Genomic DNA, 72,089 nt, shown 5'->3' with positions numbered 1-72,089 from the left:
TGTAATATAACAAAGCATATTAATTTGATAAAAATGTTTTTTGTATAATATAGTGTATTAAATTAAAGCTTGATGGAGTCCATGAACGGGTATCGGATGGCAGTTTCGGAATATTGCATTGACATTATTAAAAATATTGCATAATATGCGTTTTATTGTCAATCGTAAAATTGCATCGTGAATATTTAAATGAGTGGATCATTGATATTGAAAATATCTGCGTAAAATGTGGGTAAAAATCGTAGATAAGTTAACTGTGAACGCATTATGTTTCAGATTTATTAGGTGAAACCGAAATATTGATTAATATTAGATTATGTTAAACTTCCCAGAATTCAGAAGATGTTTATTAACTTCCCGTAGGGCAAGAATGACGGAGATAAGTGATGATTAGTTTTTGGCAAAGACAGATCCAGCCGTTTTGGAGATAGCGAACTGAATGGGCAAAAAAATGGCTGTTTTTGAGAGAACAAATCGGCTGATTTGAAAAAATATTTATTTCGTATTGATGCGGAGACGTACTGATTAGTTTTTGGTATCGGCAGGTCCAGCCGTTTTGAAGATACAGAGCAAAAAGTGCAGAAATTCCGATTAGGTCCTAGAAAGCCGCTCTTAGCGTTATGCGTGAGCATGTCGTTATAGCTGAGTTGGTTGGCCCGTCACCGTCTGTAATTTTTCGTCGTCTAATTTAATGAGTTTTCATATTTTGTCTACAAGGAACAAATGATGAAAATTCTTGTTTTTATAATATTTATTCATAGACATTTCTGGTGACTAATTATTTTTATTTTTCGAATGTTTAATTACGGTACGGGAAGATCCAGTAATTTCCCTCTAGATACAATGCCATGCCACCCAATAGTTGTAGGTATGTTTTTATACAACCCTCAGTGTACTAGTACGTGCATATTGAGTCTATTATTTATAATAGTATAAATGACCATTTCTACAATAAAAGTACGTATGCAGAATGCGAGTACGTGCAGTGTTCAAAATAAATGTTAGAATCGGTATTACAGCTCCGAACAGAATATCCGAGAATTGTACTGAATTCATATAGCATATGATATATCGAATGGAAATAAAAATATCCTCCATCCTCCGCACGGAAGGGAAGATGGCCGAGTAATAGAAAAATATATACGTTGAATAGAATACAGACACATAAATCTGAATACGCTGTAAATAAATGGCAAAGTCGAAAAGTAGAGAGAAAATCACTAAATTATATTTTTATTTGACGCGATCTCTATCATATACTTTTGAAATTACATTTTTGTTTACTGCACCTACATATAAAGATCCATTGTGGTGTGGTCTTTCTTATTAAAATTTCAGATCTTTCCTAAATAATAAATTATTTCATTATAGATCAAAAACATTATTAACTTCCCGAAGGGTAAGTTATAGTAATGGGCCAAAAATTAAAAATGAAATTTTTTGCATATCTCCACGTTCCAGATGTTTCTGAACATTTTGGCATTCCTTATAATTAGAAAAAATGGATGTGTGTGTATGTATGTATGGATACAATTTTTCGTCCACGTTTTCAAGCGCACTTATTTATAATTAAAGTTTTTTTCCTATTTTTTTGTCTCAAGAAATATCGAAAATAATTTAGATTTTAATTTTAATTCTGGCTAAAGCTCTAAAGCTCACTTATATGCTTTGAATGAATAATTTCAACTTTGTAATTCAGTTTGTATAACTCTAAATATATATATATTTAGTTTTATATAGTTTTTTTAGTTTACATTTATTTAGTTTGTATAACTCGTTATAAATAGTTATATATATATATATATATATATATATATATATATATATATATATAACAAATGTATTCTGAGTGGATAATAGATATGAATTTGGAAATATTAACAAACAACACTCTTTTTTGCACTAATTTATCAAATAATAATTTTCACTAACGTTTCGAGACTAGGTTTGTCTCATCATCAGTGTGTTATAATTTAAAATTTAAAATATGGAAACCTAAATTAGCATTATGTGTTCACTATTGCACGTTGTTCAAAATACTGTCTTCTGCCCCATCAACGATCGGACACCGACGATTTAATAAATTAGTTCAAAAAGAGTGTTGTTTGTTTATATTTCCAAATTAATATATATATATATATATATATATATAAGATGATGTTACAGTATTTATAATAATCTATATGAAAACATTTAATATTTCTCGAACATTTCGTTACGGTACGGAAGTTCCAGCAATTTGCCTTAAGGCGCGATGCCATACACAAATAGTTTCACCATTTGAGTTCAATTAATGCAGAAAATGCTCTTCAATGTTTTGTTCTATTTCATCGACATTTTTATAAGCGTTGATGAAGCGACTATCGGTATTTTTGAAGGCATTTAATAATATAGTTATTTTCGATATAATTAAAACGAAGCCGCAATTATTTATAATTATCGATGGATATTTAATTTAAATATCTATTTTAGTAATGTTTAAAAATCAGAGCATTTTCCGCTAAATTTATTCGTCCTGAAACACTTCAATGCAAATTCAAACCGCTCAACTCGCAGCGGCACGAATGAGATTGATGTCCACATAGAGCTGTATAATTTTTAATGTCCGAGTTTTCAGGACAATTAAATTTCTATTTTTGAAATTTATTTCGCAATAATTTTAAGCTAAAATATGATTTGAAATAGCCCATGACACAGCGGAATGTACGTGAATGAAACGAGTGTGATACAAATATGTATATAAGAGTAAAGGATATAATAAATTAAATCATTTTATATAATATCTAGTTAATCGTCGTTTTGAAAAAAATCATAAAGACGATTATAAATTATGCGGGATATGTTATATTAAATAGTCATAGCACGTTAGTTATATTATGTGGTATACTACTAGAAATTCAAAAAAATAGTTTCTAACTTTTTTCATATTTTTAAAGTTTAAATCATATAAGAATATGTGTACGAAAGGATTTTTAATAATTTCAATTATTTTTGGAGATATAGCTATAGTTTGATCATGCTAATTCTCTTAAGCGGAAAATGCTTCTTTTCAATTTTTTCAAAACGAATTTTTTTCATTAATAAACGATGTCCACAATTCCTCGAGTTCTTATGAACTGATTTACTTGAAATTTTTAGACAATTTTTATAGACTTTTCTCGGGCATATACTAACCTTATATTAAAATTTAAATATTTACTATTTTATTTCCTTCCTTTATTTTTCTCAATATGCTATTCTGTTTCTTTCCAATTTTTCTCAAAATGATTTTTTTCATTAATAAACGATGTCCACAATTCCTCGAGTTCTTATGAAATAATTTATTTTAAGTTATTAGAGATTTTTTTATAGACTTCTCTCAGGCATATACTAACCTTATTTCAAAAAAGGAAGTTTCCTTTCTTTTCAAAAAAATTTAGACGCGTTTTTCTCAAAACTGTCTTTTTCATCAATAAACGATGTCCACGATTTCTCGAGTTCTTTTCAATTGATTTATTTGAAGTTTTTGAAGAATCTTCTCTATAGACTTCTCTTAGGCATATACTAGCCTCACCTCCAAATGAAAAATTTTACTATTTTTTAAAAAAAATGAGAAACTCAAAAAAAAGTTATAAATATTAAATAGTGTGACAAATGTCTCTAATTTAAAAAAAAATCGAAATATTTTGAAATTTTTCGAAAATCTCTTAATAGACTTTTCTCAGGCATCTCCAAATTAAATTTTTACTATTACCTTTTTTGAGTGTCTGATTTTTTAAAAAAATGGTGAAAATTTTAATTTGTAGTCACTAAGTGTCTCTAATTCAAAAATAAAATAAATATTTTTAACATTTTAGCAATCATTAAAATGTGATTTTTATTTTATAGGTGATAAATCACCTTCAATCTTAAAAATGTAGCTTCTAGCATTCATAAATATGCTTTGTTAGTTTCCTGTTAATAATCGCCATATACTTATACAAGATTCAAAATGTTGACTTTGGCATTAGTTAATTTCCCGTCGTCAGAAAGTAATCATAAAATCGAATAGTTCGAAATATTACTAGTCACGTTTTGAAAGTATTATTATGATTTCTGTCAGGGTATATAAATGCTAGTCGTACGAATACTAATCATTCAGATTTCAGTAGATGTTTTCTGTTTGTTTCTCACATTTTATTAGATTTTCTAAATTTATTTATACGATTCTACCTACTATTAAATACTCTAATGAATTAAAAATAATTTAGTGAAGTTTTTTTGAAATGCAAAAACACAGTTTTTTTTTCTAAATGTTTATGCAGATAGTAATAGAAGTGTTGTAAAAAAACAATTTTTTTAAAAATTGTTTTAACGCACTAAAATATTCTACAGATGAGTTCAAGACTTTTTAATTGCATATGTCTATAAGGTAAACATCGACAATTTAATACTGATATTATTAAAATGATAAAATTACAAAATATTGAATAAGGAATCTGAACTTCACAAAAGTTGGTCAACATTTATATAAACTGAACTTGATTTTCTTGAACATTGTTTTGACACTTTGTAAACATTGTTTTGACTTGCTGACAGGCTTTTGGTTCACAAGTTATATCTTTGATAGAAATACGAGCTTTGATTTTTGATAGGGCTTCAAGTTAAATCTTATTACTCATGGGGTTAGTTATTGTAATCGTCCAAAAAGACTTATAGAAATATATGATATATTAAAGATAAACCTGAATAAAATATATTGTCAACAAAATCACAAATATGGTTTCAGAAAAATATATAATAAGAAAAAAATAAACGTTTAGAGTACTTGTACTGTAATTAGAGAAACTAATTTTTTTAGGTTTATATATTTATTATATATTTGTTCTAAATTTGTTTCTAATTTGCCTCGAAGCACGATGCGCTGCTCTACTAGTTTTCGTTAATAATTAATCAGACTTGTCCTTTTAATGTCAAAAATCCTGAAAATTTTTCAAGCACTACTTGTATATATAATTCAAATAATATACGTATTCGGATGAAGGCAACATTTGGACATATTCATAAATATCCGTCATATGGATGTCAGTATGCGGAATATGGTGCAAACGACAAAAATGCTTCTTTTTCTCATATTTCCGACATTTCTGTACGAACACAAGCTCGTAAACATAGACAGACGTTAACACATTTGTTCGGGGTGCGCATTCACCCCGTCACTCACTCCTGGGGGAAGTTATTTGTTTTAGTTTAAGCTTTTCAAATACGTACGAAGATTATGAAGAATGGTCTATGGTCACGTCGTCAATTGATAGGTGATTTATTAAAGGATGAAATGTGGTTAAATTCTAGTCGACGTTGTATATTGGGTATGAATTTTTTTAATTTTTGCACACATATATATTTATAAAAGCATTTTAGGCACTTTTTAACCAGTATCTAGGAAACGGTTCGACATGCATGTGCTAAAAAATTATATCCACACACACACATATATTCATACACATAAATATATATCAATGTTTTTCTAAGGTGTACCAAAAACTTCAGAAGGATTTGTAACATAAATATAAGCAAAAACTTTCATTTTCAATTCTTTGCAATTACTATAGCTTACCCTATATGAACTCTATAATTCATATTTTAATGCAATTATTGCTTTTTATAAAATATACATATATGTAGAACAAATTTTTTTGTGGTTATGTTTTACAATTTCGTAGATAAAAAAATAATTTGTACCAATTCGTATTTACCAAAATTTGATATAAAATACATGAACTCGTTGCTAATGCCATATATTTTTTTTCATTTTTTATTATAATTTATTTTTCTTATTCAAAACTTTAATGTCTTATTGAATAATCAGTTAGAATAATCAACACCCTTAAACTCAACCTTTTTGTTTCTATACAAAACCTTTCATTTTTGACGTTGAAACTATTTTAAGAACTTAAATATATTTTGTATGTATCTACATCTTTCACTACGTATTATATGGTATCCAGCTTACAATATTTCAATTATACATTAATTATTAAAGTCCGATGATGTAATAAGCTCAGTATTATATTATGTATTACCATATGTTAATGTATAATCATTTTGCCATATAACAAACACGAAATCAACAAATTATCACGGTGTTATAATTTTGACATGGAATAACAAAATTCTGATCTCTATAGATGTGAATCCATAATTATATTTTGGTAATGGCATTTGGACAAATATTATAATGGACCTTTAGTAGATCTGTAATAATTACATTTATCTAAAGTACGAGGGTACTACAATTTCGATATGGAATATAATTTGATATTTCTTATATTCGTATTTGTGGTCTTCTTGTTGTTCCTATTTTCAAAAACCACCTTTAGTAATGAGTCTTATTGTTTCTATAAAAAGCAATTAAATAAATATTTTTGTTTGTGCTCTTTTATATCTTGTAAGCACCTAAAGCTTGTACTTAAGTATTTTGCAGACAATTTAAAATATTTAAGAAATTCTTTAATTTAACAATTAACCTGAACATCAATGCTTTTAGCGTTTATAGCCAATTAAATGATAGCAAGAATAGTTTCACATAAATACCGACGTGCTTTTGCATCTTAAAGTTCGATATGGTATATTGGAAACTTCAGTATTAAAAAACTTACAGATTAAAATACAGGGTATCCCAGAACTCAAAGTCAAGCCAAAACGGGGTGATACGATTGTAAACCTGTGATCATTTTTCGGTTATTGTGGTTAATTTTTATGAACTTTATTCATTTATACTTTGAATTCGTAATCTTATATAACATTTCTTTACAATTAAAAATAATGACAGAAATGCTCCGAGTTTTGAAGAATATGTTTAACTATGAATTTAAATTTTTTTAAATATTTTACTTGAAAAAGCCATTTTTTAAAAAATATACTAAACTATGAGAGCAAGTTTCATCAAAAGCTAGCGTATTTAATCAGGATTGTAAAATAATAATGACTGCAAAACTTAGTAGCTTCATGATGAAAAACATTGATCATAATACAAATCTGTAAGATGTAGGAGAAAATTACTCAGTCATTTAAAAAATATGACATTTGTAACCCTTTATTTTATTCCTATATTTGAAACAAACTTGAATCATTATAATATTTCTCTAAATTTATTTACGCAGGTAATGCAGGTAATACATAATAATGTGAAATTAATTATTTTTAATTAACTTCCTGTAGGGTAAGTTATTAGTAATCGCAAAAAATCGGAAATGAAAATTTTTGCATATCTTCACATTTCAGAAGTTAGAAAAAATAAATGTACGTGTGTGTGTGCGCGCGCGCTTGTATGTTCGTATGTGTGTGCGGATACAAATTTTCGCCTACGATTTTGAGAACAGGATTTCGATCGATATTCGATTTCTATTGATAGGGAGACATACTAGTTAGTTTTTCGCAAAGGCTTAATTTAGTTTTTGAGAGAACAGAGCGCCTGATTTCAATAATTCAAAAAATATTTTACTGTATTTTATTGTATTGACAAAATTAAGAACTGATTGATTTTTAAAGAGAACTGAATTTTTTTTGCCAAGATCCAATGAAAAAGTAAAAACAGACGATATTTAGCGGTCAAAAATAATCATTAGAAATATGCTGACTTTAGAGATTTTAATAATAGGTACAAATTTTGTTTATATATCTATTGGTTCCGACGTTTAGCCGTTTATCAAGCATGATCGCTTTAGGAAATTTCAAAATATAAAATAATTCAATTTTTTCAAAAAATTCAAATATTTTCAAAAATTTCAAAATTTTCAAAAATCTATTTTTTTTTCAAAGTTTTCAATAAATTTTAAAGCTTTTATAAAAAAAATGGTTTGGAAAGTTCCAGCAATTTTCCTTAACGCACGCTGCAATGCACCACTAGTTTTTTATTTCTTCTTATACTTGTTGCAAACCTTCGAGAAATTTCGCAGAAAGCGATCTTAAAACATTAGCAATTGTTTTGCCGGTGTCGGAGTAATATATTTCAGCGTTATAATTGCTTCGTGAGGTCGAAACACTTTTAAATGCGTCCCGTTGCCAGCATAGAATAATTTAAAGATTTTTAAGCAGCAAAACAACGCACATTCTTTACATTAATGTCTTAGGTAGGATTACATCCTATTACATAGTTTACACAGATTTATATCTCACGTGGTTGAATTTTTTCGTGAATTATGTCTAATCCGAATTTTCTAAGTTATTAGACAGACAATATGCTTGAAGATTAAATGAGATGCAAATGAGATTTATTACCAAGACTTTTCGAAAATGAATATATATTATATTGAATATATATATTAAATATATATTATATTAAAGCCATTTTGCTTTAAAGTTTTTTTGACTGACCCATATGCCATTGCGAGATCATTCTAGAATAATAATCTATTTTTTTATTTCGGATTACTAGAAGGATTGCAATTGTGGACACATCAATTTTTTGTGACTCCCCAATTCAACAACAGCTGATTTTTAAAATTATAAACTTTATTTCACTTTATTTCTGAACTCTTGTTACGTTGATGAATAAATTATAAAAAAATAGTAAAAAAAATTTTGCCTTTTTTAAGATGATTTAAAAATAACCTAATATTCATGCCTCTACAATGACTAATAATTGAATTAAACTATTAATCCTCAATTGTTATAAATTTCATTACCAACATTTACTACCCAGTGCAAGCAAACAGAAAATAATTTATTGCGCAAATTATTTTTTCTACTGTGATAATAAATAATTTTAATTAAAAACATTGCATTTTCGCGGCCATTCGACACGAAATATTTAATCATGCTGATATATAAGCCAAAAATATACAGAACACGAATGCATAAATATAACGAAAATCTTATTTTAATATAAATTTCGCTAGCGTATCACGAAAGATATCGTATATCATTGTCAGCTTCTGTAAATTACGAACTGTTACACTAGTACCAAACCAATGCTATATAGAATAGAATAGAATGTTCACTCACATAATATTATACAACATCACAAAATGCATGAAAAGCATGTTAATTAAGATAATGAACATCCCGTTAGTTTTTTTGATGTTTGGTACGGAACCTTTTGAGCGTAAAGCCGTTGACTGTCCGTCCGTCTGCCAAAGTTTAAATAAGTACTCATGAAAAATTCATCCAAAACTCCAAATAAATTACTACAAAACCTAGATGGCAATAAAATTTATTTAAAAAAACAATATATAAGGAAACAACTAGTTGTGCATGGCATCGTACCTTAAGGCAAATTGATGGAACACCCGTTCCGTAATGAAATTCAAGAAATATTAAAATTTTTCGAATAGATTATTATAAATACTGTAACGTTTATTATTCGTATTTTAAAGACAATATATAAGAGTTTAGAAACTGAACAATGACATTTATAAATGTTTGCATGAAAAGTAAATAAACAAAACTTGATCAAGCGAAGTTAAAATGAAGGAACTTATATCATATTTCTATTAGTTATATAAATTGAATTGTAAAGTTAAAATTATTTATTTGAAGAATATAAGAGAGTTTAAGAATTTTAGCTAGAATTAAAATTGAAATCCGAATCATTTTTGATATAAAAAAAATGGAAATGAAAAGAAATGAAGTTTTGAAATAGAAAAAGACCTGCAAAAACTAATCATTTTTTAATACGCAAAATGTTTTTTAAATCATTCGAATCGGATAAATTGCTCTCTCAAAAACTTAATTTCCATTTTCTGCACTCTTTGCTTCGTTTCTCCGAAACGGGTCGACCTACCATTTACAAAAACTAACCAGCACTAATCCCTTTAACAAGATTCGAACGCTTTTTGAATTATTCAAATCAGTTCAGCGCTACTTCTAAAAACGTCGACCAAAAATTGTATCCACACACACACATGTTTTTTCCAAATTTGGTCTTATTCGAATCAGAATGGCTTGAAACGTCGAGAAAACATAAAATTAGTAAAAATATAATAAAAATATCTCTTTTTTTTCTTTGTTTTTATTTTCTGTGCCCACTATCAACTTATAGATTAAAATGTTAAATGAAATAAACATTGAACAATGAAGAAAATAATAGAATAAAAATTAATAACATCTATTATTCTCTTTTACTATTATGGAGGCGGTTCATAATTTTAATTTTGGTATAGAATAACCTTTCTTTTACTCTCTAGTTTTTATTTTTATTTTTAGTCATTGTCGTACCTTAAATTTTTTTATAATGCATAGATTTCGTAAAAAATAATTATGTTATTTGCTTATCTTGAATAAATCTACGTTATCAATTATATATGAAACACTAATTAAATACAATGATACTCTTTGTTTTGGTAATTCAAACAAACTAACTTATACATACAGACAATTTAGTTTCGATCACAAAAGATTTTCTTTGTAGATATAGACAATGTACTAAAAATTCTTAACGGTAACAAATATTTTGTAGTGTTGTATTTTGATAGTACAATAATGAAAATGATATTGTAGATATAAGGAAATTAGAGTATAGTGTTTATAATTTTATGTAAATGCAAAATTAATAAATTTCGTTAAAAAATATTTTTAAAAAATTGAAGACGAGGGATACGTGTGTTTTTTCAGAGACATAGACCCTTATCTGCAAACTATTGTTATGAAGAATCAAGAAAAACGGATTAGTTTTTATTCGAAAAACATTACCAATTAATAAACATAGAAGCGTACATATTATAATTTTAACTAACATTCTAAAACTAACTTATATACTTAAAATAATGTTAACTTTGCAATTCAGTTTAAATAATTTTAAGAAATATGGGACAAAATCCTTCGCTCTAACTCCGCTTGATCAAGTTTTGTTTATTTACTTTTTATGTAAACATATAAACGTTGTCGTCTAATTTGTAGAATTTTTTAATTTGTCTATGAAATACGAATAATGAAAGTTTCTGTATTTAAAATAATAAATATAAATAATAATAATATATAATATAATAATTATTTCTCTAATACTAAACAGATAATTATAGAAGCAATATCCCCCAAAGATCATTTTCTCTTAAGAGAAAGATAATATGTGAAAGATAATAGATTTACAACAATATCTAATAGATATAATTATTACTTTTAATAATTATTTTTCCTTAAAGATTTTACCTTATCCTAACAGCTGCTCGCGTTTGTTGTTCAGTATAAGTTCGTTTACGCACTAACTCGATTACCACACATTATCTGAAATGTATGAGCCAATAAAAACAATCAAACACTCCCGTAGTTTTCCCAAAATAAATTTTATAACACAAATAAAACCAGTCACGAAAAAATCTAAATCGCGGCGATGACGTCGAGTCTATCGCACAACAATCGCCGGTCGCAGCCGTGCGGGAACTGAATGCGAAAACGCGAAAATGTTTTGTGAAAAGCACGTGGATAGTCTGTAAAGGACGCATGCGCCGGATTCTTTGTTTTCTTGCAGGACCTGAACTTTATTAATAGCGAACGTATATATGATAGAAATAGCTTGTTGAATTATGAGAATTGTAGGTAGAACGAGATATGAAAGTGCGGTTTAGACAACGTCGAGAGACGGCGTGAAACAGCGGCGCCTCAGGTGAAGTAGAGAGGTGAGGCGCCCGTCTTATCCAGGTGCATACGTGGGACGGAGGAAGTAGATACTGTAGAAATATAAAGTTATAGTAATCGCAAAAAAATCAAAAATGAAATTTTTTATATATCTTTTGTTTTCAAGGTTTCTGAACATTCTGGCATACCTTAGAAGAAATGGTTGCATATGTGTGTGTGTGCGGATACACATTTTTGTCGACGTTTCCAGGACCACCGCTTAACCGATTTGAATTATTCAAAAAACATTCGATTTCTATTGATAAGGGGACGTGCTGATTAGTTTTTGACAAAAGTTGGTTCAGCCGTTTTGGAGATACAGGGCAAAGAGTGCAGAAAGTTGCAATCAAGTGAAAAAATTGCTATCGTAAAAAAACAGAGCGCCCGATTTGAATGATTCAAAAAACATCCCACTTTTTTTCCATTGACAATCGTTTTTATTAATATTTCAGAAACACCAATGCATAATTATTGCATCACACAATTTCTCAATAAAACATCAACTTACATTCTAATACAACAGTCATGTCAATCAATAGAAATTAATTTACTCTTATATTTATACCTATACAATCCATACCACCATATATTGCATACCGATTAGAAGTGTCTAAGAACTTGCTATTATAATATAATAAACAAAATACTTTCCAGTCGAATATTTTAAAATATTTTATCTATTTACATTTCTTACTAATTTTGCATAATTTTTGCTCAACATAACAATCACTCTGAAAAATAACATTCCTGATTCATCTACATTTATAAATATAAGATTTTATTAACGTATTGAAGAATTGAATAAACATTTGCAAAGGCAGGTCCAGTTGTTTCAGAGATCGTGAAAAAAAAGTTAAAATAAAATGCCATTTGGCGTCAATCAGATATTTTTGACAATCTGGATCAATCAACATGATAGTATTCAGAATTTTCAAAAAAAATCAATTTTCAAAATTTCAGAATTTTCAAAAAAATGTGTTTTTCAGTTTTTTCAATATTTAAATTCTTCAAATGATTTCAAAATTTTCAAAAATGTTCAAAAAGATTTTTTAATTTTTTTTAATTTTAAGGGGCACAACTAGTGTGAAATTTCGAAAAAATCGATTTTTGGTTTTTTTCATATTTCGGTAGATTACACCTTTAAAAATAATATATTAAAATTTCTAATTATTATCTCAAATAGTTTTTGAGTTACAGCCATTTAAAAAGTATATATATAGTATATAGTACAACGATCATTTTATCTTTAAACGCGTTTTTCTCGAAACAGCTTTTTCCGATTTGCTGCAGTGATTACTCAAAAACGAATGATCACCATCAACATTTTTTTACATGTTCTTCATATAGTTCTCCGTGAAATGAACTATCGATTTTTTGATCGGATCAAAAGTCGAATTTTGGCAGTCGAAAAACGAACAAAATTTTGGGTAAAATTCGACTTTTTTTCTAAAACGACGCCATTTTGTCAATTTTTGATTTATTTTGTTTATCGTAGTTCATTTTACAGACAATATTATCTAGTTTAACGAGAATTTTTTTTTTATTTCATCCACGTAGAAGGCCGGAATCACAGCAGCAGTTGAGGGCCTTTTTTTGTCGCGCCGTTGGAGATCGGCGATAACTTGAAAAATATTTAATTTTTTTTCTTCAAAAATGTTGCTATGTATTTTTAAGACATGTATAAATATATTTCTAAAATTTTGAAATGATTGATGAAAGAGTTTTTTTAATATAAATTCCCAAAAATCACCTTTTTTAGGCAGGTACACTAGTTGTGCCCCTTAAATTATGGTACGGGAATTTCCAGCAATTTGCCTTTAGGCACAACGCCATGCGCCACTAGTTCATATTTAAATTCATATTAATATTAATGTGAGACCAGTGCTTTATTAAATGAGAAAATAGTTCTGATTAATACTTCTAATTTTTTGCCGAACTAATACCTACTATCGGTGAAGTTTTTAACTCGCCAGTATGGAGTGCAGACGAAATAATTAGAACACATCGCGTCGGCGCGTCCAATAAACAAAATATATGAAAACAAAGTTAGAAAAAGCAAAAAATTGCACGCGTACAGGCAGGCCAACTGAACACAAAACTGAAATAACCAGGAAACACACTCAACTGTGTGCTCTCGACTTGGCTGGGAAATATTTTAATGGCCCGGGGATTTAATTAATTGTAATAGCTGTTGATTTATGAGTTTGAAAACCGCGCGCATCAGACAATCTGGTGCTGCTTGCGCCACGTTAAGACTTAACATTAAAACTTTCGGCGGTCTTTTTATTAATTGCGGCAATCGCTGTTCTTAGTGAATGCAAGAACATAAAACTCTTCGAGGAACTATACTAACGGGCCAAAATTAAATCAGCATTTATGCCCTTCATGGGGGAGCTGGAAATAGCCAGAGAACGAAGGCAATTGGTAAAAGAAAATGATAAGAAAATTTGGAATGCAATCGTTTTGTTAAAAAAAAATGTTATTCTCAAAAACTGTATAAAATTGAAAACGTGTAAAATGAGTACCGAGTGAAATGGTGGATAGGTGCATGTATTATATTATTTTAATGAAAATGAAAAACATTAGTACAATATCAGAATTTCAAAGAATTATGTCTCTTTCCAAAGAGACAACTATTGTATATATTTAGAAAATTAATACATAAGATATTTCTTCTCTTCAATAAAATATTTTATATTGGATTATAGACTGACAATTAAATAAAACATGCAATACTTGATGCAGATACACATTTAGGAACCACACAAAGTATAAAGAACATACATATAAATAAAAAAAAATATCTAAACATTATTATACATTAAGAGTTCTCAAATAATTTTCGGTCAAATATATATTTTCCACTAGCTATAAGGTTGTAACAACTTGCAGACTATGTGATGTCTACTTTCTAGAGCAACTGCCGTTTAGAAACTAAGAAGATTACAGAGGTTATAATATATTATGAGTAATTTGAAGAAGACTAGTTAGGTTTTCTCTTATCTCACGCGTTGCAAAAAGGATGATAAAAAGTTCACTTGTAGTAAATTCCTAAATAAAATGTAATTTATATTAATATATAAAAGACTACGTAACTGTAAGTAGAAATAATTTTCACATATACAAACTAAGTATATCATTGCATTATTTTTCACTTCTAAATGCAATATATGCAAAAGAGTTTTCTATCCCAAAATGACAGATAACAAATAACAATTTTAGAAAAATAGCGAAAAAAACATATTTATATATCTAGGTAATAACTAGGAAATGTACATATTTCGATAGTTGGTTGTTTGTTATGAGTTATGTTCGGTGATACATGTTGTTTTATTTTCACATAATTAAATATTGCTAATATGCTTGTAAAATGCTTTTATACATTATGATGCTGAATGTGATATTTCTCTCGATGGTGCATCTAATACAGCTGAACAATCAATCACGAAAGATCACTTTAATAAAAGCACATATGTAATAGAATTAGGTTAATTGGCTTATATCTGGTGCTTTACTTTTACCTCCACTCTACCTCCATCTGGTGCTTTACCTTTACCTTTACTCTACCTCTTTTTATATAAATTTTGAAAATATGAATAGAAACCTTGATGGCAACCTCATAATCTTTCCACACATAGTTTCTTCAGTTCAGCTTCAGATGCCAATGCTTGCTCTCATATGTACCCCTTCAGACATAGAATTTCATGTACCCCATGGGTTCTGTACACGACTCACGCGCATATTTCTTGAAACTTTTGCAATAAATCGTATTTTTCACGCTATAAAATAATATTCCCACGCGGTCGGTCGTATATCTAAATATTATCACCAGAAAGTTTCATCCACTGATATACGTAGTACGGTGGAGCAGCATCAGGCGCGGCGCACTTTTGCGTCGTGCCTCTCGCTGTCGGCTCTGCTGCCGTGTAGTGGAGTGCTGAGGGAAATGATATCGGTTATCCACATAAAGTTTGTTTTGCTGCAGCTATGCAGTCAATACAAGTTACCGGCGATATCATTTTTTTAGTTTTCCCTTGTTTTCTCGTCGGTTGTTCTATGTATTTCTTGTCTTTCAAGCTGCGAGAAAAAAGTTGACGTACAAGCCAATCAACTGGTAGTCGATCTATTCAATGCATCCAATTCGTAAAAAATATGTGTTTTTAAATAGGCAGCTAGTGGCCTAGTTAATCAATAATTAATGTTAAGGCGCGAAGCTTAAAAATTACTCCGACGTCTGACTGGGTGTTGTCGTTTTACTTCTCCTAACCACTACACTTTTAAATTTGTTCTATAATTGAACTACTGGTGTGATCGGTGATTATTTAAGTAAAAGGCGACGTTTGATATTAATATGTTTATTATAATAAAATATGGTGAATATAATGGCATCAGATAATTGGTGTTTCTATACTGAGCTCTAAACTTATACTGAATAAAATTATTAAAAATAAAAATTAACAATATTAGCCCCGCCTGTGAGAGGCGGGTTACATTAATTTATACATCTAAGGGGGATGATTTCTGAGAATCCTTGGAATTATCTCAAGGCATTTGCAGACCCATAAATAAAATTACCGACGCGGATATAGACAGTCCAGACATATAACTAACATCAAAATTAAAAAATATCTTATATCAGTGATTTCCAACCTGTGGGGCGCGCCCCCCTGGGGGGGCGCCATACCGTTCCAAGGGGGGCGCGAAGCTGTTTCAAAAATATTATTTTTAAATGCTGAGTAAGTGTCAAAAACAAATCAGCAAAATACTTAAAGTACTTTTAAGAGTGTTTGAGCTCAAAAAAGAAATTGCTATATTTCTTGCTGATAACAAAAGAAACGGAGCAATCTTGTTTTAGGACATAAAGTTCCTCGCAAAATTTGCGTATTTAGTTGATATTTTTCAAAGACTTAGCGATTTAAATAAATCAATGCAAGGGTCTCAAATTCGTGCTTTTGTTCAGAAAGACAAGATTACGGGTTTTATGAAAAAATTAGAACTGTGTATAGCTAGTATCAAATAACTTTATAACTTTAACATGTTTCCCACTTTTAAAATTACTTGTGTTACTGATGAAATAGAAGTAAGTAAAGATCTTATTATTATATCAGTCATATGACTAGTCTACGAAACCAATTTTCGCATTACTTTATCTAATTACGTCCAAATACGAATGGATTAGAAATCAATTTGTCATTGAGAAACATGATGATTTTGGTCATTCAACAGCAGAGCAGAAAATGATAATTGATTTATCTAGTGATAGCACATTGAACCAGATATTTTAGGACGAAAATATATTGTTGAGTTTTGGTTACCAGTGAAGGACGATTTTCCTACTTTGACAAATAATGCTTCAGAATTTTATTACCATTTGTGAGATCTTACTTATGTGAAACAGAAAATTCTATAATAAATAGTTATGTTTGTATGTATATTTTTTTAATACCGTGTATTATTTGGCATAATTTCAGTTATATTAAGTATATTTAAATTAAATTGTTAGAAAAATAAGAAGGGGGGGGGCGCAATATTTTTTTCATTCAAAAGGGGGGCGCAAGGAAGAAAAGGTTGGAAACCGCTGTCTTATATTATAAATTCATTTAGCACTTGAACTGTGAATGACATGTAGACCACCTGCATCATAGTCCAGCGACACTCTAGTCTAGCGTAACAGACGACCCTTACAAAAAATAGTTCATGTTACACTATTGGGACTCGTAATAATATATTTTACGAATTCTTAACAATTAACTTCAAACAGAGAGCAAGTTAACAAAATAGCGCCAAAGAGATTTTTATTTTGAATTTGAGTTTCAATATGTTAAACCATTTTTACCTTAAAATACTTGGAAGTATATTTTGAGGATATGATTTGGAGGAAAAACAAATCACATATTCAGCAGTCAATTCGCATTGACAATGTGTAGTGTTTTTGTGGAAAAGGCAGATCTAGCAGTTTCCGAAATACGAAGATTTTGGAATCGAAAATAAGAGCCCAATTCTTCGATAAAATAGGTATGTCATGGTAATGCCATGTAACAAGGTAAATTCATTTTTTAACTTACCATGGGGTAGGTTAAAGTAATTCTCCAAAAAATTTAAATGAAAATTTTTACGTATCTTTACTTTTTAGATGTAAATGTTCTGAACATTTGAGCGTACCTTAGAAAAAATGGATGTATGTATGTGTGTATTTGTATGTATGTGTGGATACTATTTTTTGTTCACCGCTCAACCGATATGAATTATTTAAATCATTCGATTCTCATTGATAACGAGATGTGTTGATCAGTTTTTAGCAATAGTTAGTCCAACAGTTTTGGAGATACGGACCAAAGAGTGCAGAAAGTGGAACTTCAGTTTGTGAGAGAATGGAGAATCCGATTTGAATAATTCAAAAAATATTTCACTTGTGTTGACGCAATGAAAAATTGATTGAATTTTTGCAAAAGTAAGTTCAGCGGTTTCGGAGGAAAGAAGTAAAAAAAACACAATGTGACGATCGAAAATCATGTATTTTGTAATGTAATGAAATTTCAAAATTTTCAAAAAAAGTTCATAAAGTTTTAGTTTTTAAAAATTTCCAGGTTTTCAAAAAATATCAGAATTTTCATAAAAGGCATGTTCAAATTCAAATTTCAAATCGTTCAATTTTTTTAAAATTTTTCAAAAATGATTAAAAAAAATTAAAAATTTCAAAAAAATGTAATGTTTCTTTTCTGAGCTTTCAAAAGGCATATTCAAATACAATATACAGATTTTTCAAATGTTTACAAAATTTTCAAAAATATTTAAAGAAATAAAAAAATCCCGAAAAATCAAATTTTTCTTTTTTGAGCTTTTAAACATTTTTATATTATGATACGGTAAGTTCCAGCACTTAGCCTCCAGGCACAATGCCATGCACCACTAGTTGTAAATTGTCTTAAGGGGATATTACACAAACATGCGTACAATCACTTCTCAACCAGCTAGTCACCTACTTCTATAAAATTTCTATAAGCAAAATATTCCCTACCATCATAACAAAATCTTAACTACCGTACATGTGAGTAATACAGTTAATTTACACCACGTTAAGATATTTATACAATGTTCACCATCATCACATATTTTAAGCGTTTTCACTATTGACGCCGTTGAAGGCACTCTAGAAGCTCTGCTTTTATCAAATGTATGTCAAAGTTTATAAAACCATAGACACTTTGTATAAAACCGTTACAGTATGTGACTTCACTTTTAAGTTGCCCACGAAAATGGCTCAGAGGAGCACTATGGTAAAGGACGAGATATTATATATTCTGGTTACCCTTTCAAAACTGGTGTTAGTCGAAACTCGTTTCAATATTTATTTCTGCCTTACTTTACATTAGACATATGATAACACAAGACATAATTTCTATGGATATTTCAACTTCCCGACTGTGTGGAAAAAATTTTAATATTTGGAGAAGGCAATAATTTTTTTTTTAATTCAAAATTTAATATTTATTGCAATCGCAAAAGTTTCAATGTTTCAAAGGTTTCTGAACATTTTGGCATACCTTAGAACAAATTAAATTAATTAAATTAAACCACATGGTCTATATCATATAGAATTCGAACTTTATCTTTTAAATTAAATTAAAATATGTACGTTCTTGTGATTTGATTTTTTTTGTAATTTTTGATAGTTGAATAATTATCAATACACAGCAATAGGCATAATTATTTGCGTTCGTAATAATTTCATGCACAGCAACATTATATATAAATGGTAGAAATCTTTAAATTTGGCACAATATTTCAAAATACATAATACTCTTTATAAATGTTTCTTTCGAATCAGTTCTAGTACAGGGATCCCAGTTGACATAATATATGTAGATGTATGTATTTCGGAATCCCTAGCATCGAAATCTCTTTTCACAGTCGCCGGTTCTGGCGGTATATGTATCTTACGTCCGCCAATTTTTCTTATTCAAAGAGATTATTTGTTTTTTTTTTCTTTTGCACCTCCGTTTCTCTTCTTTTTCATATCTGTCATATCGCGCACTCTGCATGGTGGAAAAGCTCCTTGGAAAATCAGAGACTCCCAAATAAAATAAAAACCAAATTCTTCCTAAATAAAATCAAGCAATGTAGTACAATTGATGAAAATATGAAACAATTTTACTCCACATTGTGATAAAAAAGAAATCAATGTATTTGGTATATCATCAGAAGGATATCTAGTTGTGTATTGGATACAATCTCCATTTCATGATATTGACATTTTTTTTAATGTATTTTCTTATAAATTACAATCTGTCTAAATAGAAAGAAATTGAGTAATTAGTTTAACAAATAACATAGAGTTTTGAAAGCAAAACCCATTGGTTCTCCTTTTATTAATGTACTAGATTATATCTTAATTAAATTTTGGTATAACATGAGATTGACATGGATGGGATATCTATATTTACTTAGAAACGTATATTGTTGTACTTATATACAGGTATGATATTTAGTTATTTGTACTGCTATTCATTAGGCAAGCGAGTTGATATCTGAGAAATATGTGTCGCGTTACAAGTAAAAACTTATAGAGCTAATTTAATTCAGCTTCAAATATCAAATATTGACACATTATTGAAACAAACAAATTAATTAAATTAAGCATAGATTTAGAAGTAAAAAGTTAAAATAAATAAATAAAGTAAATTCTAAATCTCAGAAAAACATTGATATATATTAAAAAGCACTCTAATAAAAATAAATATTTGAGAAGCATCGCATTGATATGTACTCATAGCAAATATGTTTATATGGGTTTTACTTTGATTTGAGTTTAAACTGCCATCGAAAATAAATCTATCATAAAGTACCTAATACTTAGCACGCACAATTTTAAATCATTTTCATCTTATTTTTTAACTTTACTTTTACAAAAAATATTTATATTCGGCATTCGTTAAGCTTCTGATATATTCATTCATTTTATTGGACACGAATACTTTTTTGTATGTTTATGAGGAATATATAGAGAGTATGTTTAGATCGGAATTTGCTTGATCAAAATATTTATAAAAAAAAGATCATTTTACATGCGATTATGTATATTTTTACACTCGTTAAATAAAAACACCTTGATTTATATATTTATTCAAATATATCCTAATATCTCTAGAACAGCGTTAGTATAATCATATTAAAAAAATACCTGTTAATATATAATGTATATATTAGATGGTAAAGTCTTGGATTTGCAAATATTTTGTAGAGCTTCGAACAAAGAATCGAAAAAGTAATAAAAAACAAAAAAGTTTTTTAAAAAAACATTTCTTTATTTATTTACTGTCGACGTTTCGCAACTAGGTATGTTCCATCTTCAGGACATCTGTCAAGAAACATGATCTTGATAAGATTTAAACAAACAATATATTTAAGAAAAGCAAAATATGATGAATTTTTTATATATAAAAGAAATAAAACTATGTGAAAAATATTGTACAGAAATATAATCAAAATGAAAACGATAAAAATAAATGAGTGGTTATATAACAAAATATTGTTATAATACTGAATAAAAAGAAAAACAGAATTAATTACCTGTATGATTGATTTTCACACTAAAAAAGTTTTTATCAAAAAAAAAGTGATTTTATCAATGCAAAATCAATCATACAGGTAATTAATTCTGTTTTCCTTTTTTATGGGAAACTGAGGTTAGAAAAACTGATTATTACATATTAAATAAATTTTACATTAACGTCAACAAACTTTTAAATAATAACTATAATTTCTATCAATTGAGAAATAATTTAAACGCCTTTTTGACCAAATAGCTTTTTCATGATAATTCGGTTGAGTAGTGATTTGACACAAATACACGGGATACTTCTATTAGAAGTATTTTAAATAATATTTAATTTCAAAATAATTTTTTATTTAAATTCATGATTTAATTTTTGCAAAATGCATTTTGTGTAAAATATTTTATACAACAAATATTTATTCTCAAAACTTTTGTATAAATATTTACCCACAAATTCGTATAATTTTGTAATATCATTATTTATATTATGATATTATACTTGTATTGATAAATATAAATTGGAATAATTTGTTTTTCCTACATCCTCGTATATGCAGAAAATTGAGTTTTATGAAAATATTCCGGTTGACTATATATGGAATCACAATAAAAATCATAACAGTTTGCATAATTTCCGACAAAAGAATTTTCATTAGGTATGTACGACAAACAAACATTTTAACCGAGGCAATCGAAATAATTTGAATGGCATGTTGGAAATAATTAATTAAAGTTTTGATTAATAATAAATGCTTCAAAAACATTCTAAAGTATGTCGGTCAATAAAAAATGTTTTTCATAATGTGAATTCATTTAGCCTCTTGTTTAAAACTAAACCATTTATAGGATTGACAGAATTTTTTAAATTAACCGTAGGGTAAGTTATAAAAGTCACAACTAAATCTTTGTTGTTTTTCTAGTATTATTTTTCTGTTGTAACTTATTAAGAAATTTCATTTATTAATTTTATTATCATTCTTATTTGCTTTTATTTTATATTAAATCATCATACTACCATACTAAGTAGTATACCAAGGATATCATTTTAATGAAAGTACTATATCCTTTATTTTGTACTATTTTTATTTAAATTTATGTAATTGTTCATTATTGTTATTGAATGTTAAATTATATAGCTACTGCAATTTGCAAGCTACAAATATTGTAATTAAAAAAAATCTAATATGAAAATTTTTGGTACGGAAAGCTCCAGAAATTTGCCTTAAAGTACCACTAATTTATGCAATAGTTATGCTAATGCTCGAGCCAATAAATAATTACTTCTAAATTACATTTTAGCGTCACATAAAAATATATAATGTAGAAAGAGATATTTTATCCCATCATGTGTTATAAACATATATTATAATTAAGTAGAATTTTCCAACCCAAAAAATTACAAAACCTAAAACCAGACAGTCTAGTCATTCGCGCACTGTGCGAACACAATGTGAGTTGCAAAGAGTTAATTAGACTTTAACCAAAAAATCCTCTTTGCAAAATATACTTTTGTGGTCGGCGTCCTTACAATAATTAACTTACATTTGCATGTGCAAAACTATAGAATTGTGCATACCACGCATTGTTATAATATGGATACAGGATAACAGAGTTCAAGGTAATAATATTAAATTTAAAGATAATTTTCGTTTTATTTTTAATTTTATTTCAAAATAGTTAACAACAGCAAATATTCATAGGATGGTCAATTTTTTTTTTAATTTTATTTTCAATAGCAATCAAAATACATGACGATATCTACTATTCAATGTGTGTGTCTAAACACATACATATGGCCAATTTGAAAATTTTTTTGAATCATTCAAAACGGTTGATCCATATTTTCGAAATCGTGGACAAAAGTTTGTATCCAAACACACATGCACACAAACATCGGTTTTTCTAAGATGTGCCAAAACCTTTAGAAATTTTTGAAACGTAAATTTATATATCAAAATTTTCATTTTCGGTTACTATAACACACTCTACGGAAAGTTAATGAATAATAGTCATTTTAGGTTATTTTTTAAAAAAACATTTTTATCATGAAATTTAGGTATTTTATCATTTGTAATCCTGAATAAATGCTAAATATATAGAAATTTTTATTTGTCGATTTTTTGGTGATTACTATAACTTACTTATAATAGTCATTTTGAATTATTTTTAAAAAATTGGAATTTTCATTGTGAGACTTTATGTTATCATTTGTAATCCTGAATAAATGCTCCAAATTTCAGTGAAACTTACCTTAGTGCATTTTGTTTAAAGGAGGACCTCTCAAAGTTAAGATATTTAAACATTTTAAATTCATAGTTCAACAAAAAGTCTTGAAAATTTTAAGCATTTATTTTTGACAGTGGTCCTAGTAAAGTTATTTACGATTAGGGATCTAAAGTTCAAATAAACAAAATCAATAAAAATTAACCACAATAACTGAAAAATTGTTACACCAAAGCTCTAGGTTACCCTTAAAACTCATAATTTCCAAGCAATCTAGGATATTATTTTATCTTAGTTTCAGGACAATTATAGTCAATAATATTACACCGTTATCGCTTGACGTTGAGTTCTGCGACACCCTATATATATATATATATATATATATATATATATATATATATATGTATATACTCTACAATATGTTCTACAACGTTGAAACATATTCTTGAAATGTTTATTACCAGCCAAATAAATAATCGAAATAAAAATTAATAAATGATTAATCTATTCATTCAGTACATTTCGACTCGGTATGTGTGTCATCATTTAGCATATTTAACAAAATCTAAAAAAAGTTTTTTACAAAGTTTAAAAATAAATTCAATTTAATGTATTAGGTACAAAATTAGTAGTAGATATAACAAGTAGAAAACATATTATTTTAAGTTTCCAAAAAATTAAGCAATAAATAAAATATTTAAATAAAACTTAAACAATAATATTATGTAGTTGACAAGGGAAATAAGAATGCCAGGCGATTGTCCGAATAACAGCGACATAGAACGACGGGGTTCACAATACTTTATCCAGGTTCAACGATAGTTGAAAACAAGGATGGTCAAGCATAAAAATTTCTATGCATTCAACATGTCTCGATGATAAGAACTCTTATAAATCTTTTCATTTATTTTAATTTAATATTTAATTGATAAAACAATTGTTATATAAACATGTGTTATATTCATTAGTGTTCACATTGTTTCTGCTTTTTCTTTAATTATTTGTATGCACTGAGGGTTGGTCAAATCTAGAAACAAAACGTTTGCTACTGCAATAAAAACATTTTTTTATTAAAATTGTTTTAATTATTGGGTGGATGCCCAACAACGACTTCAATATATATATATATATATATATATATATATATACTAGCTGACCCGGCAAACGTGCCATAAAAAATATTTTTAGTATAAAATTCAAATTTTTTTCAAAAATCATAAATCTTTTTTTCTCGAATTTTCCATAAATATTGACGTTTATTATTTTAGTGTTTGGTTTGTTTTTTTAGAAAATATCTGTCAAAATTTTTTGAAATTTATAAAAATTATATATTTATATTTTAAATTCACTTTTAGAAATTTCTTATAACCTAAGTTGAATATATATGTACACTATGAGCCAATAAAATTTGAAATCGGTTCAATAGTTTGGGCGTCCATCGCGAACCAACATCGTGACGCGAGGTTTATATATATACAGAATTTATGGAAATTTATAAAAATTATATATTCATAATTTTAATTTAGTTTTCAAAATTTCCTATAAACTAAGTTGGATATATATGCACACAATGAGCCAATAAAATTTAAAATCGGTTCAGTAGTTTGGGCGTCCATCGCGAACCAACATCGTGGCATATATATATATATATATATATATATATATATATATATATATATATTGAAATTGTTATATGAGAAGTAATGCGCTTAGTGGGGTTGATACTTCGCTACATGCACTGCAGACCAGCAGAAAAACAAAAGTATTTTTAAAAATAATAATCCTCGGACCTATTTTCTTTGAATCTAAAAGGAATAACATTTTCGACTTTGAGACTTGAGAAAATATTAAAATCCTGTTTGAAACATTTCCTTATCCCCCTATAAGGCAAACGCGAATTTCCATCCTCTTCTGTCTCGATACTCTGCTTAGAATTGCGTCTCTGCTCCACCCACGTGTGTACGTCGTTCCGCGGAAAAGACAGCCTGGCATTATATGTATGTATGTATGTAACAAATCCTCTTAGTTTGTTTCTATTAAATTTTTGATGACATCGGGTACATCCCTCGTTTCTCAGGAACTGTTATCTCCGGTGACCATAGGGGATCCCGAAGGTGAACGAAACTGTGATGCGGAGCAAAAGATTCAGACCTTGAGGTGATGGATGATCAGGAAGATTTTATTTTGTATCGATGCAAATAAGTGATGTATATGGTTGTGCATTGATTTGCATACTTTACTTGCACTAGCTAGCAATCTACACATATCATTCGCATATTAGATCAAATTGCTTCATTCCTGTCACACAAAAATTGCTATACTGTATTTTTTTTATAAAAAGTCGTTTTTAACTTCTCGTAGGGTAGTTATAGTAATGACAATAAAATCTAAAAATAATATTTATATATATCCCTACGTTTCAGAGGTTTCTGAGCATTTTGGCATACCTTAAAAAAGAGTGCGCGTAAGGTTTAGACGCGATTAAGTAAAACTTATTTGCTACTGTACAAGATGGCATTTAAGTATAAATAAATATCCTATAACTATCCTATAATTTAAGTATAAATAAACATCATATAACATTTTTTATTAATGCTTATTAGTAATATGGTAACACTCGTGATGCACACATTTATTAGTGTAAACCATTATACACATTTATATAATGATAAATTATAAATTATACTTTTATAATATTTAAAAATATGTATAATATTTAAAAACAATAATATAATTAAAGTCATACTTCAAATATCATATGATCGGTTTGTCATTGTAATTAGCATTTTGAAATGAACCTTCATTCCAAAAATGAAGTAATTGCTGATTAATAAATTTTAAAATATTCGTTCACACAGTGGATATGTTAAACAACGCCTAAGCAAATATTGTTTTCGCAACTTCACTCATCATGTAATTGTGTTTGAAGAACTTCATGTAATTAAAATTAACATGCATTCATTGACTGCTTGTATTTCTTTTACTTTTTTGTTGGTGATATAATCTCATTCTTTGATATGATATAATATCTGTTTTGCTTGAAAAATATTCCTTGTTGATATCGGTATGCATACAACGTTGATGCTGGTACGTATACAACGACAGTATTCTATTCACATACACGACGAGTAATCACAATCACAAATGATCTCATCGAGAGCGAATGACGAACAACTCGGGCGTAACGGACTTCCGTTGCATTTGTACTGATATACACCCTAGTCGCGCCTAAAGGAGCTTTACTTCAAAAGGCATTTTGTTTACATTTCTATGGATTCCGTACCAACGTTTATCCGTTGCAATGTTACTGCGATATTTTGTCTTTACGCAGCGCGATTGCTTTGAAAAAAAGTACAAAATTTAAAAAAAAAATTAAATATAAAAAAATCCAATTTTTTAAAAAGTCTTTATTTTCAAAAATTTCAAAGCTCTCAAAAATCTATCTGTTTAGTTTCCAAATAACTTTGAAGCTTTTTTAAAAATTGTAATTTTTGGTTCGAGAAGCAGACATGATGCCATGCACTACTAGTTCTTAGTATTAATAAATAATGTTAAAAATAGCATAATAATATCATTACTATTTAAAATAAATTATTTATTATTAAGTAGAACGCGAAGTTTTATATCTATCTTTCGATGTCCGAGGGTCATTCTCCTTTTTTTACTTTGAATAAAGAACTCAAGCGCGCATCAAAGCTGAGCTTAGAGCAGTAAATTTACAGATAATATGACGGTAATAGGCGTAACAACGTTATCTAGTGATAACATTTTTAATAATAAGTATTATTAGAATTAAGTATTTCTTTTATGTTCAATACATGCCAAATACTAACTGTTTTCATCCAAGATAAAAGTATTCATGTGGTGCTCAAAAATTATCATTCAATTTCTGACTGAAATAAAGAAATGCTAGTAGATTAACTCGATTACATTAATTAAATTCATTTTGCAGTAAGTATAAATCACTTATAAGGATTTACCAAATATCAAAAATTAACTATATGTATAAATAATGTGAAACAAATCTAGATTAACACTTTGGTATTTTTTTCACAAAATATAAATTATATGAATGTGAAAACAATCGATTACAAATATCCCGATTAGTTTTTCATCCCAATGAAATATTTGGACAAATTTTTTAATAAATAAATAAAGTTAATAATTATTTTATCATAAATTTGCATAGATTGTACTTTTAAATAAAACAAGAAATTTGGCAGTAGTTTTTTTTAAACCATTTTCAAAAAAAGTAATTTGGCAAATATATGAAAATATTATCGAGTGAGATATTTTAATAAATTAGTGACAATAAATTAATAAAGTTATTAAATATCAATTAAATATATTACCTAAATTCAATACTGAAATAAAAATAGATATTTTAGCTAAAATGTACGAAAGTATCATTAGAGTTTACTTAAGATATAATGCAATTCGTCATATTCTTAAAAAAATATATTAAAATAAAAATGACAAAATCAAAAATTTGTAAATGACAAACGCAGCTAACGTATAAAAATAAAAGCAAAATGAGACACTCAGGTCTTAGTAGTTCTTTGTGCAGTATACATCATTAGGGAAAATTTCTGACTTGCTCCGGCACTCATAACCTCCGTAATTGAAGCAGGAGAACCTGGACTCACATGTGGGAAAAATTCGTTTTCTTTTTGCAATTTCACACCATCGCGTTTTCTTCTGAAATGATAATAATAATAAATTTATTGACATAGTCAGTCATCAACAGCCAGAAGTAAATAGATATCGTTTATATATTGGCAAAAAATACAGACCGGGAATCAACAAAGTTTCTTACATGATTTTTTATATACAAATATTTACTAAATATATTTTTCATGTATGTGATTTTAAAATTATTCAATAAAATACCTCTAATAATTTGAATGAAGTTGGAAAGCTTGCATTTTGCAGTTTATGAAACAAAGCATTACTCGTTTTTTTTATAAGTTATGGGTTGGGTATTAATTACAAAAATCAGTTTTAATGTATAATGTTAGAAGCGATTGAAAACACACATTGTGATTCAGTTGAATGCTACTGCTTCTAAATAATGATAAAATAGAGGATTGCGAAAAAAGTTGTAATCCACAAATAATAATAATAATATTATTATCAAAGTCTTAGGGTATGAAGTGAAAGTATCATTTAGAAGCAATTCATTCCAGGTAGCCAAAAGTGTCAAAATATTATTCTAGGGTAAATCAAATTTTTATAATTATTTGTTTCTATACCTTAGTTTTATGTAAAGAGATGAAACTAGACACCATACTTTGCAAAAAAACTATTGTGTCATTCCATCAAAGGCATATGTGATATTTAATACTATGTATTTAATTTATCATAATATATTTAATATTTGTATATTATCATTAGATATATATTTTTACCTGCGTAAAACTAATGATTCGTAATCATCACTCAAAGTCCCAGGTAAAGCGGCGATGATGGTGCAGCGACGTTCGTGAATTCCATAGCGCAAGCGGCACATATCCAATAATGCGACCACACGGCGATGAAGCTCTTGAATCGTACTAGAATATGAGAAACATAGTTTAATAATTTCATATTTTTGTTATTTCAAAACGGGTTTTTGATTGATAGAATAATATTGAATTTTTTCATTATTTTGAAACGGTCTTTATATAATTATAAAAGTTCTAGCAAAAAGTACAAGGCGTCTCCACCGGATCAAAAAAGAAAATTAATACATATTGAAAAAAACGTTTTATTGCAAATAAGATTTTTTATTCTGCTTTTTGGGAACTTAAAATTCTGTTTGCTGCCAAAAATATCGAAATTCCATTTTTGTTCCTAATCCTAAAAAGCGAACTAGCCATGAATGCTAAAACAATAGATAGAGAAGAGATATATCTATCGAAACTATTATTTTTGGATCTAAATATCTACATGCTATCAATATCCAAAGCATCAATATTTTATCTCAAAATTTAAATTATTTTTTTATATAATTTCTTCTCTTCAGGATTAGGCATATGTATTTTAAATAAAGCGGCACAAAATGAAATTTTAATTTTAATTCATACCAGTTTCCTAATTCGTTCATGTAGACTCGTCTTCCGTAGCGAATTCGCCTTTGGCCTCCGGATCCGCCATACAGCAGCGTTAAGTCTTCCGGTTCTTTGGGAAGACCGAGCAGAGCGACGGGAATCGAGGGAACGCGACATGTACACACGTATATTTGACGTGCACCTTAAAAACATTTTTTTATTTCAATCAAAAACAAACTAATGGTGCCTTAAGGCAAATTGCTGAAACGTCTCAAATCACTATTAAATATTCAAGGAAAAAATTCAGTAATAAATGAATATTGATTAATCATTAATAACATTTTATTTCAAATATATATATATATATATTATATATTATCGTTAATTTATTATAGAGTGATGATTTTATAGCAAAAAGCACTTAAAAATGTTTACAATAACAAGAAATGCCGAATAAATCCATTTGAGGATATCTTTCTTAATATTAGAATAATGCTCGTGAATGTATTCATTTTCAAAGTGAATTGTAAATTCAAAATTTATATGAAAAATTTTGTATATTTTTGAAAATTTAGATAAAAGAATTCTGAATATTTTGAAAGTTGTTTAAACCGTATAAGCAAAGTAAATTTTATAAATTAAACATCTTGATGAATTTATTCAAATGTAATGGCCTCGTTTAGCTGAAATTTCTATTCATAAACGTTCACTAATTTAGATATATATTTTTGTCGTAGTGACAAGAAGGAAAGGGAAATCAGGTGTTTATAATCAATTACTACCATAAGTAATTATTATAAATCTTAACTTATGAATTATAGATGCAGGAGATTTTTATTCTAAAAATTTTATTTTTATTTTTGACTGTATTTTCTTTTCAAAATTTGGAAATTTGTATAAAATACTAAATCGTATCAAAGTGGAAGATAAGTCATATATAATTGGGTATCCGAGGACAGTAAATAAATCGGATCATATGGGCTTTATTTTTATGTTTACTCTTGTGTATTTAGTTACAGTCAAAGGGAATATCTTTTCCAAAGGTCTTACATTCAATATGAAGATATAGAATAAGAAATATATAAAAAGGACACACGTGTTTGTTGTGAAAGCTGAAAATAATGGGCAAATAGAGACTTTTATTTGTGTACATAAAGATGCACAATATTCTATTGAAGGTTTTTATATATTGGAAAATAAAATGTATATAATTGCGATTTATTTGTGAAATCATACAAATTCAATAAAAATTAGGCTTCGTGAAATCATAACCTTTGAGTTTGTGTAATATTATAGGAAAAGTTTAATATGATAAAATAAATGTGATAAAAATCATTTTCATACTTGCTGTTGAAATATCATTGTGAAGCTTCTGAATTAGTTGAAAAGTTCCAGCATCTCTTAGAAGGCCATTGTATACTACAAATATAAAATTAAGGATAACCCAAAGTCTTATTAGAAATTTTGAAAAACTCGAATGACGTTTCTTGGCATCTGAAAATTTGACAATTTGATAAGTTAATATTGGCGTCAATGTATAAGTATTTTTAAATTATATTCCAATCATCACTTGTAATTTCTTTGTCCTCTGTAGATTTTGTTTGTTCCTGCTTCTGTTCATTGCTCGGCTGTTTGGTTGGTTGTGTATTATAATGATGATAATATTCAAAAATATCACAATTCAGGAGAACAAATAATGGTAAAACTGGAAGTAGGTAGTGGTCTTCTTTTGCTCCTAATCCAAATGGTGATAGAATCGCCATTAGAAATATTGGACCAGCAGAACACCATGTGAGAAATGCTTCCATTCGTTTGCCGGCGAAATAATTTTTCCTCACCAGAAGACTAATAATTTAAGAATAAAAATTGTAAAAAAGTAATTGAAATATTAATTAATTTTTTTTAATTATGAAATTTATCGTGAGCAAAATTCTTAGATTTCTCATAGAGATTCATGAGAGTAAATTTGTGCTTTTTTTAAACAACGTTTTTCAAAACCTTTTGCATATTGGTCAGATGGGTCAAAAATATAACAAATAAATAAAATGAGCAATTTTAGAAATAATTGGTCAATTAGCATGATTTGTAGATTCATAATTTCTTTTGATTATATCCAACAAAATTTGAAAACAATTGATTCTCCAAAAATGAGTCCTAACAATCTACGTGGAACATGCTATGATCTGCATTTTGTTATGTTATGATAATTTGCAATTTCCATATCACAACGGTGATACGATAACAATGATTGGAGGAATATTGATTGTCACAAAATTTGTTATAGTTATGGAATCAATTTGGAAACAAAATACAAGAATATCCAACAACATTGATATATTGATTGATTATTATGATAATTATGATATTATGATTATGATTTCTTACAAAATAGTAGTATTTATGGATCTCCAAATAGCTACGATCCCAAGTATGTTGAAAAGGCATATCGCATTCCAAAATGGGACCCAAGGTGGTCTAGGGTCACTACCATCCACTGCAGGTTGATTCACAAATGCAATGGGTTCATTATATGGTGATGGGGCTCCATAATATAACGTATCTACCCCTGACAAAATTATACAGGGTGGAGCAGCACCCAGAGCCAAAGATAATGCACGTTTTGCGAGAGTAAATGCCTTAAAAAAATTAATTGTATTAAAAAATATTATTCTTCGACTTCAAGATTTTACTGTCTATATTGTTTAGTAGTATCTTACGCAATATTTCTAGAAATTGTGAATAATTATGCATAATATTATTAGTAAATTTATCGGTTGCTATAAATATTTTTATTTTCCCACTCACTACAGATGCGTTTCCCAATTCATTTTTCTCGCTTTCCGTTCGTAGCATCCAAGCAATTATTGGAAAAGCCGCAAAAATGGCAAATCCGGGCCGATTGAAGTAACCGCAAACCGCCAAAGCGGCAATCGGCATTGCTGTCGCAAATTCATTCTGGGTGTAAGAAATAACTTTCACCTCATCTTCTTGAATAATAACTGTACTTGAGTTGGAGTGGCATATAGAACGCGTTACCTGAAAATTATAAAAGATATGATAATATTATATACATATTCATGCGTACTGCGCACGCATATGGTGCGTGAGACCATTGTCAATAGCTAGAAGACCAACGGAACAGGTGCGTTGGCCTTTCTTGCATTATAGTGCAGTATTTTTAGTAAAATAAAATTAGAATTTGGCATACCTTAGAAAAAATGGATGTATGTGCGTGTGTGTTTGTGTGTGTGTTTGGATACATTTTTTATCCACGATTTCGAACGCACGAATCAACCGATTTGAATGAATTAAAAAACAATCGATGTCTATTGATTAGAAGACGTGCTGATTAGTTTTTGGCAAAGGCAGGTTCAGCCATTTCAAAGATACGGGACAAAAAGTGCCAAAACTGGTAATTTTCTTTTTGGGATAACGGTTTGAATGATTCAATAAGCATTTTGCTTGTATTGATGGAATAAAGAATTGGTAAAATTTTTAGTAAGGTCTAGCAATTTCGAAGATACAGAAAAAAGTAAAAATAATGATATTTGGCGGTCAAAAATGATCATCAGATATATGCATATCAAATTATCAGATATCTTAGAGATTTTAAATATGTGGATTTTCTTGGGTTCCGTACCAAGATTGTTAATTTTATTTACTTATACGGTTCAAGCAAGTTTCAAAATTTTCAGAAAAAAAAATTCAAAATTTTCAAAAATGTACAAAGTTTTATACTTTAAATATAAATTTCAAATTTACAATTAAGTTTGAAAATGTGTATATTTCAATCGCGTTATTCTAATCGTAAGAAATATATCCTCAGATGGATTTATTCGCCACCTCTTGCTAATGTAAACTTTCTCAAGTGTTTTGAGCCATAAGATCCTCACTGTATATTTTATGAACGGTAAAATATATAGTGATTATAAATATCTACTTAAAAATATTTAAAACAATTGTTATTAATCATCGATCGATTTATTGATTTAGACTTTTATCGCTCGAATATTTAATTCTGGTACGGGAAGCTCCAGCAATTTGCCTTAAGGCACGATGCCATACACCACTAGTTTTTTATTAAGATTGATATAAATAAATTGCCATACCTCATAAACAAGAGCAGTAAAAAGGTACATTTCCAATGCTCCTGTTATTGTACGCGTTCCATAAATTATCATAGCTCCTGATCCAGCTAATAATGTCAATCTTCTAACTCTGTAAGAGACTGCCTTCGGATTATTTTGTGTTATTGTATCATAAATTCCAATCATGCAATAATCAACCAAAAAAGACAAAAGGCACATCAGTAGCCTTGGTGCTACTAGTGTGGAGTAAGGGGTCACAACTTGAACTGGAAATCCGGATATGTAACTCAGGGCGGTTTGAATGTACCTAAAGATAAGATAAATAAAACTGAAGGGTAACAAAATATTTTAGCTTTTTTATGATATAAAGAACGTTTAACTCTATAATATCCATAACTTATTATATAATTAGATATTTACTTTAGTAAAAAAAGTGGTCCTCCAATCAAAGCCAACGGGAAGAAAATATGACGATTTGGAACGCCTTCAGCGTCTATTCGCCATCCTCTTGCTGAATCTACGCCCAGTGCATCACCTAGTTTGTAATATTTTAGATTTATCGAATACTAATCAACCTGAAGATGAATACCATAAAAACTATCTAGTAAAATGTACTAGCAAAAATCGTGTCATTATTCGGTTTTTGACTTTTTACTCAAAAAATTTTAATAATAAATTTTCTTAGTATTTTTTATTTTACAAATTTTATTAAATGCGCCATTTTTTATGAAATTTATCTAAAATCAATTGATTTAAAAAAATTTAAATTCATAGTTCAACAAAAAGTATTAAATTCTTAAACTTAGAAGCAATTTTGTTATTGTTTTTGATTGTAGATCTAGATTATTTACGGTTACGGTTTCAAAGTTTAACCAAAAAACCGAAAAATAGTCATTGTTCGAGCCTCACAAATTTTATTCATCCATCTTTGTCTACCTGACATGATAAAATAATTTCCTACCCTAGTATAGGTACTAAGCTAGTTATAAGAAATTATTCATTCTGTATGTATACCTTGACCCGATAACATCTAATACGACTAACTAAAATTAAATATAAACAATTTATGAACTAGTTATTATTTTCCATTCAGTTCTATGTTATTTTAGGTCTGATATAGCCTTTTTGATAATTAATTATATCTGGTCCTTTGAGGTAATAAAGTGTCCGTGTGTAGTGATTTTTTAATTGACTTTTTAATAAACATTGTACCGGGCGCTTACAGTCATAATTTTACCAAACCTCTAGGTAAAAGCTTACAATTTTCACACAAAATATGGGACTCCCTGTATATCTATTTGTAATATTTGATAATATTGACTATATTTTGTTGTTGATCAATGAATATATATTTTTTTAACAATTTTCTGAGATTAAAAAAAATTAAATATTTTTAAAAATTTATTTTATTGCGCATTTTTACTGCGTCAAAATCTTCGCATAACCGGGGTAAGCGAATATCATATAGTTTTACCGCAAAACTTAGTCTTCTCAAGAGAACTTTCTCGTATATTGTGTAAATCTTGGCATAAGAAGCGGTTTTAACTTAAACTAGAATGTTATCTTGAAAAAATAAATAATACAATAGTTGTTTAAGTTAGTTGTTGCATTCGATGTATCTCGAGGACCAGCCGAGCCGTGTCTTTGTAAATAGCAGTAAAAAGTAAAAAAAATTCGTTCACGTTTTGCCCACAATTCTGCATTTAAAAATTTATCAGAATTTGAGAAAATAAGTAGTTTTTTATGTTTGCTAAATTAAAATTAGACGATTTTCTTGGAATAACGATAGAGTACTTGCTCTTAAAGAACATACTGAATCATTAAAGTCCTACGGAAACTGGTTCGATTATAAAAATTGTTGATTTTTGAAAATTTGTTTTTAGAAAATACTCCAAGTTAACGTGTTCGTTCGTTTTCAAATATGTGTAATAAATCCACTCGGAATACGTTTCATCACCCATAAATTAATTTATTTTTATTGATCAAGTCGATTATTTACACATTTCGGAAAGTTCATGTAACTTACCTTAAGGCAAAATACCAATACCAACTAGTTATATATTCTATGTCTAGAGTGTAATAATATTAGTACTTAAAAATCAATATAATTTTGAAACGTATACCTGTATGTAGGAAGTAGGATTTTACGATTTTGCGTATCAAGCATATAAGAATAATGATGATCGTTACCATCTCTTATTCAAGTATGTGATTATCCAACAAAAGAATTCCCAAAACAAAATAACAAGCGCTAACCAGCAGCATCCTCGAAGGAGTCAAAAAATTCATCCTTATGCACGTATCCTGTCTGCGGCAGGAACACTAGAATCACGCGTACTAGAGCCAGCAGGAAATATCTATCGTATTCTGTTCTCAAATACTTCTTCACAAAAGCCAGAGCTCCAGGGAAACTGAGGTATTTATAAAGTTTTGCCATAGTAACAATTTAGAATTTTGAACAAGCTTTTATATACACTTTCAAATAATAATATAAAAATGCTGCGATGCCATTTTTGAAAAACGTTATAAAAATTTGTTTCGAATTTTCGAAAGGCTACTATGATTACACTGCGTGACAAAAATGGCACTTTTATTTTTTTCCTCGAACTTTTTTTTGTAAAACTACTAGTTAGAATTGCACGCTAATTTCAAATATACCTCTAATTTTTCTTAACAGTTTTAGTTTTTGAGTTTTAGGAAACCTACTTCAATTAGTCATTTCGGTCATCACAGTTTAACGAATAAATAAGAGTTTTATTAGTCCAGTAATTATAGTAAAATCACCTCGGAATTTGAGATACGCAGCTGTAAGTCTGTAAATACTGTATATTTACACCCTAAAAGTTGTCTCAAAACTTACATATGGTAGGGTGTACGCAACATATATAGGTTTTAAGACAACTTTTAGGGTGTGAATATACAGTATTTACAGACTTAACTAACTTAAGCTTAACTAATTTAAGCTTAAATGACTGGACTATATCTGCTGTTTTGGTATGGCTTTGACTGTAAGACCTTCTTTGCATAATCCAGATAGTTTTTGTTGCATCTGAGGTGACGATTGTTTCTTCTAACTTATTTGATAATTATCGGTAGATTAGGAGGCAATCAGTGTTTCATTGGAGATTGGTTTTAATGTTTTCATTTCCGCGATAAATGAGTTAATGCAGAATCTTTCAAATAAGATTCCAATTGGAATATCACAACGTTTTTCTCAGCCAAAAAAGATAAAAGTATTTTTATACTCATTCGGAAGTGCAAAAGTTTTCATTCATGTTTTATCCCAAAATTCTGATCCGATTTTAAAACTGTTCAAAAGAAATCAGTTGGAAATATAATTAGTTTCTAGTTAGATTGATATATTTGATAGCATATAATTGTTGAATTTTTTTTTTACTTTGATGAAAATTTTTATGCAGTTTATGGTCTTAACAAACATCCCAAAAAAACACCATGGGACCAAAAATGTGGTTTAATTATAAAAATTCATTGAAATTTGGAATAATGGACTATGTGTTTTTGCAACTTGCCTTAAGACAAAATACTGCCAACACCTAATTTGCTATTAGTATTGATTTCGTTTATCCCTCACAATATTTCAAATAAATACAAAATAAAATAAATTTACGTATTAAGTATAATATATATAATTTATTTATTTACAATGTATTAACTATATAATCCTGATACAAATTCTTTTATTTTGTTTCTGCATTTGCTTGAGCACTTCGAGCAGGCGATGAAATTAGTCCTAAAAGTACTGCATCAGCTTCTAATATTGTCAAATCTTTTTCAGATCCCAAAAATCTCGTTGATAATTCAAGATCTTTTACCCTAAGCCTGACACGTGCACCACGAACATAATCTCTGAAAATGAAATCGTAATAGAAATACAATTTTAATTTAATTTAAATACAATGAAGTAACATTCAAAATATATTCAAAAGCGAATACATACTCGCTATTTTTCTGAGGTCTAGAGCATACAGCATGGAATTTCCAACCAAAGTCTATATATAGATCGTCACCGACTATGTGGTATATTTTACCAGTCACTATTTTATCTGCAGGATCTCCAAGCTATAATAGATAAAAATACTATTAGACAATTATGAATGTTATAATACAATATTGATTACTACACTCATTGAATCATAAATTAAAATATCTCTTATATTTATATCTAATAGTAGACGATACAATTAATATCGATATAGATGGAATCGAAACAACAAAATCATATGCATGTAACGTGCAATATACGATTAAGATATAAATGCAAAATGCACGTGGAATTAATTTTATTGTAATGATGGAATAATATATGAGCATTATTCTGATAACTTTTTGATATGTATACGAATTCTGTTCAAGCAATCACATAAACATAAGTTAATATCACTCCTTACATCAATAAATTTAGAGTTTCTCAATAAGGCAGCGAATGTCTGCTTTTCTTCTACTTTTTCCTCGGTTTTCTCTGATGTATACTTTTCAAAAGCTTGTGCAAAGCCACCTAGTTTGGATTTATCTGTTTCACTTGGTTGTTGTGTCTCAGTACTACAAAGGCGAGATAAAACAGGCTGGAGCCTTGAACCTCGTCGATATGTTCTTAAAATTATAGACATTATTATTTATAATTTATCTCAATTGTTTCAAATTCACGGACCAATTTGTTTCCACAACTTTGAGGTTATAAATTCTGTATGAGTATTATCCTTCAAAATTTGAAATGAGAAAGTGTTGCCATCTATGACATGATCTAACTTCTCTACCAACCAGATAAAAACATAGAATAAAAATAACGAAAAAACACAAACACGAAGTTAGGCGCAAGGCGTTCAAAAATAAATGATTTAAATTTAAATTATTTAATGCATAATAATAAGTACATATTTAAATTTATAATAATAAGTACGCATGAATTATTAGTATATATAATAACATTAAATAAATGACTTCCATTTATTAAGACAACGAGCTTTTCAAAAATATTAACCGCCATGTTGTGTCCTATCTATAAAGCTCAAAGCTTCGTCCTGTGGAATACTCTATGACTCAAAGGACACGAAGTAAACAAAAACTGCTTTCTGACAGACGTAAAAACCTACTATTTTTTATTTATTTATTATCCTCATTGTAAATTAAAAATATGGAACTTGATGTTATTAAACTTTGTCGTGTTTGTTTAGAAGATGGTGCTACAATGTCCTTATTTAGCACGGATTTTGCTGTTATGCCTTCTCATATGATGTGGATGTGTGCCAAAATAAAGGTTATTATTTTTTGGTGTATATTATATGTTGATTTATTAATTTTATATGTTCATCTAGTGCATATATATTTTGTTATTGCTTGTTGTATTACATTATTGCCTATAATTGTTAAATTAATGTACAGATATGCCTAATATTTTTATGATTATAATTTTTTAAACAAAAAGGCTAATTTTGTTTAAAGACTATTAATTTAATGTATTACAATCTATTTGAATTTTTATGTATTTGATTTATTTTGTATCTTAAATGTTTAATATCATTTTCTTCTTTGCCTTTTTCAATATTTCAAATTTTTCTTTGATATTAAACTATTTTTATGTCAACCTTATTATATCAAAAATAAATATTCACAAAGTGTGGTCCACACATTTTGGAGAAATTCAATTATCTAGTATAATATATAACTATATATATGATCTATGAACTAAAATTTAATTTAAAATATATAGGTTTTGAAAGATGACGGTATGCCTCCTTCAATATGCAATAATTGCATATATCGTTTAGGTGTGGCTTACCATTTTCTGCAACAATGCGAAAGTTCTGATGCACGACTAAGGCACTTCTTAGGTTTGGAAATGAGAAAATTGTGAGTACATATACAAAGATCAATAATTATTTTTTATTATCATTTATAACTTATAATGATGTCTTTAAATATTGATAACTTATAATGATGTCTTTATATAGAAAGCTTTTTTTTATTTGAATTTTAATATAAACTTTATATATCTCAGACTGATTGAAGTCTCTGGTATTTATGTTTGTATATTAATTTAATAACTAATTTTTTTCAGAGGGCAGGAAGTAGCAACTATGACTGATGAACCTTGGCCAACGCTAACTGGAAATGGCTCCGATGAAAATTCCAAAGATAAAAAAGCTAAGAAAACGTTAGTAGTATATTTTGTATAATTATAAGTATATATAACTAAACTGATTTTGCTTATTTTCTTGGTTATTACAGGAAAACACCAAAACGTACAAGGTATAAGAGAAAAGCTCCTGATGAGTGCAAAAAACGTGGACCAAAAACATTGCCAAAAGTACCTCAGACCTGCTACGAGTGCCAAAAAACTTTCAAATGTGCTGCACAATTGCAGATGCATATAAGGTGATAAAAGATTACATTAAATTACACTTCATTTAGTTCACTTTAATTATTTATTTAAGTTCATTAATTATATTTAATGTGTTTCTTTCAGAACTCATACAGGTGAACGTCCTTTTGCTTGCACATATTGTACACGTAGGTTTGCACAAAAACATAATCTAGCCATACATATTAGAACTCATACAGGAGAAAAACCATTCCAATGTGAAATTTGCAGGTAAAAGTTATGATGTCTGCTATTACTAAAATGTTTGAATAATATATAATTTTAAAAAATAAATGACATCAACTTTGGTTATATTGTGAATATGCATATACTTATATGACAATTTTTCAATCTGAAATATTTTATATTTGCTATTTACAGCAAACAATTCTCAGCACTAGGCAATTTTCAAGCTCATCAAAAAATTCATAAAGGTATTCGAGACCAAGTATGTCCTGTATGCAATAAAGGATTCATAACTCCGGGAGATCTCAGTAGACATATGGTAACTCATACTGGTATCAAAAATCATCATTGTGATATATGTGGAAAATCATTTAGTCGTGGACGTGATATGGTAAGTAATAATAAAGCAAAAACTGTATAAAGTAACATATTTACACATAAGTATATTTATTGATATATGTTATAAATAAGCAAGTTTTAAATCAGTAGTTAAAATTTTTAATACATTTGATTACTGTATGTCTTTGCAGATGAATCATAAAAAGAAGGTACATTTAGGTGAACAAATTTCCAATAGAAAAACACAAAATCAACAAAACGAGCAGCGTAGTGAAAATGTTATCCAGCCTCCACCAGTTCACCAACATCAGCCAGTTATAAATCACCCCTTACCAATTCATCAACAAACAACAAATTTACCTTTACAACATCATAATTCAACAACATTACATCATGCCACATCGCTGATGCCACCTTTAGATAAAAATCAAGCGGTTCCAGTTGTACCATCTGCTGGCGTAGATTGTTTAAAAATGTATGATGTACAACAAGTACCTTTTAGAACCCAATTGTTAGCTCCACCGCCAAGACCAATTGCTTTGAATATTGTTAATCCTATAAACACCAGTGAGGAACCGTATTATCATAAATATCTTATGTAATGATTGGGAATATCATAGAGGAGATAACATATATTGGCTCTATTTTTAAAATGTGTATATATATTTTAGTTCTTTTGCACTATTTAATTATTATTGATCTCAGAATGCATGATCGCCTGATGATCGGTACTTTAAATACTTCATTGGATAATTATTTGATACATATTAAATATTTACTAATTATGACAAATGTGCAAGGTTTTTCCCTAAATGTTTATTCAGGAAATGTGATCTGATCTGGAAGCATTGTTGTTTACTGGAAATGTTACTGAAATACATATTTCAGTAGTTATGAATGTCCAATTTTACAAATGCATTTACTATGGAGAGCGTTGTAGATGTGATAGGTAAGGCTTTTTTCTGCGGCTGTAAATACTGAATATTTTCAAATTTTCTACAAAACTTGATTGCTAGATTAAGATTTATAGTAGTTGATTAGCATACCAGCTATCACATTGTTTCTATTGTGTGTGCATTTTAAATATAAAAACATTTTGTTTATCAATTTATGTGCTTTCATAAATGAAAACAAAATGTAGATTACCAATACTCTTGTATGAATTAGTATGAATTTGTTAAATGGTTTAATTTAGTGTTAACTCAGATTTGTAATATTTATTTGATTTAGATCTAAGCAATTAAGTAAGTAAGTAGAGATTTAAGATAGTAATAATATTAAGAATGAACAATTTGTATAAATACAGTACACTGTTGGAGAAAAAGTTTTTTTTTCTGTATTTCAAAAGTTTCATGATATCGTAATTGGTTGTTTAATTGTTCCTATTTCAAAACTTTAAAAGTCGTGTACTTTGTACAAGTATTTCCCAATGCGCACAAACAATTTATAGTTGATAAATGGTTTGCATAAAGAGCATTTTTCACAAAAAAAAACTAGTGGTGTATGGCATCGCGCCTTGAGGCAATTTGCTGGAACTTTCCGCATTGAGTTAAAATTTTGAAAATCTGAATTATTTTCGATATTCAAAAATATTTTTCACTGCAAATTAAAAAAAAATTGAAATATACAAATTTCATTTTACTTTTCCCAAAAACAATTTTTTTGTCAACACAAGCAGAAAGTATTTTGATCATCCAAATCGAATCTTATTTCTTTCAAAAACCTCCATTTTTTGCACATTTTTCTGCGGCTGGAAATTGCTTTGCCAAATACTAATCACCACTTCTCTCTTATTATGAATTGAAAGCTTTCTGAATCATTCGATTCGGATGCTCCGTTCTCTCAAAATCTCGATTTATATTTTCTGCACTCTATGCTCTGTAACTCCGAAACGACTGGACCGACTTTTCCCAAAAATTAATCAGCACATCTCCCTATCAATAGGAATCGAATGTTTTTTGAACCATACAAATCGGTTGATCCGTGCGCCCGAAAACGTGGATGAAAAATTGTATCCATACATACATACATAAATTTTTTCTAAGGTATGCCAGTTGAAGGTTTCTGAACATACCTTCAAAACGTGAAGAAATGCAAAATTTTTCAATTTCGATTTTTAGACGATTACAATAACTTGCCCTACGGGAAGTTAATATAGAGATTGAATATTAAAATCTGAAGATACAATAGTTTTTGGTAGGAAACTGTAAAATTTTCTACTCTCTCAATTTTTTTCAATCTCAGTCAGCAAATTGACTGACGGGCATGCAGCATATCAATATAATTTAAAAATGACTGACCGGATTTTGCTTCGTTATTTAAAAATTAATAAATTAATGAAAAGCGAGGTAATAATATCTTGAATCTTTAAATGTGCCAATTCAATTTCAATAGAATCAGTTTCAGATTAGGTTGGCTTTTGCAAGTACTACTAATATGACCCGAAATCATTTATATGTGACATGCTTTGCAGTGGGTAAACTATACATTATTTTTTGTTTGGTGCCTCTTTCACTTATTGGCAATCAGTTATTTTTATACGAAATATTTTTTTAACTTCTTGTAGGGCCAGTTATAGTAATCGCAAAAAATCGAGAATTTCTATATATCTTTACGTTTCAAAGGTTTTTGAACATTTTGGCGTACCTTAGAAAAAATGGCTGTGTGTGCGCGGATACAAATTTTCGTCGACGATTTCAGGCAAACATTTTACTTGTATTAATACAAGTAAAATGTTTGTCAATTGGCAAGATAAAGATTTGATTAAATTTTTGGGAAGGCAGATCCAGCGGTTATGGACTCTCAATGAAAATAAGTTAAAAAAATGTCATTTGGCGGTTAAAAATGTTTATTGGACATATGTACATCAAATTATCAGATATTTTATAGAAATTTTATTAATGTGTACACATTTGGTGTAAATTTTTCTGGGTTCCGTACCAAGATTTTTAATTAAGGTACGGGAAGTTCCAGCAATTTGCCTTAAGGCACGATGCCATGCACCTCACTAGTACTAGATTCACTTTTTATGGCAACAACTTATGTCGGGTCAACTAGTATTGCTATAATATTCGGTCTTTTTTAAATGTTTGTATAGGCTGCATTTTTTTTATAAATGTGAACTTTATCCTGTGGCAAATGCGTTGCATCGAAATGAAATTCATCGTTCTATTTCTAGAACTCGTTTAGATTCGTATGTTACACATGCTTTCACGAACACATTGGTTCGTAAATATTGAGGCTGGAAAACAAAATTAAAATCGTCCAAAGAGTCGAAGATTTTCTAGTAATGAACTGAATAAATATAAAACTGTTATAAATATTTAAAAAAAATAATTGTTACAGTATTTTATTTAAAAAAATATACCTCAAGTAATTGTTCGCAGTGCCTTCATCGAAAATATCACCGAATCTTTTCAATTGAACCCACGATTATCACAAGGTGTCTACATCAGTTCGTGCGTGTTGTCTGTTTGTTCTACAATTACGTAGTTGAATGTTTTTTTCGGGATTACTGAACATCATAAAAACACGTTAAATGATATTTTTCGGCACATCGAAAAATTAGTGGCATTGCGACATGATGCTGGAACAAAGCCGAATTATTTTAATTTGTTTTGATTGGTTTCACATCAGAGTGCGTATGAGAGTTCGATTATTTTAAAATAATAATATATTTAACTAACGAGAAAGAGTAGTTGATAGATTTTATTTTGTGATAAAAATAAAACTGATGAAATGTTGTAAAAACTTGGATCTAAATACTTTATCGCAGGTAAGCGGATTTTAGAGTTAGTTAAGCTAATCCGAGGTGGTTACACTAAATAACTTAAATATGATTTTATATTTGTGTATTAGAACTTTAGTCAGAATTAAAAATGAAATCTGAATCATTTTCGAAAAATAAAAAAAAAAAATAAAAATGATACAATTTTACTATTCAATCTTCAAAACTTTATCTGTTATATATATACTCTTCTTTTACCTATGATAATAATTATATCTTGCTTTTCTTATTCTTATATTTCGATCCATATGTTTTTTTGCTTTTAAGCCTTGTATAAAATTCGGTTTAATTCTCTTGATCATTAACTTGAAAAAATTAGCTCTTCCACCAGTTAGTCAAAATGCTCATTTAATTTTTTTAATTTTTTTTATTTGACAGTTTTCTCAATCATAACGTATCATTTTCCGATATTTAATGGGTAGTTTTAATTATATTACAAATAATTTCAAAGATTTAATTTAAATCTAAAGTATCTCATAGGAGATAATCTCTTAAATGCATTAACACCAACATCATATTGTCTTAAAAAATGTATTTTATTTTGATTGACAATAAAACTATGCAAAAAAAATCTAGAGTATTCGAAAACCCTTGACTAATTTTGCTTTTAGAAAAACCCGGGACACTCTCGTGAAAATCCGGGACTGTCCTGGCTAAACCGGGACGTATGATTACTTTATTGATTTAGTATTAAATTATTTTCTTTTCTTAATTAGGCATGATCAAGTTTGATACATCATTGGCTTTAAAATATGTAAACTGTGTTCCACAAAGCCACCAAAGAATATTAAGCAAATATTAAATGTGGTCGGATATTTACAAAATGACTAGACCTTTTTCTATTAAATTTGCTGATAGTGAGTTCTAGCGTAAATCGCTATTTACAATTTATTACAGTTGAGTTGCTATTTAATTTTATATATTTGTGATTATTATTACAATACTACCACGATATTATATTTAAATTTTTGATATTAATATTGTTTAAAACGGTTTTTCAGCAATTTATAACATAATTAATCATGGGTTTCTGACCCATATAAATTCTATTATATGAAAGTAAAAGAATATATACCAATGTAAAAGACTGTTTAAACCCACCTTTGGACATTTGTATTCGGAAATTTTTAAATTCCTAAAGAATCTTATATAATTATCTAAGAAAAGAATTACAATAGTAGAGAATAACTGTAACATTTTTTTGTGATTTTCAATTTTAATTAAATCTGTGAAGTATATTTTTCACATATGCAAAATTACTATAATATGATATTATTTATTTCAGATTATGTAAAATGTCCAATTAAGTTGAAATTTCTTAACATCTCATATCAAGTAGATATATAACAGCTGCAATGGATTTTTTATTGGGTGGTGTAGCTGCAATGGGTGCAGGAATATTTAGCAACCCATTCGATGTTATCAAGACCAGGATGCAGTTGCAGGTAAATTTTATACTGATTTTACGTCGATAATGAAAAAAATCAACATAATTTAAAATAATATTACACAACGTTGGGACCTCAGGGTATTCGTCACGAATATGTTTTTAGTTACAAGATAAAAAAACAACTTATTTCATAATAGAATATCATAAATAGAATAAACTGAATTGATCTAAATTTCGAAAACAAAGAAGAGTAAGAGTATATAGTATACTATGCAATTACTGTAAATTTTAAGCAGGTAAATTATAATGAAACCTTCAATATCGAAAGTAAATTAGAATTTGAAGTTATTGTATTTATCATCATTAATAATATCAAATGTTTGAGTATCATCAATCTAGATTTTAAATTTTTCATAATTTAATTATAGAAAATCATTTATCGAGTATTTTTGTTTGAAATATTTTATAACACCCTTTAACAATTTGGTATGGGTAGACTAAATCATTCCAACGAAATATTATTTTAACGAGAATTTATCAGAAATGTATTGTTTATTGAATAGGGTGAGCTTGCTACTCCTGGATCTCATCCAATACACTACCGTGGCGTAGGTCATGCTATGTGGGTGGTTGCCAAGGCAGATGGTATTTTGGCATTGCAGAAAGGTCTGACTCCTGCTTTGATGTTTCAATTTGTTCTAAACGGTACTAGGTATGCATACAATAATAACTATTAAAAAAAAACTCATGGCATTAATTTTTTCAAACTAGAATCTCTAATTTCGTAATATAACTCATAATCATCAGTCAGGTGGTATTCACTAATACTAAAATGTACTTTATAAGAATCTATCATTAACTATGAAGTTATATTAAAATGTTTTATATAGAGAGGGCAATGCCTCCTAAATGTTTGAAGTGATCTACATCTTCCAATTCTCGATTTCCTACCGTTCTCCTAAGGGATTTACCTCATTTCAAGATACCCATCACCTTCGATTTGCCGATGTTGATTTCCATTTTAATTTAAAAACGTTTATTATTTATCAGTCCATTTTTTATTATTTGATCACCTAATAAATATGATTAATTCTTTCGTAGATTGGGTTTATTTCAAACGTTGGACAATGCCGGTTGGACCAGAGATGCCGAAGGAACTGTGAATCCATTTTTATCAGTGCTTTGCGGTGCCACTTGCGGGGTTTGTGGTGCAGCAGTCGGCAGCCCATTTTATTTGATTAAAACACAAATTCAGGCTCAGTGCAGGTACCATGATAAAAAAATATGACAAGAAAAAAATCTTTACTCAGCATATTGAATTTGATTTCAAATTATTTTGTAGTCGTGTGGATTTAGCTGTTGGCCATCAGCACCAGCACAATGGAGGATGGTTGTCAGCGCTTGGTCATATTTATAAAAAATACGGAATTAAAGGTGTATATTTAACATATTCAAGTTATATGTCTATGTCAATGGTATTAATTTATTGACCAATCCGTATTATACCCAAGTACATTCAAATTATACATTAAATTAAATTAAATACATTCACATGCCACATTTAATTTTTTTGCTAATTATCAATAATACAGTAGTTCAATTTATACTTGATATATTAAAGTTCATTACTTTGATAGGTTTGTGGAGAGGATTAGAAGGCACTATTCCTAGAACAGCAGTCGCTTCTTCGGCGCAGCTATCAACTTTTGGTAAAAGCAAACAACTGTTAGAGAATCAATCTCCGGTTTGTATGGATCATTTTGTTTTTTTTTATTTTTCTTATAGTCTGGTCATTTAAGCTTAAATAAGGTAAAAATCTCGGAATTCCAAATACCCAGCTGGGAGTCTGTAAGTACTTGTATATTGACACACTAAAGTTATCTCAAAATCTACATATGCTAGGGCTACAATATCATATGTGATTTTGAGACAACTTTAAGGTGTCTATATAAAAGTATTTACAAACTTACATCTGAGTATCTCGAATTCCGAGGTGAACTTATTATAATGAGTGGACTATTAGTGCTTGGTGAAAAATACTAAAGTTGAAAAATAACTTAATTTTTTATTATTCATGATCATTTTATGGCTGTGCAAATTTCTAAAAATTTATGAGGAAGAAACAATTCCTCAATAAATGTAGGTTTATATAATACAAACTGTGCAACCTAAGTAAAAAAATTTGGCAAACTTCACTTATCCATTATTTTTTTAGAATATCTAATATTTTTTGGTATTTATTAATAAACGAAAATCTTAAGAGATTTTCTTCCAAACATAATGGAATATAAATTTAGTATTAGTATTAAAATTAATTTTCATATTTAAGCAATTTATCGATTATGATTGATTATATGAATTTATATTACAGAAACTTAAAGAAAAACCAATATTATGTGCATTTTTGGCAAGTTTTTTGAGTGGTGCAGTTATGGTCTGTTGCATGACACCGTTTGATGTTGTTTCTACTCGACTTTATAATCAAGGTAACACATATTTTAGCAAATTTTTATTGGCATTACGTATATATTTATTGATTTTCAGGAGTCGATTCTAATGGTCGAGGTCTGCTGTATAAAAACGTTCTGGATTGTTTGCTGAAAACTTGGTATACAGAAGGAATTCGGGGTCTTTACAAAGGATTTATACCGCAATATGTTCGTGGAGCACCCCACACTGTCTTGTGCCTTGTTTTTTGGGACAGGTTGAAATCTATGCGAAATCAATATTTTGAAAATACATCTGCAGTTGGTGAATAGATATAAAATGCATTTAAGTTATTATTTCGTTATTTATCTATATTTTAGTTAGTTTTGTAACAAAGTTGAATGAATATATTTTTGGCGTTTTTTTGCTCATAATCGATTTACTATTTCAACTCGTTCAAAAAGGGTTGTATTTTGCATTATTATATTACTATTCTAAAAACAATATTTTTTATAGCTTTTAATAAATGAGATTTCCAGTAAATTATTTTAAGAAAAATGATGATTATATAAGTTAAAAATATTCATACATTTAAACAGTAACAAATTCACTTTGACTCACTAATAATGATAAACATTAATAATTGTATTCAAAATTTACAAGTTTGACTCACTTTTAGTTATTAGCGTGAGTTTCTCATTTTTAATTATATTTAATTAATTAATGTTGTTTAAATAAATTATTAGCACGATTAACATAGAAAACGATAATAGATACAATAGATATTCGTTAAAGTTTTTAGGGTTTTTCAACCCTTCAGCACAATTTTACAATTAATTTAACTAATTTATGCAATAGTATACTAATTTTTTGCGTATGGTACAGTTTAAAAACTACATACTACGCAGAATCCACGAATAAATAATCTATGTAATATTCAAAAACAGAATTATTAATTTCAAATTTGGCGCCTCAATTTGCATACGGCAATCACATCAACTACAATGAACTTAGAAGCAGACTCTGAAGAACCGATGCCGGTTCTTTTAGTTCGTGTGTCAAGTCGTAGATAAATAAACATCGTTCATTAAACGAGAGATTAAAGATAAATAAATATTATGTTTATTTATCTAGATGTTAGGTCATAGATAAAAAAAATAAAGTGTCAAGTGTCAAATGACATGTCTCTCATCTATGCCTCACTTCATGTTTATTTATCTATGGTTGCATCCTTGCATCCTGTTGCATTTCTCAAACGTGCTTTAGTAGTTCATGTCAGTTCTGGCGTCATCGTGTAAATTTATTTTGGTCGTTGATATTAAAACAAGTATAATTTATTAGTTAATTAGTGTTAATTTAATCTAGTTGCTAATTAATGATTGAAAATAACAAAAACTGAAAAGTTGTAAGAAATATATTGTGGTTGTTATTCTAGAAAATAATATAAAATGGTTGTGATTGCGAAGGATTTTGATGGCTGTCAAGGTAAGCGAATTATATTGTATACAAATTGAATAACAAATTTTAATAATAATAATGTACTAGTATAAGCGATTTCTTATTAGTGAGTTTGATGAATACTATTTTTATGTTAATAAACATTAACATAAATTCTTAAAATTTTATTTAGTTTTATAAACAATACGTGTACTTTAGTACATTCTGTCCAATTCTTCAAATGGAAGTACATATAAAACAACTCGAGAGACTAGAACGTAATGTTTGTTTGAAGTCGAAAACATAAACACAACACAAAATAAAATACATCAACAAAATTTATAACGGTATATAAAATATTTATTTTCAAAAACTGATTAAAATTATGTGTATTGCAACTAATATATACTTTCTATATCTAAAGCTAATAATTAAGATATAAGCAAACATATATTATACATATTTCAATCTAGTAACGAGGTTTGCTTAGATATATTGTGATCGGTTTGTAGGATATAAATAACTTTATACAAAAATGTTTGAGAATTTTAATAACATAGGCCTATTTCATATTATAAGCTATAACGATAATTAAATAATTACTAGTTCTAGATTACGATGTTTTTTTACAAAATTTAGTATAAATCATAGGTGTGTACATTTATAATATTAATCCATTTTTATAATGAGGCAAACTTGCCAAAATCTGATTAAAAAGTATAAAAAGAAAGGGCCAAGATAAAAAAGAGAACTTTTTAGGGTACAAAATTTAATTGCTTTTATTGTTATTAAGTTTTTCGGAAAACAGTTGTTGAAAGTTTCAATTTAAGTTCCAAAATAAAATTTAAAAAAATTTCTCTGGTCAGGAGAGTCAGATTGTCAAAAAAAAAATTGTTTTGGTATACATGCAGTTCAAAGTATGCAGTGAATATAGTTGAAAGTTTTATCATGCTTTATGTTTAACAAAAAATACAAAAATTTTGACAATCGGACTCTTTAGACCCGAGAATTTTAAAAATTTTGAGTACTTTTTGAACTCATCTCATATAATGGTATTCTTGAGGTTAAGGGGTCAATTCTGCGGTAACATAGTGTTGTTATGGCAAAGCTATTTTATTCTGCTTTCTTAGTATTAAAAACTGTAAAAATGTTATCTATTTGCTGTGAAAGTTATAACTGCATCTTTGTGATCCGCATCTATAACATACAGTTTTATGTGTAAAACGCCTGATCGTACAACAAATAGATAGCATTTCTACAGTTTTTAGTACCAAGAAAGGACAATATCGCGTTGCCATAACAACGCTATGTTATCGGCTATGTTACCGCCGAATGGGCCCTTAGTCTGTTTTCAGAACCTCAAATGATTTACATGCAAAATATTATTTTTTCGTTAAGTTTTATTACAATAATTTGTTTTTATTTTTATTTTTTTGCAATTCAAAAAATATTGTAATATAAATCTTCTCCCACTCGTTCTTCCTGAATAATTAATTGTATTGTTTTATTAGTTATAAAAACTACTTATATACTATTTATGAGTAAGTTTTAGTTTATTTACAATATTACTACTAATAATAGTTAATTTGAAAGTAAATTCTGAAACAATTCTTATAAGAAAATTAATGTTAACAGAATAAAAATATATAATATATTCAATTTTAATAAGTCAACAAAAATATATAAATTTGCATAAAACACTTGCACAAATTTGCAGATTTGCAATTTTTATAAACGTTCTTATAAAATTTTAAATAATTAAAAAATACTAACCAAAAGTTTGTTAGTGTCTATAAAAGAGCTACTAAGAATTTACAGAAAATTAGCAATATTTTTTTTTATAAATTTTGTCATCAGTGAGCAGTCATTTCTATCGGCTCACAAATATCCGAATCAATTTCAGCTTCTCCCATTGACTCATGTTCTTCACCTTCACCTTCTTCACAGACATCAAGTTCTTCAATTTGAAGTTCATGCAGATCTTTGTAAGCGATTGCTCGTTTTACCACAATATCACGTACGATATCTAAAAATATAAAATCAGAGTTAAAAATGCAATTAAAACTTTACAATTAACGTTCCAAATTCGTCAACATATTTGACGCTCGACGTACAAATACCAATTCATACCAATACACAGGATGTCCCAGAACTCAACGGGTGATGATATTGATGATAACTATAATGAAAAACGTTGGGAATGGAATTTATCTCACGTAGTTTGAAAGCTATAATCTTTTAAATGTAACCTAGGGCGTTCATGCAAATGTGTCCAATTTTTGGTTATTGTGGTTAATTTTTATTGATTTTACTCATTTAAGCTTTAGATCCGTAACATTGCTCAGACCTCAGTCAAAAATACTAAAAGTTTTCTAGAATTAAGACTCAAAAATTGCTTCAAGAGGCCTTACTTCAAACAAAATGTACTTATGGTAAAATGTATAAATGGTAAAATATCTAATAGCATCATCCTAAAATAAAACCTTAAAAATAATATGGATAATAACAAAGATCAAATGCACCAAATTGTGATAAACTTGCCAACACATATTAGTGCATTTTTTTCAAAAGTCTTAATTTTAGAAAACTTGGGTTAACCAAGTACTACAAACTGGGCTCCTAGGACAGTTATTCATGATTACGGATCCAAAGCATAAATAAACAAAATTACCAAAAAATAACAACAATAACCAAAAAATGGTCACTTTATTACCAAAACTCTAGGTTGCTTTTGTAAGCTCATAATTTTTTACTACGTGCGATAATTGTTTTTATTTTTTATGATATTTTTTATCAATACTATCACTCTGTATCGGCTTCATATTATGTTCTGAGACACCCTGTGAATCAATTGAATTTCATATTTGTTGTTTCATGAAAGAATATATTTCACTAATATAATGGTTTTGTATTTGTAATTCAATCAAAAAGTCAAAGATAAAATATTTATTAAAAATTTTATTGCCTCCAAAATTATTAAAATTTGTTTGATTAAACTGTCCAATAATATTATACTATAGATAGTATTTGTATTTTTGGAAAAAGGTTTTTGTAATAGTCTGATTAATTATTTTCTACAACATTTGTGATTATTTTTACCTTCCAAAACCTCTCTACTATCCACGACTTTTCCAAGTTCATAGGCAACTTCTTTGCAAATCCATTTGGCAGTCTCTTGACCTCCCAAACCAGTGAATCCTTCACCACACGGCACATTCTTTGGAGAATCATTAATTTATTTTTAATTAATAATATTATTGAACTATGAACTATTGAACTATGTTGAAAAAATAAGTTTTCTTTGTGAAATTCTAAAGCAGAGAAGTAAAACTCATCTTTACAAGTTTTTAATATAGGTATGAATTGAGAGTTGATGTAGGTTCAACACCAAAAAAGGGTTGGCAATATTTAATCAATATGAATCGACTATAAGGTTGTTTTATGAAGTCTGAGTCGATAAAAAAAATTGTGGAAGCGTTGTTTCTTATATCAAATAATGGAATATATAAATTGTATAATTTTCTATATTTATCACTTACTTCCAACAATCCTGGAAGAAGTTTCTCGATATGTCCTTGCAATAGCATAGCTGCTGTGACTCGTTCACATGTTTCTTTGTCCAGACGACTTGCTTCTGCCTGTTGCTCAAGACGTCGGTCCTAAATCATAAAGAAAATATTTAGTTGAACATGTTGGCATACCTTAGAAAAACTAGATGTATGTGCAGATACAAATTTTCGTCGACGATTTCAAGTGCATGGATCAACGGATTTGGATGATGCAAGAAACATTCAGGAGACTTGCTGTTTTTGGGATAGCAGGTTCAGCGGTTTCGAAGATACGGTGCAAAAAGTGCAAATCTTGGCAATTCAGTTTTTGAGAGAACAGACTGAAAAGGTGTTATCTTCTTTAATAAACAAAATATTAAATTACCTTTTCTTCTTGTAACCTCTTTTCTTCGTCTTCAAGTCTTCTTGCTTCAGCACGCTCGGTTTCTCTTGCCTCCAATAATCTGAAACAATGATAATTTAGATACGTCAGTTATAGTTTTTTTATGGAACTTTTTTTTGGCGATATATATCATGGTTTTATATAACTTACTGAAATATTACGGCCGTACGACAAGTAGTTTAATTTTTAAAATTCATCAAAATTTGAGAAAATGAGTAGTTTTTTTGACGTTTGTTAAAATCATAATTAGATGAATTACTTGGTATAACGATAGATTACTTGGTCTTCATGAACATACTAAACCATTAACGTCCTACGAAAACTGGTTCACTTATAAAAATTATTGATGTGTGAAAATTTGCTTTTAGAAAATACTCCGAGTTAACGTGTTCGTTCGTTTTCAATTATGTGTAATAAATCCATTTGGAATACTTCTAGTCACTCATAAATTAATTTGTTTATTATTAACTAAGTCGATTATTTACACATATTTTAAATTGGATCTTATAAAGAAGAATTTAATTCACTTACCCATATCAATAAATATAAGGAAGAATAACAGGAATTAAATACCAGAAAGAGCTTATAATTGATAATGAAAATTATTTAGACGCAATTAATTGTATTTAAGTTAAACTAATTTTTCTGAATTAATTTGGTCTTGCGAATTATTATGAAATGAAACGTTTAACTTTGAAACTTAAAATTGATCAAACGGTTATCTAGGTTATTTTAAGATAACTAATTATTATTTCAACTTTGTTTATTTCTATTACATAGAAGTTTTCATTGCCTGTTTACAGGTATTTCCATGACTGTGATATAAAGGTCAAAACGAGTTGCTTTTGAAATCGATATTTTTAGTCAAACTTGGCAGTATTAGATAAAACTTTCTTTTCATAAATTATGCAGGTAAATTTTTTTTTAAAAAACTATGGCAAGACAAATATTTTATGGTATTGAGACACGCAAATTTCAACCGTTTACTGTGGTTGCTTCATAAAAAGATTTTTTTTATGTTCTATGCAGTTTCATATTTTGATAGTTGAAAGTACTTCAACAAAAATTGAAAATATAATCAATTTTAAAAACTTTTCTAAAACTAAAAGAATTTGAAACTGTTTTTTGTTTTTTTTTCAATAATACTATATTCTTTTTTTGTAAGAAATAATATAAAATATTCTTACCTTTCTTGTTGTTCCCTGAGCGATTGCAGTTCCTCATCCTCGAGGACTTCTAATAAAGCTTGCTCGATAGTTTTTCCAACTAAAGTTTCCAAAATAGGCTGCACTTCTGTGTCGAAGTCGAATAACTAGATAATGAAGAATATATTATTTGATTTTTAATTATAATATTCTAAATAAAAACGTTCTTTTAATAATTTGAACTTAAAAGAAATAATAGACTTATTATTAAAACAACTGCAAAAATTGGGAGACCTTGAACTATTATATTTTACATTATGTCAGCGAATGAATGATAGTAGAATATATCAATATTTAGAAGAAATATAAAAAATTACTAGATTTTTACCTCTCCTGGAAGAATTTCTGTAAATGCATCGATTCCAGTCTTAGCAGGGACAAAAGCTGGAGGAGGCGGTCTGCATAAATACAAATCTGTTTGGCATGATGCGTCGTATTCGGGAGGTCGTTCGAATAGCTAAAATTGAAAAAAATTAATAATTTACCATTACGCAGAAATTTAAGAAATTATTGATGTTTAATCACAAGAAAATATAATGGATAGTGTTGAAATATTGAAATAAATATATAAAGAAGCTATATTTAAAAAAAAATAATGTTCGAAAGAATGTTATTGTAGGTAGTTGAGATCGTCTTAACGAATATTGTTGATCATAGTTAATGGATCTTTCTTATCTCTTAAATAAAATTAGTCTGAGTAATGTCTTGCCTTTCCTGCAGTGAATTTTTTTGTAGGAAATCGATCGTTTGAAAAAGTGTTTTTCTATGAAACTAATTTTCACATTTGTTTTATGTGAACTTTATAACCACGCAATGTTCAACCACGCAAACTTATGAAAGCTTCAGTTTTGCTATTTATGCAATAAAATCATTACCGAATCTTCATAAGACTTCTATGAAATTGCGAGTGTTTAACATTGTGTTTCAGTGTATTATTTATGAATATTTTAATTTAATTGTTTTAACTAGCTTGAAATAGTGAATGATATAAAATATACATGAGTTAAATCTCATCAAAATTTCATTTTCTTCTCATATGACGTTTATACTCAACAAGACAACATACTCAGGAGTACTTAACTAAGTACTGGATGTATTAAAGACCTAGGTAGTATGCATCTAGACCATAAGTTCTCAAACTTGTTTGTGCCATGGATCCCTTGCAATGTTTTTTGTTTTGTTATGGACCCCCTATAAAAGTGACTACACGTACCAGTTTCGTCGGAACAGTCGCGGATTTCCATCTAGTGATCCGGGTTTTTATAGAATCAATTTTTGGCCCGGATTGTGCCGCGTTCTCAAAAAGTATAGGTTTAAATCGAATCTTTGCAAATGCTTGATATTAACATTACAACTACCCATCAAATATCTGGTAACGATATATTTCACATCACTCAATAAATCCATAGGATAACTAAGAAAAACCAATTTTTTTGGCAAATTTCTTTTTTTTATGCAATATAGTTTCTTCGAAGACGATACGAGGTGTGTTCAAAAAGTACCCGGAATTTTTAAATTTCGCGGGTCTGGAGTGTCTGATTGTCAAAATTTTTTTTTTATTGTGTTGGTATACATGCCCCTAAAGTATGATGAAATTTTCAGCTATATTCACTGTTTACTTTGTCTGTGGTAGTCGCTAAGTTCGACGTGTTTTTCTGAGCTCGGCGATTTTTACAATGGAAGAATTGAAAAGTCAAAGAATTTGTATTAAATTTTGCGTAAAAAATGAAATAAAGTGTAACAAAGTGTGTGAAATGTTACAAAAAGCCTATGGTGAGTCTGCTATGAAAAAAACAAGTGTTTACGAGTGGTATAAGCGTTTCCAAGATGGCCGAGAAGACGTTGAAGATGACGAACGCTCCGGTCGACCCAGCACGTCAACAAACGATGAAAATGTGAAAGAAGTGGAAAAAATGGTTATGAATGATCGCCGAATCACAATTAGAGAAGTTGCTGATGAAGTTGGCATATCAATTGGCTCATGTCATAACATTATGGAAAAACAATTCATGGCTGTTGCACCACGATAACGCACCTGCTCACTCGTCGTTGCTTGTTCGTAATTTTTTGGCCAAAAACAATACCGTAGTCATGCCCCAACCTCCATATTCACCAGATATGGCTCCGTGTGACTTTTTCCTATTCCCAAAGTTGAAGAGACCCATGAAAGGACGGCGGTTTTCCTCGATTGAAGAAAATCGCTGAGAGTGCTCAAGGACATATCAAAAAGTGAATACCAAGGGTGAAAATTGGAAAAAACGCTGGCATAAGTGTATTATATCTGGGGGGGACTACTTTGAACGGGACCACATTAATGTAGACGAATAAATAAATATTTTTTGAAAAAACGAAAATTCCGGGTACTTTTTGAACAGACCTCGTATAACGCTTAGAGCGAACTTCAAACTTTTTGAAACCATTTTTTTAGTACGATTTGTACTTTGCCACAAAATTCAGCTATCATTTCATCATATGCGATTGAAACAGATTGTACTTTTTCAAAAATGCATAATTCGATTCTGATGAAACTTGACACACATTGTTAGTACACTTTACTAAATATTTGACAAAAATTTAAAGTTGAAACATTTAATAGTTTCTGAGATATGCGAGGTTGATGAGTGGTTGGCTCCGCTCTCAATACTGGTATTGAAACAGATAGTTCGTTCACAAAAATGCATAATTCGATTTTGATGAAACTTGACACATATTGTTACTACACTTTACTTAATATTTGACAAAAATTTAAAGTTGGAACATTCAATAGTTTTTCAGATACACGACGTTGATGGGCGGCTGGCTCCGCTCTCCATATTAAAAGAGTATTGAAACAGATTGTACTTTTCCAAAAATGCATAATTAGATTTTGATGAAACTTGGCGTACATTGTTACTACACATCACTTAATATTTGACAAAAATTTAAAGTTGAAACATTCAATAGTTTTTCAGATATGCAAGGTTGATGGGTGGCTGGTTCCGCTCTCAATACAAGTATTGAAACAGATTGTACGTTTTCAAGAATGCATTATTCGATTTTGATGAAACTTGACACACATTGTTACTCTGGACTAACTGAATTTGAATACTGGCTTCTGTGACAAATCAATTCTATCTCTTGATAATTACCAATTAATTTACAAGGTTGTGATAAAAAAACCTATATAAGACTTATGGCATCCAAATGGTTTGTGCGAGCAAATAAAAATTTGAGACAGATCACCCAACATGGCAATCTAAATATAGATTTTGTAGACAGCATCATGAATTTAATCAGCACTGAACAGTTTTCAGCATTTCTTTAAACTGGAAGATCTTACTAATTCGAGTCGCTCAACTTTTTGAGATACCAGTTTCAAGAAGCCTGAAACATTTAGCATTTCTATATCTTTGGAAAACTGAGCTGAGTCGGTTTTTCACCCATTGGATTGTCAACTATTGACAGACACACAATCATTTCATATGCGTTAGTGTATGTGTGTTAGTGAATGAATTAAACCAAAAAGATATATAAGTTTTCTGATTGCTGTTAAATTTTTTTTTAATATTCCTACCTCTTCCAAATACTCGTCCGTCTGTACTGTTTCGTGCTTCCTCCGATCACATGGCGGAGCGTCTCCAAGCGGATATGGGCCGCCAATCGAACCGGACATACGCTGTTTGCTTCGACGCATCAGTTCCTTCCGGCGCAAAGCAGCGGCCCGCGCCGCTTGCGATTCCCCATCGCCCTGGACAAAAAACAGAGTATATGAAAATTTTATTACTGTAAAATTATACTTTAAAATTAAATATTATAAAACATTATTCTATACCAGGTTAAGAAAAAATATTAGTATTAGCGAAATTTTACTTCAATAGGGAAGACTGGATAAGGTTGTGCCAGGGTACGGTAGTGACAGTCTTCATAACAGCTAAAGTATACTTGTTTTGAGATAGGGTCCGAAGGGAAAAGATGTAGTATTTTTATTCGAACAAATTTCTAATATTGCGTTGAGTCAGCGCCCCACATTATCATGATTTGCACCTATTTGCTTCTAAAGAGTCAAAAGTAAGATTTTTTTGTTCAATTTCTTTTATAACTTTTACTTTGTTTGTTATTTTAATTTGTTTGTTAATTATCAGCAATTAGTTTTTGCGTAGTTTGTTTAGTATGATTAAATATTATGACTAATACATCATATTTAAAGATAGTATTTCACTATTTCCACGTAGGCAAATTTTCAAAATATCATTTAATTCATATTTATTCCAGCTAACTTAACCAGTAAATGACCAAAATTATTGCTGATAAAATAAAATGGCACAACCATACCCAGTCTCGCCAACATGAGTTTAACCAAATATTCATTCGATCCGTGCTCTCTAATTGCAAGATATTATTCATATATTCTTTGCACTGCAAACAAAATAAATCTAATGTGTCATTTTTCTTCTAAATATAGAATAATCCATAAACTAACAACAAAGAAACTCTGCCATAAATAGCGAAAGAATACAAGAAATATGAATTTATACCAATGAACATTGAATAAATAAATTACTTATTTATCCGAAACTAAAATACAAACTTGAATAATTAACCTAAATATTGCGTTCGAATATTAACCCAAATAATTTTTTCATTCGAACTGATAATTTACTAATAGTTACGAACATGTGGTGTATTAAATATTCAGACAAAATTCATCGTATTGACTGCGTTTAGTTTCTAGGGAAATATTTATTATCTTGAGATTTGTATAATAAAAATATTGATTTCATTTACCAAAAGGTAAATGTAATCTTATATAATTTTCTCTCTCTATCTCTTCATATATAAGTAAGAAATTTATTAATTTACTAAATGTAATGTAATCGACTCTAAAAAATTATAGAGTGTTCAGAAAATCAAACGGTTTTCATTTTGAATTCATGAGATTGGCATTTCTTTTTCTTGTACCATTTTTCTTGTTTTTTATATTACAACCATAAAATATTAGTAGTATGCAATTTGTACAATTGTAATTTATTGGCACTGATCACTTTTAAAATTTTACTGGACACAATCGGATTTTAAATAGACTTTTACTTATCAAACAAGTTTCAATTCACATTACATAATATTACAATATTTATATATACTTGGATACATAACCATTAATAGTCTCTATTAGAGACAATACTTTTAATTCAAATTATACATAAAATAAATAAAAATCCAAATAAAATGCGATTCTGTTACATCTAGTAATTAAGATGGAAAATAGAGCGCGTATCTTTATATTGAATGCATCATCGAGAGAAACATCCCATTCAGCATCACAAAAATATATTAAGTGAAAAGAAAATTCAAATTTTCTCAAAATTTTGTAGAATGTATTCATCAAAATTATAATTGGCGAATGCTGTATTTATGTTACGTAGTTATAAAATTTATTAAAACTCTCCTTCGATAATTCAGGTTGTTGGATTATAATTTAACCCTTGTAGTTGTGGACTGTATTAAACACTCTGTTTTGTTTGTATATTATATATTTGTTGCAGTTCTAATTACAATCACTGATTTGTTACTAAGTTATAATGAAAGAAGATATATTTATTGGTTATTTATTATACATGTTATTTCGCGGACTTTACTATTAGAAGTGAATAACTAGTTCAATTAAAACACTCCGCTATCCCCTTTACCAGGGGTAGCAACCATACCGTGTAAAGCTTATTGCCCTGAAGGTTGTCACCTTCATAGCCAATATAATAAAACAAAAACACGTCCGAACAAATGCTATGAAAACCAACAAATATTCACAAATTTATGACGATAAGAGTATTCTTTGAAATTATAATTCTGTTAGAATTTTTTGAGGGACAAAAATTGTTTATCATAATCATGAAAAGAAATACTAAAAAATTATTAAACAGCAATTTAGAAATCAAATAGCTATTTTTTATCTTAATTTATTAGTAATAGAAATCATATTACTAATAAACACTATTTATATATGAAAAATACGATCAATATATTAGGTATAAATTATAAATTAACTTACTCTAGGACATGGTTTAGCTGCATAATTGCTTCCTCTTATTACTCGTCTGTCATACATAAGATTTGAATATGGAGCATGTGTCTGTGTCTCTCTGTAACAAATAATTATAATAATTATATAATTATAATGGTATAATTATACTAATTATAACATATAATTACTAAATATAAAAATATTTTTTCAACCAATAATTTGCTTAAATTGATATATTTTTGTCGAAGAAACTTCTACCTTGTTTTCCACTATTCTAATTTTATCTTAATGTAAGAAGCGCTTAATTGTGTGCGTCATCACTATTTCAGTATCTACAGCTTTTGAATAAATAATATAAAAAAGAGTTTCCTCATCCTTATTAGAAATGGACAGTGCGAGATTTTCTTCGATTTGCAGTAATTGCGTGTTTAAACCTATCCAATATGTCGAAAACATTTCAATAATTGAGTATGTTGTGAGTTGGCGATGTGCGAAAAATAGAACTAAAGACTTAATAAGAAAATTACCAGTTTAATTATTGATTGGTAATGGAAAGATTTCTGAAATCAATCACGGTAGTTCGAAGTTTAATGGTAAAGTATGATTTAACATTTAGATAGTTGATATTTCAAATCAAACTAAGTTAAATACCGACTATAATAACACGTCGGTGATAATAACATGTAAAAGTTTTTCAATGGTATGCTAGACTTAGGAAAATTTTCCAGTCTGGCCAGAACACATATGCGAACACGAATCTTATTAGAACTAGTGGAATTTTGTTCTTACTATTATTATCCTAGATTTTTATCATAGGATAAGTTAGAGTAATCGCAAAAAATCGAAAATGAAAATTTTTATATATCTTTACGTTTCAAAGGTTTCTGAACATTTTGGCATACCTTAGAAGAAATGGATGTATGGTGTGTATATCATCGTGCCTTAAGGCAAATTGCTGGTACTTCCGTACCGTAAACTAAATCATTAAAAAAAACTTTTCAAAACTTTGAAAAAATTTGATTTTAGAGAAATTTTGAAATTTTTGAAGAATTGACTTTTTTTTAAAAAAAAAATGATTATTTTATAATTTGATCTTTTTTGTATCTTGATTTTTTTGAAAATTTTTAAAATTGTTTTAAGCATTCGCGCTGCATATCTGGTTTGCGGTTGAAATATCAGAGCGCCTAAGCGCTGCGTAGTCGTCTAGCGTGTAAACATTTGTACGGAACCTATATAAATGACTAAAATTTGTACTTGTTTTTATTATAATCTTTATAATGTATCTGATGTACATATGTTTAATGTTCATTTTTTATCGCCAAATGGCATTCTTTTTTACTTTTTTATTGGATCTCCGGAGACGCTGAACCTGCCTTTACAAAAAAATTTCCTGTTGTTTATTTTATCAAAACAATAATATTTTTTAATTATTTAAATCGTACGCTTCGTTATCTCAAAAACTGAAATATCATTTTTAGCACTTTTTGCCCCGTATCTCCGAAACGGCTAGACCTGCCTTTTGCAAAAACTAATCAGCACGTCTCCTTATCAGTAGGCATCAAATGTATTTTGACTTATTCAAATCGTGTTTACAAAATCGTCAACAAAAATTTGTATCCACACACACACACACACATATACATCTATTTTTTCTAAGGTGTGCCAAAAAGTTCAGAAACCTCTGAAAAGTAAAGATATATAAAAAAATTTAACTATAACGGGAAGTTAAAAATCTAGTATGTATAATAATAGTAAGAACAAAATTCCAACTATCTTTATATTATTAAAAAATTGTCCATAATGTGCTCAAAATAAAGAAATTTTATATAAAACGATGTTTATGAATATAGTTGATATTTTATCGATTTTCATTTTTTTTAATATAAAATACTATCGGAAAATATGTAGAATTTTTGGAAATCGATAACTTCAATTTTGTTAGCAAACGTTTGGCAAAAAGTTTTGATGGTATTATGATGAAAAACCTGCAATCTGCTAAATATTAATTTTTTTTTTAATTTTTACTTTTCTAATTATTACTTTTAAAGCATTTTTATCCACGCTAACTTTTCATATATATTGTTCTCCTCGATTTTGAGTTCGATGAAGATTCAATATTATATTCCAAGTTTTTACAAATTGAAAAATTTAGTTTGAAGCAAAGATCCATTGAATTTGATAAAGTAGAGTTATCAGGAATTGATTAAAAAATTATTAGGTTTTTCAAGTTTAGAAGTTCTCAATTTATTCAGTTATCAGTTATCATATTAATCACAATACACAAAAATCAACAATTGTTAGTGGAGCTGGATTTATTTTATAGTTAGTATTTAGGAAGACAGCATACAAAAATGCTATAAAAAAATTCAATTGGCAAAAGCTGGAATATAAAATATTTTAAAATATTTAGAATACAATATTTTGGTACTTTTAAAAATTTGCTAAGATTCATCAATATTAATGTTTAATTTATTTTAATGCCAAATTTCTCTTTCTCTCTTTCTGTAAGTAAATAATTTGTTTGAGAATGAGCTAAGATTTTGGACACCTATTAAAGTATCTTTTAACTTTATACGAAAATTTGGGCATTATGCATTAATAAATAGAAACATATATTGTATCCCAAATAAATAAAAATATATTTCTTTACAAAATAATTTTATAATAAATTTATGAGGTCATTCATGACTTGCAAACTTCATGACCTGCGTGTTATTAATTTCGTGCAATGTGCACTGAGATATGTCATAAGATTCAGATACTAAATAATATGAAAGGAATAAATGAAAAAATATTATTTCTAGCTTATCATATAATTTCTATATCAAAGAACTTACTCCTTAACTCCAGCTACGCCAGCAGAAATCTTTGCCATTTTTTCTGCAGCAACTCCCAATAAATTATTATTTATAACACTTGTATTATACACACTAACTTTTTGCATTTCGTTATTCACATCACTTTGTGCAGCAATATTATCGTTATAATTCCGGTTCCACCTTTTAGTATCAGATATCCTACTTGTATCAACATATCGTCTAACATTTTTCTCCGTAAATTTATTATTAAGCTCGGCAGGACTTTTGGCAGTAATGTATCTCGTAGTTTCCCTTCTCGTATCGGAGGCTTTATTTTGTGGAAACACATTTCTTTTAGTTCTTATTTGTGAGGATTCCACGGTTCCTAAAATTCTAGGTTTGCTCTCATAAGCATATGTTTTTCTCATATCTCGTGGACTTTTGTAATGGTAAGAATTTTTTGGTTCATTGTTTATGTATGGTGGTTCTGGGGATAAAAATACACCAGTCGGTACAACCGTTACAAATGGAGGACGACTTTGTTCTAAAATAACCAAGGCTCTAGTTTTTCTCTGAGGTCTTTTGTAGAAGGTGTTGCGAGAATTTGGAGATCGATCGGCTGAATTTGCATTTAAGTTAGATTCTCTTGATATGAATTCTTCAAAGCCTCTATCATTAACTACATTAACGACTTTTAATGAGTCACCTATTATTTTCGGGGAATTCGATATGGCTTTATTGGTCACTGTTAAGTGTTGCTTGGAACTCTTTTCAAGGCCATTCATAAGGTTTCTAGAGTGCAAATCTCTGGCTGAAGAAATACTTTGTAAATCATCGTAAGATGAATTTAAGTGTCTTTCATCGATAATGTTCAAGTCGTTTTGAATAATTGCTTCACCCCTTAGAAAATTTTTCAACTCTTCTTTGTTAGAATCTTTAACATTAACACGAATTTCTGAATTAGATAAATTCTCCATGTACTCATTTTTATTTGAAATTTTGCTCAACCGTTCATCCAATTGTTTTGAAAATTTGTGTTTCTCAGCAAGCTCTTCATCAGATATATCAGATTCATCATTGTGGTTCAACAATACCTCAGCATGGTTGATTGGAGTTTTTCTGGTGATCATTTTTTGACGCATCCAGTCTTTGCTTTTAACAATTTTACCATTTTCAGGATTATCTCCATTGATTTGAGTTTTAGGTGATCTTTCGTATTTATCTTGTCTTCGGGTCATGTTACGCCTTTTCCTATAAGATGTCTGGTCACCATTGAAATTTTGGCTGAAATTATTTTTGACTTCTTGTGCTGGTTCATTGTTGATGAAATTGTAGTCAGATTTTTCACTTTGAAGCTGCTCTTCTACCATTCTTGCTTTTTGCAGACGCCTAAGCTTGTTGTCAAGCTCTCTCACAAACTCCACAGGATCATAGTCATCGTATTCATTTTGGAATTCTGGTTGTTTTACTTCTAACACTTTTCTTACGGTTGAAGTTTTACGTTGAATTGGACGAACAATATTTATGTTGACCAGTTTTGTTGTTTGAGTTCGAACATCTTCTGTTGTTTGAATTATATAAGGATTTTGATCATCGCTCAAAACGGTGAAAGCTGGACGCTCCTTCGACAACGAGATAGGAGACATTTTGTACCGTAAATTTTTATCATATTTTCACTAATTTTTAGAATAGAATTCGAATTTTAAATAACCTATTGATTTTTGTTCTTTATTTTGGGTTTGAGAACTTATTGAGCTTCTATCAAAAAATGTTTTTAATTATCGTTCATTTATTCGCTGTTAATTTTATCCACAATTTGTCACAGATTTCATAAAAAATCATAAAAAAATTAATGCTGAATATTAATATGATTTGCAGAATATTTGTTTTTTTTTCAAATCTTACAGGAAAAGCGCTAATGAGCGGGAAATATTTCAAAGAGGGTAGGAAGGGGCACAAAGGTCCAATTCATCTTTGAGCAATTATATTTTGAAAACCAAATTAATTATATCACAACAAATAACACATATCAAACAGACAACTATCTGACTATGTTCAGTAAAACTCCTAGCTAATTCATCATTGTTGTTTTTTTTCTTTTTTTCAAAAATTTGTTTTGTGGTCCTTTTTACTCCCTAGGCAGAGTAAAATGGTACGGTCAGGGAGCAAACAGGTGCAATATCTTAATTTTAATTTTGAAAGGATTCACGAAATAAAAGCTACATCTTTCAACCAAAGCAAATTACAAAGTTCATATGTACATTTTTACCAAAAATAACACTGTATATAACCTTGATTTGGTATTTCGTCAGAAATATTTTCCATCAAAGTTCGAATAAAAATTCTACTATTTTTTTAAACCTAATTTTTTTTTTTTGTTTACAATTTTTCATTGTTTATACTTTTGCCAGGGTAAAGGTTTATTTGGTCCTTTCTCCCCCACCCACGTGTAAGCTTATATAAAGGTTACATAAAAAACTGTTGAATCTAACTTAAAATTAATCATACATCTTATAAAACAAATAAATAACGTACACTTGAAAATCCCCTAGTAGAATCGAATCTGAGCTGAATATACGATATTAAGGTCGTAAACTAAACAACTCCAAAAACTAACCGAAAGAAAATACTTTTGTTGAGAATTTTTGCAAGAATCAAGATGTGATCTAGTTACCCATCTTTTTCCCTCTACTTTCAAATATTGTTATTAAAAATTCCTAATTTTACTTGTTTTTGAGATGTCAGTGGTGGACCTTTTTACCCGCGGACCTTCAATCCCCTCTCTACCCTATAGTTTTAGTAAAATATATAATATTACTGGTAGCAATCATCACGTCCATAATCAGGGTCAAATATATTTCCTTAAATAAATATATTTATCCTACTTAAAAAAGTGTAGCAGACGAATGTGTGTAATTATTATTGATTTTCACACGAATATGAAATTATCGCATGAGAAAGTGGAAGGAAAATCGATATCATAAAGTAGCTTTATGTCATATTGCCGTACGCACATTATATATTCATTAGAACAGCAGTGAAAGTATTTTTATATCTAGATTATCTAGAACATGCGTCATTTAAATTTTCTCTCATTTTGGAAATAATTAGTCGGTTCAGAGAAATTAGACACATTTCCAAAAAATAAAAAAAAAACACTAATTGGTCGGTAACATTAAGAAAAAAAAGTACTATAATGGTATCAAATGAAATCTTCAGAAAAATTCTTATTAAATTTTCTAAGTAACAGAAATGAAATATTTATAAAATGCTAGTCAAATCCTTTAGTGATAGCAAACTTAAGTATTTTTTATATTCAAATATTTATTTTTTGTCCGAATCAGAACTTGACTTGGCCTGTCCTTTTGATCAAATGATATTTCAAAACGAAGTTATGAATTTAGTGCTAAATATGCTTTTGTCTAAATTTTGTTCAAAGTAGAGATTATTATATTTATATTACACGTAATTAAAATTATTATTTATGAATGTACGTTTATTATATTAAATTCCATGAGAAATTATCAAAATAAGTTACATGATAGCTACAAATTTTAAGTAGGACCATTTAAAATAAATTCCTCATATATATTAAATATATTTCATGACATATAGTCATTTATAAGGAATTAGTTAAAATTCTGATGTTTAAATTAAAATTTTACTAAAACTAAAAATTATAAACGTTTTATTAGTTCAATTTCCAAAATGACTCATTAGGTTTATAGATAATTTATTTGGAATTTCATATAAAAATAGTAAAAACCTCAACCATTTTTTTTAATTTGCTTATTAAATGATCCAAATATTGGGAGTTATTTATTAAGTTACTTATTATTCAAAGATTGCTCTAAATAAATTTGTAGAAAAGTCAATTCAATAACGAAGCTAACATGTGAAGGTAAATTCTGATATGATTCAATATTAAAAAATATTAATGATGATACTAATACATTTACAAATACTTTTTATTCAATTTTTACTGCCATGGTAAACGTTTTTATTGTTATAACGACTTTGATAATATTTAATATAATTATAAAATTATGAAACAGATTTATTGAATATATTTGTCTTCAAAAATATGGTAAATGGCCAATTTAGAGAAACGTGATTTATGCAATACTAAGGTTTTCACTAGTACCAAATTTAATATGATAAACTTATTGAGAATGTTTTGAAAAAAAATAGAAACCTATAGAAACTTTAAAAATGCAGTGAATAATAAATTATATTGTTGTTTTAAGTAAATAGCAAATAAACGATTCAATTATAAAATTTCTTCACTCATAACTTTATCCAATTTTAGCTTGTATTATTCATTAATTACATATAAAACTAGTTTCAAAATTCAGCTTTATATTTTGAAAGGATCTAGATATTATTGTTATATGATATGTAGTACATATCATATAACTACATCCACAGTACATATTATGTACTATGGATCTTTGGCTACCACAAAAAATTATCGAATTACTCTAATCTATCTAATCACATAAAATCACTCAAATCTAATTATGGCATAAAATTAAATACTTGATATATAGCAATAGAAACTGTGTTTTTATATTTAGAAATTTTACACAAGGTCTGTACTATTTAACTTAATGAATTCTTTTCCACTATTAATATTCACTCGATATTTTGATTCCACCACTAAACTTATTTATTAACCACACTTTATATTACAAAACAACTATTATTAGCATTCAAAAGTTTTCGATCACATTAGAAAAATCACAGCATATCTTATTGACTTTATGGACACGCGCTGGTTATCTCCACCAGCTTTTCCATGTCCCTACCTGACGTATTATAGTTTTATACTGACTCGACTACTATAGTCGTGGTCAGTTTCACATGGTGCGGTTTTATAAAGGGACATTCGGTGGAAAAATTTCTCAAGGGGGTCTGGACATTATGCAACTAGATGAGGAGGGTGTTCCATAGTGGTAAAGATCACTTACTATTAATCTGGATGTTGGGATCGTGAGTTCAAACCAGTTTTTGCACAACCTGACATCGTGCAGTAACGATGTTCATTTTCACTTAGATCAAAAATATGTTTTCAATTGAAAATATCCCAATTCAGGCACTGCGGTGTGAAATGGCAATGGGCAATCTCTTACACTATTCTTCCCTGAATTGAGTTGGTGTTTAACTCAGCTCACCAATTCAACCAATCTTCGTAGAACTCTTTAGTGCATGAACTTATTCGTTGTGTTGGAGTTCATCAAAAATGCCAAATTATTTTTCGGTAATAAACCTAGTAAATTACTTTTGTGATATATTAGGCATCTGCTATAAAAAAGTACAGACAGGATTATACGTTTATCCTTGGCATTATTCAATCATTAAAATTAATGGTAACATATTTTACTCAATTATAGAAGTTTTGTAGACTGCTCATTTAGGTGACATATACATAAAGAATCTATTTAGAAAATTATCAACAAATGTGAAAAATGCACAAATCAATAAACTTGAAATGAAAAAAATTGTTGTCAATTGCACAAAACTTTTTAGAATATTTGATTTGCCATTTTGAACTATTTTTTTCACATTTTTCACCAGATATCGTTTCATGAAGAAAACCACGTGTATAAATGCGTTCAGGTGTATTAGTTGGTGGTTCGATAAAACTTGGGTTATTATGGAATAAGTAAATGAGAGTTTGACCACTGTTGTGGGTTGAAATAGAAGGGTCGAAAGAATAGGAATATATTATATATATATATATATATATATATATATATGTCAGAAAAATTCTTTGTTGTTCTCTACTTCATTGGTCATACATTTTTTCTGGTTCTTCAAGATACACATTTCTACCAAAATATTTTGAACAGAATCAGAATTTGGCATGATCTTTTTTTTATTTGTTTGACTATTTACTTATTTGAGCTTAAGGCATCAATGGAGCACAAAAAATTAAACTGAGAAGTATGTCTATCGATGCAATTTTTTACAAGTGCAATAGCATAACAAGGAAAATTATATTAATATAATATGGATTTTTACTTGTTAGTAGACTTGACATACCTGAGGTTTTATTTTGTTATGAACTGGTAGAAATTTGTTTTCTTAAGTAGAAACAACTCGACTTCTTATAATTATAACACGAGTCACTACACTGTTTTATCAAATAAATTGTTGTCCAGAAACAATTGAAACGTCCAGGAAACATAAAATGTCGATGAATAGGATTTTTTAACAAAATTACATAAACTTTTCCCTCGGACCTTTGAGATTTAATTTTAAAGAGTAGATTTAATAGATTTACGAATTGTAAACATTTATTAGATTTTTTAGATTTATTACAAAAATAATATAACGTAAATTGTAAATTATATCTATCCCATGAATATTAAGATTTCAATCTTTTTGTATAAGTATTTCATATAGAGCTTAATGAGCTCAGCTTATTTATTTATTTGATCCGGGTAAAATGTTTACTAGATTTCCATAATTTTTTAATAGCATGTATAAAAATTGGGTCGGTCTATATATTTATGATAATTTGCTCTCGCTCTCAATTATGTAGCATTAACAAAATTATATATCGTGTTCGATTAAATAATTAATGTCAGTTGATATTAAGCGTTCCACATTTCATAATCTACAATCTCAAATACGGCCAATCACAATAAATATTATCATAGAAACTTGCACCGGCATTATATCTAAACGATTTTTTATGCTAAAACCATAGAACTTTCAGGAAAGTAACAAAAGTTTTAAAACGAATTTTAAGGGATATTAAACATTCTACTACTTTCAAATATTATGCAAGTTCTTTACAAGGATCGGCATAAGATTTTGATCATCTTTTAGTCAAAAAATCCTTAAAAGACTATGAAAATTTAGAAACTGTTAGTAAGATATCACTGTTGGTGATCATAATGATTAGTTTTGATAAAAAATTGAGGCCTTTCTTTCATTTCATTACAGAGATTTTTTGGTGATTTTTACGAATTTTTCAAATAAACTTTTAGTATAATAACAGATTATATAATATTGACGAACATCCTAAAATATTAGAAGCCTAGGAAAAATAGTTTATTTATACAAATTTATCAGAGTTCATGGTAATGGGCAAAGTTATAATTTCACGTTTTCTTGTATCGTGAGATTTTTAAAAGTTGCTAAAATAAAATCTTATTTATCATGTACACTTATCAGAATGTTTTTGTGGTTTGCCTTCAGACAAAATGCCACTTACAGATACTTTTCAATAGACTAGAATTATAGCATTCTAGATCCTCTCCCCACGAAGTAAAGCCTATTAGACGGTTTCCGTGGGTACCAGACACAAGATATAAGCAGTGAACAAAAAAAAAGTTTATATAGCTTGGCTTCGCATAATCAACAAACACTTTTCTTATCAATTTTCCCACGTGTGAAAGCAAAAAGTCATTCCACCTCAAGCAGATTACATATTATTTATTACCTAGATGAGAAAACATGCGGAAATTTAGAGCAAGCATAAAAAAAACAAAAGCAATACATCGTGTCTGCATTTGCTGTGACATGATAACAAAAACGCTGTTAGTACTATGAAAACTGTATTCATAATTAACTTTATATTTCCACATTTTCCATATGTGGGTTAAAGACTTGTTTATCTTGATCATTGATTTATTATGACCACCCACATATGTCCCTCTCCTATTGTCTGACTGATACGTTTGATTTTGAATATAAAAATTGATTAATGATATGTGTCATGTATGATATGAAACAGATTGGTTGCTTTCAAGATAAGTTTGGTTAAAACTGATAGTAATACTACAGCTGGAGATTTTTGCAGAAATATAGGATTTATTAAAATATGTAAAATATAATATAAGTAGCTATAGTCGTGTGCCTTACAAGAGTTTCAAAATTATATAAGTTTAAAAATGGATAGTAGTACTGCCATAGCTGAGTTAAACTCCAACTCGACTCAGAGAAAAATAATGTGAAGATTTCCCATTGCCATGCCGCATCGCAGTGCCCGAAATGAGCTTTTTTCAATTGGCATTATATTTTTGATCTATATTTTCAAGTAAAAATTGATATCACTACTGCATGATATCAGGTTATCCAGAGTGAGGATTTGAACTCACGACCCAGTCCACACACACCAGGCATAGATATATTGGTAGACATTATAGGTATATTTTATGGTAATTAAGCAAAAATATAAAATCGCAATGTAAATGTAAATAAGGGTGCTTAAGTCGTACCTCGGAAAAAATGTGTCTCATATTCGTAAACTACATCATCTGATACCGTTAAATAAAACAAGCAAAATTTTTAAACTGGAAGGTAGGACCACTTTGCGAAACAGAAATAATTAAAAAGTGAACTTTTGTAAAGTTTAATATTATTGATTCATGACAATCTAACTGGAATCTAGCTGAAAAGAAATTATTTGATGCAAATCGACGTGGCTAACACAGTTAACCATTTTTTTCACCCCTGATTACACATTTTGAACATTTTATTTTCAAAACACAATTTTTAAACAATTTTTTCTATGGTTTCAAAGTCAATAAATGGCATAGCATTTATTTTAACAATTTCCTATCATTTTTTATAAAAATTGAGGCCTAATTTGTATTAAAATGGATAAAATATTTATCCTGTTAAAACTAGAGATTGTCTTAAGACATTATACCCGGCACTACAAGGCCAATAAAAATGATAAAATCAGTTTTAAATTGTGGCCTAAATATGC

General features: G+C 28.6%; 4 protein-coding genes across 4 annotated transcripts; 2 read left to right on the top strand and 2 right to left on the bottom strand.

The window, feature by feature from the left end:
* Positions 1 to 15,386: 15,386 nt before the first annotated feature.
* LOC113386277 (GPI mannosyltransferase 4-like) lies at positions 15,387 to 35,904 on the bottom strand. The gene is made up of 11 exons (XM_026624068.1): positions 35,724 to 35,904; positions 33,888 to 34,002; positions 33,489 to 33,774; positions 32,185 to 32,415; positions 31,765 to 32,015; positions 30,950 to 31,224; positions 30,724 to 30,798; positions 29,416 to 29,581; positions 28,759 to 28,902; positions 27,945 to 28,048; positions 15,387 to 15,508 (listed from the first exon to the last, which is right to left on the bottom strand). Exons 1-11 carry the CDS (start codon positions 35,902 to 35,904, stop codon positions 15,387 to 15,389), a joined length of 1,950 nt encoding a protein of 649 aa, XP_026479853.1.
* A 1,250-nt stretch (positions 35,905 to 37,154) lies between these two features.
* Positions 37,155 to 38,189, bottom strand: LOC113385141 (28S ribosomal protein S28, mitochondrial-like). Its single transcript, XM_026622952.1, has 3 exons — positions 37,877 to 38,189; positions 37,426 to 37,547; positions 37,155 to 37,334 (listed from the first exon to the last, which is right to left on the bottom strand). The coding sequence occupies exons 1-3, from the start codon at positions 38,093 to 38,095 to the stop codon at positions 37,166 to 37,168; spliced, it is 510 nt and encodes a 169-aa protein (XP_026478737.1). The 5' UTR covers positions 38,096 to 38,189; the 3' UTR covers positions 37,155 to 37,165.
* A 427-nt stretch (positions 38,190 to 38,616) lies between these two features.
* LOC113386276 (zinc finger protein 436-like) lies at positions 38,617 to 40,973 on the top strand. The gene is made up of 7 exons (XM_026624067.1): positions 38,617 to 38,742; positions 39,196 to 39,335; positions 39,544 to 39,639; positions 39,714 to 39,860; positions 39,952 to 40,077; positions 40,228 to 40,423; positions 40,563 to 40,973. The coding sequence occupies exons 1-7, from the start codon at positions 38,620 to 38,622 to the stop codon at positions 40,971 to 40,973; spliced, it is 1,239 nt and encodes a 412-aa protein (XP_026479852.1). The 5' UTR covers positions 38,617 to 38,619.
* Positions 40,974 to 45,513: 4,540 nt separating this feature from the next.
* On the top strand, positions 45,514 to 48,307 carry LOC113386275 (solute carrier family 25 member 35-like). The gene is made up of 7 exons (XM_026624066.1): positions 45,514 to 45,603; positions 46,112 to 46,260; positions 46,650 to 46,814; positions 46,891 to 47,003; positions 47,186 to 47,292; positions 47,920 to 48,034; positions 48,093 to 48,307. Exons 1-7 carry the CDS (start codon positions 45,514 to 45,516, stop codon positions 48,305 to 48,307), a joined length of 954 nt encoding a protein of 317 aa, XP_026479851.1.
* The last annotated feature ends 23,782 nt before the right edge of the window (positions 48,308 to 72,089 follow it).

The sequence above is a fragment of the Ctenocephalides felis genome, unplaced genomic scaffold, assembly GCF_003426905.1.
Source record: "Ctenocephalides felis isolate EL2017-DRISC unplaced genomic scaffold, ASM342690v1 CF-g0.4_SCAFFOLD_03571, whole genome shotgun sequence".
Classification (NCBI taxonomy): Eukaryota; Metazoa; Arthropoda; class Insecta; order Siphonaptera; family Pulicidae; genus Ctenocephalides; species Ctenocephalides felis.
The sequence above is the reverse complement of the archived record's forward strand: the minus strand, read 5'-3'. Positions and strand labels throughout refer to the sequence as shown.

Excerpts from the sequence above, each read along its gene's own strand:
- LOC113386277 (XM_026624068.1), bottom strand. The coding sequence starts at position 35,904 with ATGGCAAAACTTTATAAATACCTCAGTTTCCCTGGAGCTCTGGCTTTT. Across the intron at positions 32,016-32,184 it reads AATTGGGAAACGCATCTGTA|GCATTTACTCTCGCAAAACG; the intron begins GTGAGTGGGAAA and ends AATTTTTTTAAG. Across the intron at positions 31,225-31,764 it reads TCCATAAATACTACTATTTT|TCTTCTGGTGAGGAAAAATT; the intron begins GTAAGAAATCAT and ends TTAAATTATTAG.
- LOC113385141 (XM_026622952.1), bottom strand. The coding sequence starts at position 38,095 with ATGTCTATAATTTTAAGAACATATCGACGAGGTTCAAGGCTCCAGCCT. Across the intron at positions 37,548-37,876 it reads GAAACTCTAAATTTATTGAT|CTTGGAGATCCTGCAGATAA; the intron begins GTAAGGAGTGAT and ends TATCTATTATAG. Across the intron at positions 37,335-37,425 it reads AGACCTCAGAAAAATAGCGA|AGATTATGTTCGTGGTGCAC; the intron begins GTATGTATTCGC and ends TTTCATTTTCAG.
- LOC113386276 (XM_026624067.1), top strand. The coding sequence starts at position 38,620 with ATGGAACTTGATGTTATTAAACTTTGTCGTGTTTGTTTAGAAGATGGT. Across the intron at positions 38,743-39,195 it reads GGATGTGTGCCAAAATAAAG|GTTTTGAAAGATGACGGTAT; the intron begins GTTATTATTTTT and ends TAAAATATATAG. Across the intron at positions 39,336-39,543 it reads GGTTTGGAAATGAGAAAATT|AGGGCAGGAAGTAGCAACTA; the intron begins GTGAGTACATAT and ends AATTTTTTTCAG.
- LOC113386275 (XM_026624066.1), top strand. The coding sequence starts at position 45,514 with ATGGATTTTTTATTGGGTGGTGTAGCTGCAATGGGTGCAGGAATATTT. Across the intron at positions 46,261-46,649 it reads TTTGTTCTAAACGGTACTAG|ATTGGGTTTATTTCAAACGT; the intron begins GTATGCATACAA and ends ATTCTTTCGTAG. Across the intron at positions 46,815-46,890 it reads CAAATTCAGGCTCAGTGCAG|TCGTGTGGATTTAGCTGTTG; the intron begins GTACCATGATAA and ends ATTATTTTGTAG.